Source organism: Barbus barbus (genome assembly GCF_936440315.1).
Source record: "Barbus barbus genome assembly, chromosome: 20".
Classification (NCBI taxonomy): Eukaryota; Metazoa; Chordata; class Actinopteri; order Cypriniformes; family Cyprinidae; genus Barbus; species Barbus barbus.
In genome coordinates, this window is record NC_136748.1 from 1,286,026 (window position 1) to 1,358,114 (window position 72,089).

Genomic DNA, 72,089 nt, shown 5'->3' on the forward strand with positions numbered 1-72,089 from the left:
GTACACACTCAGCATGCCCCTCTGACCATCAACGGTGCGACTGTGGAGAGAGTGAGCAGCACCAAGTTCCTGGGTGTGCACATCACAGAGGACCTCTCCTGGACTAACAACACTGTAGCACTGGCCAAGAAAGCACAGCAGCATCTCTACTTCCTCCGCAAACTCAGAAGAGCCAGAGCCCCAGCCCCCATCATGTGCACCTTCTACAGAGGCACCATCGAGAGCATCCTAACCAGCTGCATCACTGTGTGGTATGGCGCTTGCAACGCATCCTGCCACAAGTCACTTCAACGCATAGTGAGAGCAGCTGAGAAGATCATTGGTGTCTCTCTCCCCTCCCTCCAGGACATCTACAGCATCCGTCTCACCCGCAAAGCCCTCCGCATTGCAGGCGATCCCACCCACCCGACACACAGCTTCTTCAGTCTGCTGCCATCAGGGAGGAGACTGCGGAGTCTCCAGGCGAGGACCAGCAGACTGAAGGACAGCTTCATACATCAGGCTGTCAGGAAGCTGAACTCCCTCCCGTCCTTGCCCCCCCTCCCCTCTTTCACTCCCATTTAACACAGCAACACACTAGGAACTCTGACTCTGTGACACCCCCCCCCAACAAACTGTGACCGGCACCTGTCACTTGTGCAGCATTGGCTGATCACTACCCATCCAACATTGACTGCAAATTACCTCTTCGGATAGTCTGACTGATAAGCTCTTCTTGCACTACACTTATAACAAAACAAAACTGCACAGTTTTGTTTTTGTACATTCAACTGGTTTGCACTCCATCTATTCTGCCATGTGCCTTATGCACTTTATCTATCTCTCTTTTTTTTTTTTTTCTACAATGTTTTCTACAAGCTCTTTTGCACTACAAATATATCTACAGTGTTGTTTTTATTTAACTGGTTTTGCACTCTATCTGCCAGGCGCCTTATGCCACTTTATCGATCTAATTCTTATTTTTTTCTACAATATCCTCATTTGTATATTTGTATAGTTGTATGTACATATGTTTAAACTGTATTTATCTGTATCTGAACGTGTTTAATGTTAACTGTATGCACCAAGGGTCTGAGAGTAACGCAATTTCAATTCTCTGTATGTATGTGTCGTACATGTGGAAGAATTGACAAAGCTGACTTGACTTCATATGAAATCCATTGTGGTGGTGTATAGAGCCAAAAATGTTAGAATTGCACTATATATACGTCTGTGTCATGATTTATTTAATCATTTGTGCTGTATTAGCAAATGTGTTCATTTGGATAAAAAACAATATATATATATATAGAAATAAACTCTAGAATTTTGTGTTTATTCTCTCTTGTAAGAAATTAGTGTCCAGTCCCTCTGAGCTGAAGATGTCTTTGGAAAGAGGTTTGTACTCATCTGCAAGATCCACCTCTATCCTGTGTTTTATATAGTTAAAATTTTTGTTAAATAATGTAGCATTAAAGACTTGAAGTTGTGTCCCCACCAGGGTTTTTACCTTTACTGGGAAGTTGTGGCCTAATGGTTAGAGAGTCGGACTTGTAATCCAAAGGTTGCGGGTTCGAGTCTCGGGCCGGCAGGGATTGTAGGTGGGGGGAGTGAATGTCCAGCGCTCTCTCCACCCTCAATACCACGACTGAGGTGCCCTTGAGCAAGACACCAAACCCCCAACTGCTCCCCGGGCGCCGCAGCATAAATGCTGCCCACTGCTCCGGGTGTGTGTTCACGGTGTGTGTGTGTTCACTGCTGTGTGTGTGTTCACATTGGATGGGTTAAATGCAGAGCACGAATTCCGAGTATGGGTCATTATACTTGACCGAATGTCACGTCACTTAACTAAAACCACAAAGAAACATTTTCATTACCTTAACTGTAAATAAACATTTATATAAACTGAAATATAAAAAAATTATTTTGTTTCAGGTAGCTGTCAATGTAATAAGTCAAATTGTCCTTTAAAATGACTAAAATAAACAAATAAAAATATAGATATAAAAAAAAAAACTAATAAATGACAAAAACAAAACAACTTTAGCCAAAAACAAAAAATATAAAAATACATTGTAATTCAAAATAGGCCTATTAACAAAAAATATAATAGTACTTCAGTGATGTTAAAACAAACTATTATCTCTCTCTCTATATATAGACACAGAATTTTTTTTAATGTTTGTTTGTTTGTCAACTGTGATTTTGCATGGCAAACGATTGAGAATTGGTATTTGTACCAATTGTTCAGCATTAAATTCCCCACTAGCCTTGTGCTCAATGTTAAACTTTAAAACTTCCGAACTTTCTGAAGGAATAATTTCATCCAAACTATTTACAATGATATAAGACGCAGCGATTTTACAACATTGTTCAGCTGATGTGTGTCGTATGATTTATACTCTGATTATTACTGAACATCAGTGACGTGGACTGACTGCTGCTTGCTGAATACAAACAGAGTCAGAAAGACACGAGAGCGTGAGCATTTCATTGATTTTATTGTTTAAAATCTCATATAGTTTAGTTTTTTACACAGGCAGACAGGATCTGATGGTCTGGAGTTGTGCGGGACGCGTCGAGGTCTCTTGTACAAAAACAAGCACCTGCGACTGACGGGAACAGTGTTTCTGCTCCGATCGCTTTACACCCAAGAGATTAAATATATCATATACTGTATATTACTATCATTTATTCTCCATTTAGAAACAAATAACCGCACCGCGCTTTCCTCCATTATACAGTGAAAACCCAGCGGACGTATACATGGTAAAACAACTCAACATGAAGCTAATGATGCAAATCCTGACGCGTCCGTCCCTAGTGTACAGATGGGGTTTGTGGGTCGTAACCATTCTGTGCGAGATGAGAAGGTGTTTGGTGAGCGGCAGGAGACGGCCGATGGTCCGAGAGCATTCACATGTCCAGCAGCAGCACCCTAGGGTCCTCCACCACCGATTTGATCTTTCTGAGGAAGGTCACGGCCTCTCTGCCGTCGATCAAGCGGTGGTCGTAGGTCAGAGCCACGTACATCATCGGCCGGATCTCCACCTGGACAAACCCACACAACAACACACGTCAGAGAACAGAGGAGCACCGGAGCTTCACAGCAGCGCTGGACTTTTAGCCAGAAGTCTGTTAAAGCCACGAACCAAACCAAGCAGCGACAAGAAGAATCACAACATGCCAAACTCTGATCTCAAAAACCAGACCAAAACTAAGATTAGGCTGTAATGAGGCAAACTACAATCCCATGAATCACTGCAAATGCCAAATTAAAAACAGAAATATAAAACTCATTTAAAGCTGTTGATTAGATTTGTAGAAACAATATATTTCAAAAGTCCTGCAAAATATGCATATATATATATAGTACCGTTCAAATGTTTGGGATGAGGAAGATTTTCAATGTTTTTCTTTTGCTCATCAAGGTTGCATTTATTTGATCAAACACACAGGGGGAAAACAACTAATTTTGTGAAATATTATTACAGTTTAAAACAGCTGTTTTCTATGTGAATGTGTTAAAGTGTAATTTATTTCTGTGATCTGCAGCTGTATTTTCAGCATCATTACTGCAGTCTTCAGTGTCACATGATCTTCAGAAATCATAATAATATACTGATTTATAATAAATGTTGGAAACAATTGTGCTGCTTAATATTTTTTGGGACCTGTGATACTTTTTTCAGGATTCTTTGATAAATAAAATGTTAAAAAAGAACAGTGTTTATTCAAAATATCATTTTTGTGTTACAATATACACTACTATTTAAAAGTTTGGCGTCAGTAATTTTCTTTCTTTAATAGAAATTCATACTTTTATTCAGCATGGATGTGCTAAATGGATAAAAAGTGATAGTAAAGACATTGATTTCTGTTTTTAATAAATGCTGTTCTTTTAAACTTTTTATTCATCGAAGAATCAAAGAAAAAAAGTATCACAGGCTTCAAAAAAACATTAAGCAGCACAACAGTTTCTAACACTGATAATAATCAGCATATTATTATGATTTCTGAAGATCATGTGACACTGAAGACTGGAGGAATGATGCTGAAAATACAGCTGCAGATCACAGAAATACATTACAGTTTAACAGATATTAAAATAAGGAAACAATATTAGAAATTTCAATATTGTGAAAAGCGCTATAGAAATAAACGTGAATTGAATTGATCAAATAAACAGCCTTGAAAAGCAGAAGACACTGAGATGTAAACGTGCAATCCTAAGACAACTTTAAGATATAAACTTCCAACTTTGATTAAAAAAATACAATTGTCAGATAAAACATGGCAATAATCCCCCCCCCCCCCCCCCCCCCCCCATAGTGAAAATAGAGTTCCACAGTGGGTGGAGCTTAAGTGCTGTTTTGGCACACTTTTCTGGCCCATCTCTCTGATTGGTGGAGGCTGCTTTGAGAATGTATTTTTTCCTACATGATTTCAGCTGTTAAACATGATTATTTTAAAATTAAGGGTTAGGGTTACCACTGATTAACAAAAATGTCCCTATGGAGAAAATGAATGGAGTGTTCACTTCCTGAACCGACTGTTGACTCTACTGATGTAAGGCACAGAAAACACAGAAGCGTTCCCATCTAACCTTCCCAGCGATGGCCACGGGCCGGTCAAAGATGCCATGCATGCCCAGAATGGCCGACTGAGGCGGGTTGATGATGGGAGTCCCAAACATGGAGCCGAACACTCCTCCGTTGCTGATGGTGAAGGTGCCGCCGTCCATGTCCTCCACAGCCAGCTCGTTCTTACGAGCCTACGATAAAAACACAGGAAAACTAGTCAGAAACTGACAAGACACAATCTAGCAGAAAAACAGCCTTCTTTCTCTTCTCTAGTTTGCTTAATAATCCAGTCGTCTAATACATCTGCACATTACTGCTCTTTGCTGAATTACTTTTGTTCTTTGTATAAAAGCGTCTGCTAAATGCATAAAGTAAATCGTGCCCTGATTAACGCTCTTAAAAATGTCATTAGAGTCATCAGAGGAATAAACCGCAGCGTTTTTCAGAAATCGCATGGTTTGATTTTTCCCCTTCACTTGACATCTGTTTTACCAGTGATACCACCGCTGTTTTTTTAGGTCATGAAACATATTTAGCTAAATAAAGATTTCTGGTTAGTCGCTCCATTTGCAGCTCAATAAGCACATCTTCAGACAGCAGCTCACCTTCTCTCCCAGCTCGTTAATGGTTTTCTCGATGTCTGTGAAGTTCATTCCCTCCACTCCTCTGATCACGGGAACCACGAGACCCTGAGAGACGAGAAGGAGAACGTGTTTGACACACAGGGCCCAGAAACATCTACACATTAATACAGCCACGGCGACTGGACTGATATTACAAGACTGAGAAGATAAATATCTGCTGCTATTTAACTGTTATGCAAATCATGGCACTGTTTCTCAAGTATGTTTTTGAAAGAAGTCTCTTCTGCTCATCAAGGCTGCATTTATTTGATCAAAAATACAGTGAAAACTGTGAAATATTATTACAGTTTAAAACAGCTGTTTTCTATCTGAATATGTGTTAAACTGTAATTTATTCCTGTGATCTGCAGCTGTATTTTCAGCATCATTTCTCCAGTCTTCAGTGTCACATGATCTTCAGAAATCATAATAATATACTGATTTACTGCTCAACAAACATTTCTGATTATTATCAATGTTGAAAACAGTTGTGCTGCACAATAATTCTGTGGAAACCATCATACATTTTATTTTTCAGGATTCACAGATGAATAGAAAGTTCAGAAGAACAGCATTTATTTGAAATGGAAATCGGGTATAACATTATAAATGTCTTTGTCACTTTTGCTCAATTTAATGCATCCTTGAGGAAAGAAAGTATAAATTTCTGCATAAGAGGCATAATAGTGTAGGATTTACCTTTGGTGTCGCGACTGCCACACTGATATCCACATAATCCCGATACACTATCTCTTTGGTCGTGTCATCAATGACTGCACAGATTAAAAACAGCACTTAATAGCTTTCAGTATATATTTGACTTTTTGGAGTTTATATCTCGCAATTGCAGTTCCACAATACACTGTGAAATAACTAAAATATTTATATTTGTGTGTGTGTGTGTATGTATGTATGTATGTATGTATATGTATATATATATATATATATATATATATATATATATAGCAGTTTAAAGGAACACTGAATTCCAACTGAAACAGGAAGACGGGACATACTATTAGTTTTATTAGTGCTGTCAAACGATTAATCGCATCCAATTAAGAGTTTGTTTATGTAATATGTGTGTGCACTGTGTATATGGGGGCATATGTGTTATGTATATGTTATGGGGGCAGTCGTGGCCTAATGGTTAGAGAGTTGGACTTGTAACCTGAAGGTTGTGGGTTCGAGTCTCAGGTCCGGCAGGGATTGTAGGTGGGGGGAGTGAATAACCAACACTCTCTCCACCCTCAATACCACGACTGAGGTGAGACCCTTGAGCAAGACACCGGACCCCCAACTGCTCCCCGGGCGCCGCAGCATTAGCTGCCCACTGCTCCCCGGGTGTGTGTTCACTACTGAGTGTACACTTGGATGGGTTAAATGCAGAGCACTAATTCAGAGTATGGGTCACCATACTTCCACACACCACTTCCCTTTCCCCTTTCCTTATTATATTATGTATATATTTACATTTATATATATATATGTATATTATATATAAATATATTTAATATACATTTTTTCTTAAATATAAGCATGCATGTGTGTGTATTTATGTACGTAATAAATATACACCGTACACACATATTATGTAAACAAAACTTTAAATTTGGATGCGATTAATCAGTTGACAGCACTAGTTTTTATTAATATTATGATTTTTTTCTTCTTGTCTTTAAGAAGTTTTTAATTTAAAAGTTTGGGTAATTGTGTTTGTCATTTTTGTCTTTATATTGGTTTTTATTCATTTTAGTTATTTTAGGCACCTAGCTGAAATAAAATAAGTTTAAGTTTTAATAACTTATTATGGTTAAACTAAGTAAAACTAAAAGCATAAAACTAAATTTTGTTAGTTAACTACAACCCTAATGGTGCCAACAAGCCTCCAGTCTATTTTAGCGTTCGGTCAGACACGACGGCCTCCAGCAGCTACATGCAAGAATCTGATGAAGAACATGAAATGGTGAGACTCTGGGCAAATATAGACACACACTGGCCTGATGAAACCGTGTTAAACATGCCTGTCTATGTAGGCCAAGCCAATGAGGTTTGGAAGGAAAGAGAGGAGGGGGGGCGACAGAAAGGTAATCTGTAAAATGTGTTCTTTAGACTCGAACAGATGACCACATAACCACACACGCTTACCAGAGGCTTAATCTGAAGTGAGATGCTGAGCCTGAGCTAGCAAGGCTTGAGCGTGAGTGTGTGTGTGTGTGTGTGTGTGTGTGTGTGTGTGAACGTACCAGCGTTAACGGCAGGCTGGTCTGTCAAAGCGTAGGCAGCCGCTTTCACAAACACAGACATGAAGCCCAGTTTGATGCCATGTTTCTTCAGGAAAGCATCTTTATACTGTTTCCTCATCTCTGTGATGTTGCTGTCGCGGAGGAACACAGAAAAAACGTAAGACACCTGCAACCAAGCATTACAACAAGGAACAGCTACTCGCTCTCATGTCGTTCCAACTAGTCTTCTAGAAAACTCAAAGCAGATGTTTAGCAGAATGTTCACACTGCTCTTTACCATCCAATGAAAGCGTATGTGATCATGGCAGTATGTGACACGTGCACTTTTTCCAGGTCTCTGAAATCATGTTTTTGTGTGAGAAACAGACTGAAATTAAAGTTATTTACTCAAAAAAAGAAAAAAAAAGTCATCAGATGACTTCAGAAGACCTAGACTACAGTGTATTTATAATGGTTAAGATATTTTTCATTCCATTTGGGAGACTGACAGACATGGTAACCATGAACTGCTTAAAATATAATATTCAGTAATGCACTGATCTGTTGAAGTGCACTGTACTGAAATATGGTTCAGAAAGTGTGCAATGATGCCTTGAATCAGTTCCATCATGATAATTCACAGATTGTGTGTTTGGTTGAGTTAATTATGCTGTTTTAGTAAAGCGCTTCAGTTGACAGGTGATCAATCAGTCTTCAGCCCGCGCAGACCAACATTACGGGCAATACTAGGATTATTCAAGACCATCATACTTCCTTTAGATGCAAAGCCTGGCATTACATGAATATGATTGGAATATTATCAATCATATTGTTTTTAAATGTTTCGTTTTCAAACAAATTAGATTATTAAAAATATATTAATATTTAGAAAAAGAAACATCAAAAGAGAATGATTGTTTGAAATATTCAGGCTTTTCTGTTTGAGCTGATGACAAAATGGACTATTATAGATTATGAAAAATATATGTAAATGTTATTTTTCTTTTTTGTGTCAATGGCACAGCCCTACATTATTGAATATGATTGGAATATCTGAAACAATTATATTGCTTTAAGATGTTTCCTTTTCAAAACATTGATAATGTTTTTATTTTTAATCGAATTGGTATTTTTCTTATCAACAGCTCAAATGGCAAAGCCCAACTTTATTATGACTAGAATATTTGTAACGCATTTATATTCATATTGCTTTTAAATGTTTATTTTTTTCTCATCAACAGCACATTCTTATTTAAATCATTTAATTATCGCCATGACACACATACGCATAAAAATGCCCATTCCTAATTATTTAAAAATCCTTGAAGTGTAATCGGTGGCTCTCTAACACAACGCAATGCAAATACTCCACTAAACACTCTTCAGCACTAGCTATGTCTCCATCCACCTATTTTTAAGTGCATTTTAGAATATCGCATTAAAAAAACGCTGGATGGAAACACAAAGATGTGCATAAATTATAAAAATGCACATAAAAATACTTATGCACACAATTGAGTAGGATAGAGATAAGAAAAAAATTGGCATAAACCACGATGGAAACACATTTACTGAATAAATTCTACCTAGTGCATCAAAAAAGTGATGTGACTTTGCATGATGGGACAGGATAACTTGACTAACCAGCGGACCGATCTCGTTTCACATCATCTGAAATGTTGTTTTGGTCGTTCTGAAATGCCTGAGCAAAGTCTGTCATCAAAGTATTTCTGTATAATTGTCTTACACGACTGCGTTCCCAAACAGCACCATCCACCTCCGAAAGCAATGACTGCATTTATTGTGTTTCGTCTGCTTGCTCTGAGGTGCAAGTAATTCATTATATATGTATATATCAATTTGATAAAATATAGAAATATTCAGTGGCTTCTCCTACTTTTCTTAATGATATATATTGCCAGTTTATCAGGAAGTGACGATTTTGTTCTCTTTGACTTTATACATAAATGTTTTATGCGATATTCCAGTTTTCCGCACAAGTTAAATTTGAATTTTTTTGGGTCTGCAACAAGCAAACACCTCAGTTTGAGCGGTTCGTGGCATTTAAGGTAAGTCTGCTTACTGAAACAGCAGTGGAGGATGTTGTGGACAACAGTCTGGCCAGGTTTTGAGTGAAAAGGGCCGAGACTGTAATTCTCTATTTTCCTGTCTCTAACACCGTTTAGCCTCTCCGGTTTCTCCGCTAACGGAATTAGGACCGTCCCAAGACACGCGCTCTCAGAGAAAGGAGAGAAGACGTGATAAAAATCTTCACTTTCCAGAGCCTTCAAATCTTATTGGCCTGTCATAATAGCCCATAACGTTCCGGGCGTCTCGCACACTCTCTCTGAAGGCGCGTCTCAGGGGACCCCGGGGCAGATGCTCGCGGGCCGCAGACGAGCGCGCTCCTTCGACTCCAGACCGGCAGAGTCTTCCTCCATCCCATCAATGCCAACGAGATTAGCGGCAGAACACGAACCCCGGGCAGCTGAAAGCTAACACGGCCATTTGCGCTGGGGAGAAATCCTCAAAGTGTCCTCCTCAGGGGTTAGCGAGGGAGGTTGTGGACATTAACGTTTCCTTGTAAATTAATAAAGCCCATTTTGCCCTTCTTATCTTTGTTTTGACCAACATTAGGACCAAATATTTACATTCCGTGCTTTAAGTGGAGATTGGGTTTCAGAAATCTCTTCCTGTAGGCCAGATTCCAATCTATAACCATTTGGATGGGCATTGCGGAGCTTCTAATCAGGTTTGGCCAATAAGCTAAATTTTCACAGGGCCGTCGACAGACCTTCCTATGTGTCAGTGCTCTTTACCACACATTCACAGGCAGACGCTTGGGCACGTTTGCCTGAATTGGTGCTCATCAGGCTTACAAGTCTGTTTTGTGCACAAATATAAAGTATGCATATGTATTAGGGATGGTAAGATTCACCGATTCGCATCGGCATAAAATTTAATGATGCGATGATCAAAAAGTGTGCATCAGATATAAGTTGCCATTTGTATCATGATGCATTGTTTCTCTGCATTGATGAAACCGATCTATTTATATATAATAATTAGTAAATGCTCGTAAATAAATATATTCTGTAACTATTTAGAAAGTGACAAGTAATTTGACCAATATTTCATATTTAGATTGATTTCTCCTCTCTAAACTGTTTCTCAAGTGCGTTCTCTCATCGCCATGAATCTAAATCTACATGAATATCACAACACTACAGAGACAGAGGCGAGTCCTGAGAGTCACACAGAATATAGATTAACATGGCTGTCTGTCTGAACCAAAGAAATAAAAGTGAACTATCTGTATCATATTGAATGGCATAGCATCATATTTTTACCATTGAATCACATTGTGTTGAATCAAATCGAAATCGGATTGAACTGCATCATAATAGGGGTGAACGTATCACATCGCATCGGTAGCTGCTTCATATGTATCTTTAATGCATCATAACATTGGGAATGCATCAATACGCATCACATCGGCCTCGGTTGTGGAGATGCACATCCCTAATATGTATGTAACTTTAACAATCATTTATTACTACTCTTCTTTTAATGCACCGAGTTGGAGTAGATATCTAGACATAATAGTTTTCAGTTTAAAATATTAATTCTCCTCTATTTTAATCGATTCCCATTTTGATGAAACAAAATGTTTGATCTTTTCAGTTGATCTGTGAACAAAACGTCACTAAACATTATTTGTAGCATGCCTGACAATAAGCTTTGTGTAGCCTCACGTGAACCGATCACATCTTACTCTTTACTACTACTTACAGCACCAAATAAACATTAATTAACATCAAGGGTTGGGCTTGAAAGAAAAAGAATAACTTACTGAAATGAATCATGTCCCATGTAATCAATCAGTAAATGTTTTAACCGCAGAAAGATGTTAATAAAACAGTTTATGATCAATGTCACGCTACATCACATTTACCTCAGGAAAGGCATTCAATGTCCATAAACTCGATAGAAAAAAAAAACATTTAGGTAAAGTAGGTGAGCACCAACCTTTGACTGGCAGGGTATTAAAACACATTTCAAAGAAGCAGTGACTGTATAAGCTGGAGTAGGCTGGTTTGCTTTTATAGGAACAAACCTCATATCAACTTCATTGAAGGTTGTCAGCATGGCACAGGTGTTCTGCGCTTCCTTCAGCCGCTGAGCGATTCGCAGTCTCATGCGGTTCATCTTCACCTGCAACAAAACCACAAAAGGGCTGAGCAAGAGAGCGCGGTGCCTCGGCAGAATTTGTGCTATTATATATCAGTTCATGTAAATAACACTGTTAATATAGACACCATTTCAATCCATTTTTTATTTGGCCAAGAGTTTCTTAAAGAGCACAGATTGTGTGATTAGGGCCACTGATTCAACAATTAGGCATCACTCAAAATGTCCAAATGGCATTTAACACTGTTTCACATATACATTGCATTTCATTTCATTTGGTAAAAGACGCCTTGATAGTTTTTCACTACATTCGTACTGTTCAAGTTCTTGCATTAAACACTTTGAATCAAACGGTGACAGGCTCTACTGGTTTGTAAGGTGGGAAAAAACCTTTTAAGCCATTTCAGATCAAATACAGAGATACAGAATATCAGATGAAGATGATCAAGATCAGAGGTGAAACTGAAGGCATTCAAATCTTGCGGTCTAACATGATCAACTGCAGAAGTTGTTGTGTATTAACTTGATGGCAGAAGTTATGGCACATAAGTAACAATTAGTCTACTTCATGAATAAATGATAAAATATATAGTCTGCTTTAATTAAATTGGTCTAATATTACCCAAGATCCTCCTAACAGTATGAGCACATCAGTGTCTTTGTAATGCACAAAGGCAGCAGTGGCCTTAAACGATAAAGAAGATATATTTGGCATTAAAAGACATGTTTTACTTACTACATCTCAGGAAACTTTTCTAGAGTTAAATATGTATTTGTTGGGAGTAAAATGTCACCTACAAATATCTGCTCATGTACAAACACAGCCCGCCTGAAAGAAACGCTCACTTAATGCGACACACACATATACACATTATATATATATATTTATATTAGGGATGTCAACGATTAATCGCCGATCGATTAATTATCGATAAGCGATGTAATCGATAAAAGCGGTTTAATTTTGGACTAAAATTAAACACTAAAATAATTTACAAACTACGCTTTTAATGTGATCCAAACTTTAAAAGTACATTAAAACAGATACAATACAAAGTTCTTGTGTATTGAAATGTAGTAAGTCATGTTCAATTATAATTTCCCTAGATAGTTGTTGCATATCGGGCACTTTGCTTTGACAGGGTTGCGCAACACAAAGCCGCGTATGGCTTGATTTAAATGCGCTTGAACGGCATGAATCCAAAAGCATGGTCATGATGTAACATTTGCCTGCTAACCAATTATTTCTCTTATTAACAAAGCTTTGTACCTCACTTGTGTCATAATACTCGCATTAAAACGTTTCAAATGGGTAACGGTGTGTTTTCCTGTTGCAACGCCGGAGGTTTTGGAAACGGATCCCTGCCCCACGCGCCGTACTTGCATTTGGGATCATTTTATTTTAAGTCCCGATAGTGTCAATTGCAAACATTGCGACGATGTTTTAAAATAAAACAAGCACCGTGAAACCATTTAAAAAGGCGCATTCAGCGGTCTCCGTGACAGGATATGAAACAGTCCACAAAGCTAATGATCCCGTGCGTAACTACAGCGCGCTCTTCATTTTCTCAAATGATCGTAATCACATCCATTCATTTTACGATCCTGCTACTAGCCTTTTATTTAGACTAAAAACCCTTTCATTCGGGTGAGGAAGCTGGCGTTTTGAGCGGCATTTGCACATCCTGTCATGCCGGTGACTATATGCTACTGCAACAAGCTTATAAATCATACAGAATGAAGTTTGTTGAAAACCTAAAAATGCCAGTAGTTTTGTCTGAGGGGTAGGTTTAGGCGCTGGGTTAGCTTAAGGAGATATACTGAATAACGTCTGTCTGGCATTATTTAGGAGGTCCCCCACACGCCTGCATTAAGGCCTTCTAAATTAATTGTAACTAATCTGATTGTCCGGCAATTAAACTAATGTTCAAGTGACAAACTTATCAACCTGAAACAAAAAAATAATAATGCTCACTTTAAAGTGGAAAGTGGTTTTGATTGGTGCATTCATCCCTAGCACTCGAGTCACATGCAGCAAGTGTTTTCAAACTGGGGTATGAAATATATGCTGTACAGTAGTTTGCAAACGTTCAGCATATAACCTGCACAGTGTGTTGATGCAGACTGCAGGTGTGACGCCTCTTACCCTGTGCTCTGATCGGGTGGCTTTGGCTCCGGCGTCAGCAGCAGCAGCAGGAGCTGCAGTGGGTTTGATGGCAGAAACTACAGCACAGACACAAGACAAGAGACTTGCAGTTAATTAGGGATGCACCGAATGGAAATTCTTGGCCGAAGCAGAACAAAATAAAATACTGGGCCAAAGGCAGAATACCGAACACGTATTTTCCCATTTTATTCCCCATGTATTTAGCCAAATTTTTTTATTTTTTATTAAATAGCCAAAATGTTCTTTTTACTGTTTTGTCTTGCTTTTCAAAGAAATCAATCAATTACAAAACAACAATTAAAAAACATTTACTTAACACTGAATATTTTTTAACATTCAAGCAGACATTATACCAACAAAGCACAATTTAACTTCAAATGAATACATTAGTAAAATAAAATTTTTGGGCCATTTTTGAAACCCGCTTCTTGAATCAGGCATGCATTTTTTTTAATAATAGAATATTTAAATTTATAAATGATTCTCATTGCGAATTTAGGAAGAGGTTTCTCGCACATATCACATTGTCACGTCTTTAAAAAAATATAAAATGTGACTGAGCAACTGACCAGTAACACTGTTTCAGCGCAGATTTTGAACCCTGACTAACGAGCTCGTGCAGTGCTATTTGAATACATGCAGCTCATGTGAGTATTAGAAACCATAACATTCTGCAGTTTATTTACTCATTTAAGGCCATTTGGTGATTTGAATAATCACACAGTAAGCAGGAACATCCATCCCTTCCTCTTCTGATCGGAGACATGCGATGCAGTGCTAAACAGTCTCTCGCTGTCAGTGCTTGTAATGATTTTGGCATCTTCCTATTTAAATGCTTCTACACTGGCGACATGTTTGCTGCATTATTGCACGCCTCTGTTTTATTAGGTCTTTTCGCTTATTCTTATTATAATTTCGGTTGTCAAAAATTTGGTGCATCCCTAACGTTAATATCACAATACACCAATCTCAGCCTCTACTGAATGTACAGCATCTATGATGAGATTTCATCCTGTACACGGAGGAACTCCTGACCTGGTTTGGACTGGATGGGCTGGGCCGGCACAGGGGGTACAGGGGGCATGGTGGTGGGGATGGGCCCTCCGGCAGGAGCAGCAGGAGCAGGGGGAGCTGGAGGAGGAGGAGGTGCAGTCTCTGCTGCAGGAGGAGGTGCTGCTGTCGTCTTAGCAGCTCCAGCTGAAACACAACCAGAGATGAAACCACCGCAGCACAGCAGCACTTATTTATAATAATAACCACCACTTCCTGCACGGAAAGACCAGACGCTTTATTTCTGGTTATGGTTATTATGAAGACGGACATTTTATATGGGGGGTTTTCTTAAATGTTGTTTTATACAGTTGAAGTCACACCTTCCAGAATCTGCAAAATGTTATTTACTTTTACCAAAATAAGAGGGATTATACAAAATGCATGTTATTGTTTATTTAGTACTGACTTGAATAAGATATTTCACATATAAGATGTTTACATATAGTCCACAAGAGAAAATAATAGCTGAATTTACCACCCTCTTTTATTTAAAAGAAAATAAGTAGACAGAGAAAGGTAGTGTTAGAGGCCTTTTTTTAAGAAAACAAGCAGCTGGAAAACAAATAGAGTGTAAAAATGGCAGTGTTTTATAAAGTGGTTTTTTTAATAAAAGAAAACAAATAGATAAAATAGAGTTAAATAGAGTTAGAGAATAAAGACGGAAGAGATGTGTTTTTAGCCGTTTCCTGAAGATGGCTAAGCATTAATAGTATTAAGAATCAAGGGGATGTAAACTTTTGAAAGGGGTAATTTTTTTATAAATTCAACTATTATTTTCTCTTGTGGACTATAAACATCTTTTATGTGAAATATCTTATTCAGGTCAGTACTAAATAAACAATAACATGCATTCTGTATGATCCCTCTTATGTTGGTAAAATAATTACCATTTTGCAGATTCTGAAAGGTGTATGTAAACTTTTGACTTCAACTGTATTTAATTGGTATAATACTCCCATACTTCAAATCTTAAACTGTGATCTTAGTCTATCATAAAAATATTAAATTACATGTTGTATAATTTTGCCCTAAGATTTCAAAAGTTATTCCAGAGAACGTCGTACACCATGGCAGCACTCGTAAATGTGTTGATACTAGTATACTTCAAGCAAAGCGTCTAATAGCTTTGTACTGGAAGAAAGTGGAGAAGCCATATCGTACAGTGGATCAATAACATGTCCTTCTCTTTAGTGATGGAAAAATAACCTGTGTGTTAAAAGGTAAACTTTCTTTTGAGAATATTTGGACACCCTTTATATCATTTATCTAAAATTCAGATTTTGGTAATGTACTGAATGAGACAGGAGACGAGACAGCTTGACACCTGACCTATATCCCATCACCCCCTTTCATAGAAGTGCATAAATTACCATTGTTGCATGTTTTGTATTCCTTTTGTACTGCATGTTTGTGTTACCTGAAATAACCTGCCATTATACTTTTCTTCTTTCCTTTCTCTTGTTTTTTACTGTTTTCATATGCAAAAAAGTATGTAAACTATAATATTGTTGGATTATTGTTATATATTGTTACATCTCAATAAACAGATTGTTAAAAAAAAAGTTTCCTTGGCTTTCATTAAATTAAATTCAAGTTTATTCACAAAGCTCTTTTCACATTTCAAAGCAGTTTCACATAAAATGTATGTTTCAGTGCTACAAACAGGAAGTATTCTGTTATTGGTCTGAGTTAAAGCATCATCCATATGGCAGTAATACACAGCTATAAGATAATAAACGTGTTCTAGCTAGTATCATGTAATCAGTTAAACACACAATGAACATGTTTAGAAGTGACTTCAGCTTATGATTGTAATGATTACAATTTCGTTAATATATATTAGCAAAAATAAACATGGCTGACCTCCTTTCTTGAGTCTGAACAGAGGAGTTCCTCCTTCCACTTTGCCTCCGTCAGGAACCAGCAGCTCCTCAATGACTCCTGCAGCTGGAGAGGGAACCTGCACCGACGTCTGCAGGACACACACATCTCACCTTAACTCAACACCACACACACGCACGCATGCACACACTCGCTCACTCACTCACTCGCTCGCACACACACACTCGCACACACACACACTCACTCGCTCACACACACACACACACACACGCTCGCGCACACACACACTCGCTCACTCGCACTCGCGCACACACACACTCACGCGCCCTCGCTCGCTCACTCACACTCGCTCTCTCTCTCTCGCTCACTCACTCTCGCATACACACTCACTCACTCTCTCGCACACTCACGCTCGCTCACTCTCTCTCTCTCACTCTAGCTCACTCACTCGCGCTCGCTCACTCACGCTCGCTCACTCACTCTCTCGCATACACACTCACGCTCGCTCACTCTCGCATACACACTCGCTCACTCTCGCATACACACTCACGCTCGCTCACTCTCGCATACACACTCACGCTCGCTCACTCTCGCATACACACTCACGCTCGCATACACACTCACGCTCGCATACACTCACGCTCGCATACACACTCACGCTCGCTCACTCTCGCATACACACTCACGCTCGCTCACTCTCGCATACACACTCACGCTCGCTCACTCTCGCATACACACTCGCTCACTCTCGCATACACACTCACGCTCGCATACACACTCACGCTCGCATACACACTCACGCTCGCATACACACTCACGCTCGCATACACACTCACGCTCGCTCACTCTCGCATACACACTCACGCTCGCTCACTCTCTCGCATACACACTCACGCTCGCTCACTCTCGCATACACACTCACGCTCGCTCACTCTCTCTCTCACTCTAGCTCACTCACTCACTATCTCGCACACACACGCTCACTCGCTCACTCACTCTCTCACTCTAGCTCACTCTCTCGCATACACACTCACACGCATGTACGTAACACCTAACAAACGCAGCAGATATTTCTGTGAAGTTTGCACATAGTTTTAAGTATTTTGCTCGGGCTACAACTACTAATTAAAATAAATTGCTAATAAACAACTAGTGGGGAAAAAATTCTGATTATTATCCACCTTATTTTTCAACGCGGAAATAGGCCGTTTCTGTGAATGTGCGAGACTTCTGGTTCATTAGCCGCTGTAGGGAAATAACGAGAAGAATAACAGTAAACACGAAAACTGTTTGCACTCCAAACCAGTTTGTTTATAATTAAGATTACACATTAAAGTAATTTGATAAAACACACCAGTTTGCAATATCAAGCAGCAAAAAGAGCTGTTTTGTACAGCTAAAAATAGCTGGAAGCAGATGAGACCGGAAGCCAGGCACATCAAATGTACAAATGGCCACGCCTGCTCTAACGGGAAAAATAAGGTGAATAATTGACTAGTCAGAACATCAATCAGAAGAAAAGGAGAGCAAGCATTTTGATTAAAACAATATTGTTAAACATCAAATTTAGGTTTAAAATGAACCATAAGTGAAACTTGAAATACAAAGCAACACAAATTATGTTTGAATATGAACTTTCTATATAGTACATACTATTCGGTTTAGGTCATCCAGTTATCTTTCGCCTACTGTTTTATGAATACCATAAATATAGTAGAAATTCTACTCTTTTTGTGTACTGTTTTTCACATTTCCTCTTAGTCTGTGGTTTACAACCATTGTGCTGTGCTCAAAACAATGTTTTTAAGGTACATTTTTTAATTTTTGTACACAATGTTTAGCATGGAATATATAGACGTAAGTTGTGCACACTCTTATTTTGAGCACTCTGGGCATGAAAATGTGATTAATCAATTTAGAGATTAATTATTACTTACAGCACTATTTAGCTAACTACTTAAATTAAATTGCATACATTTCCAAAATCGAGTTTTGTTCCTCAAACTAAACTCAAGGTCTTACATCCTTGAGGTTCAATAACAATTCCAGTCCAGCACTAGTTAGGGATGATCTTAAGGAAGCCCTGTTCAGGAGAAACTCTGTTGACCACCCCCCACTGACCATCGACAGCTCGACTGTGGAGAGAGTCAGCAGCACTAAATTCCTGGGGGTGCACATCACAGAGGATCTCACCTGGACCACCAACACCATGTCACTCTCCAAAAAGGCACAACAGCTGAAAAGAGCAAGTCTCCCTCCACCCATCCTCACCACATTCTACAGAGGCACCATTGAGAGTGTGCTGACCAGCTGCATCACTGTCTGCTACGGGAACTGCAGTGCTGCTGACCGCAAGACCCCCCACCCCAAACCTTACCACACCAAAGAAAAAACTGTATGGAACTTTTTTTTGTATAACAAAAGACTCAGCAATATATGTATGTTTACATGCTCATGCACTACAAATCATCCTGCACTGTTCCCCAACCAGCTGCTTGACTCAAATGTCTCTCTTTGCACATGTACAGTATTTGTGTGAAGCATTCGTATAGTTTGTATTTTTTATCTTCTATTTATTTTTTTTACTTCATTGTTGTTTGTCTGTATTTATGTAGCACCGTGGTCCTGCGAGACATGTCATTTCGTTCCACTGTATGTCCCCACATGTAGCAGAATGACAATAAAGCTCAACTTGACTTGAACAGTGAGATGCTACACAATGGCCAAAGATGTGCGTTTGACGAATGTGTACACACATCAACAATTAAACTCGAAGTTATAGAAATCCCTGATTAAGATAAAAAAAGTGTGCTTCTTACCTTATCGGTCTCAATTTCACAGACAACCTCATCTTCAGAGACTGTGTCTCCAACAGCTAAAGAGACACAGAACAGGGTTAACAGGGTCCAATGGGGTGAGACGTCTGTACTGCACACCTGATGAACTCATCTTACCTTTCTCCCACCTGACGTCTCCCTCTGTGACAGACTCCGCAAACGCTGGCGTTTTTACTGTAATAACTTCATTCCCTGCAATCCAAGAAGACATTTAATGTGGCGTGCTGAAGTTTTCTGCAGGTTTTAAGAAGGTACATTTAAGACACTTTTAAAACCAAGTAAAGAAAATGTAAGGACCAAACTGAAGGGAACACAATAAGTCAATAAGTTTTATAAATGTAAATGTCTAAAGAGCAGAACATTAGCTGCATTAGTAACACCTCAAATTTAGAAAATACAACTTGCAACAGATCTCCATTACCTTTTAATTCATTTTAGAAAAAACTATTTTGATCACAATGCAAAAAAGTGAATGTTCTTTTTCAGTATTTTTGTCTTTTTTCCAGGGCAAATGTCAAAAGATTGTTAAACCCAGATGCCTTTCCCAGAGAAGCAAAATGACATAAGAAGTCTTGTTTTCTGAGAAATTGATCAAAATGAAGTGAAGAGTTTGATTAAAACTAGTGCTATCAAACGATTAATCGCATCCAAAATAAAAGATTTTGTTTACATAATGTGTGTGTGTACTGTGTATATTTATCATATACAGTGCCCTCCAAAAGTATTGGACAGTAAAGACAATATGAGACAGAGATAGAGATAGAGGGATGTAACTCTAAAAGTGCTGAACCTCTTAGCTGATAAAACATGTATGTGTTGAATCACCCAATAATAAAATGTGACATTCTGTAGTTTTGTCTCATATTCATATTTTAATCATATTTGCAAATGTCTTGACTCCACAGCCAACAGAGCAATTTTGTCTTTACTGTTACAATACTTATGGAGGGCACTGTATATATAAATACACATATAGCATATGTTTTGAAAATATTTACATGTATATATTTATATTCATATAATTTATTTATATTATATATAAATATATTTAATATATAAACGTAACATGTTTGTGTTTATATATATGTCATAAATGTACACAGTACACACACATATAATATGTAAACAATTTTAATTTTTTTTGGATGCGATTAATCAAGATTAATCACGATTGAGAGCACTAATTAAAACAAGACCAAATATCTGCCAATGAGGGCAGAAAAATGAACATGATTCCAATGGAGAAAAGTTCTCATAACCCATTGATAGATACTGTATACGTTCTTTAATCAAACTCACTTCATGTAATCATAAATAGTTTTCTGAGAACTTGAGCAAGGCTTTAATCTTTATTTCTCATCTGAAGTAAATGTATTTGTGCTCCAAGAAAACAACAAAGATGTTTTATGGCCTTATACAAATGAACACTATTTAAGATCAGCAGAAACCCAGCTGAAGACATGATCAATAATTTCTATTTTAGAAAGAATTTTTTGTGTGTAATTGGTAACTGAATGTTTTTCTCTCTGCCGTCCGCAGTGGACACAAGCACTTCAGCAACAAGATAAGAGACGCTCCGAGTATGTCCGCAGTAGCCTTTATTTGGCAGATTTTATTACAGGTAAGCTACATTTTTAATAGAGCTAATAATTAAATGTCAGGATGATTTAAAGTGGAAAGCTGCACTCAAACTAATTCAAGTTTTGCCAGGTCTTGTTTTGTACTCTAGTGTCAAACATTCAACATGATTCATCACATTTTAATATTCCCTGTGTCCACAGTTTATAACAGGTATTCATACAGAAAACAGCTGTTTTAAATTGTAATAATATTTCACAATATTGCTGGTTTTATTGCATCTTTGATCAAATAAATGCAGCCTTGGTGAGCAGAAGAGACTTACTTTGAGAAAAACAAATTCAAACTCTTGACTGCCAAAGAAAATTAATAAATAATTATTATTTCAAACTGTTGGCCGTCAATGTATCTTAAATATGAGTTAGGTATTTTATTAGCTAACTTGTATTACACTTCAAGTTTTCACAAAGAAATAAGTTCCCAGCAAGAAGCTCTCAGCCATGAACATGAGTAAGAGATAATACACAGATTAAAGCAAATGGTAAAAATGATAAACATCAGAAAGGTGGACGCTCTGCTTGACCAATCAGAATCAAGCTTTCCAGAGAGCCTTGTAATAATGCTAAATATTTTAAAGTCAATTCGAGACCTCATTTTATGACTGATAAGATCGCTGCAAGACTTTAACTTCTCATCGTATCGTGACTAAAACGTGAGGCAGAACTGATGTGCAACACTCTTGAGCACCAGCATATGACCAGACATTATTTCAGAGATGCAGAGCATGAGCGGATACTTACTGTGAGCGCTTGAGGTGTTGAAGTATCTGATTTGATAGACGCTCGACCGGGTCTCACACCTCCTGAAAATCAACAGCACGCACCATCATCACAACACAATCCAGCAGGGAGGTAACGATACCAAACTCTCACGACAAGATAATATCGCCATATGAAGTCCACGATACAATATTTATTGTGATATTTAAAAAAAAAGACAAATGAAGAATTTTTTTTATTATTATTCTATCTAATGCACTTTGAGAGTTCAAAATAAGTTAAGTTTCTTAACTAAGAAAACTTAAGTCAGTGAAATGACTTGTACCTGAACTTTAAAGAGGACTCGACCCTGTTTTTATTTGTGATGTCAGTCTAAATTACATTCACACTGCTGTTTTAGGAAACCAAACTAATTAGAATAGAATAATAATAATGACAGTAGTAGCCATATGTTGTAAAACAACTGCAGTGTCAAATATTTGAATGGGTATATTTACAGTACAGTAGGGAAATTACACTTCTTTCCTAATTTCTACACTTGAAAGAGATATATTGAATTTGGATTTAAACCGCTAGCTGTAAGCTATTCATACTGCACTTTAAGCTTTTATTTGGACAGAAACGACAGTAGAGCTTTTATTTTGAAGGAAAACTCCAGCTTCAGTGAAAACAGGCTTACAGAAACACGTCTCACTACACATCTAGTGAAACGCTGTAATCATCTGTCACGAAAATAAAGCATAACTGGTGGCCGTTGCGTTCCCAAACGTGTGCTAAACTCACAGCACAAGCAATAAAGGAGTTCACTGCATTCATTCAGATAGCATAATGGCCCAAAACACAACTTTAAAGACCTTTTATGTTAGAATAAGAAGTTTAAATATATTTTAAAAACAACACTTTTTGCCCAGAAGACCTATCGTCTCATTAGACGTCAGTGATACTTACAGGCTGTTCTTGAAGGTGACACACTGGCTCGCTGCTGATATACCTGGAGGAAAAAGCAGACACAGGAACATCAAATCATGTTTGCACTGTCAGAGGAAAAAAGATACAAGACTGTTCAAATTTGTACCTTCACAAAAATATCTATGACATGCAACGCAGAAGAAATATCCTCCACAGTCTCACAACTCACCTGAAGCAGCCCGTCTGGAGAGAACACCGTTACCCTAGAAGAACAAGACCACAGACACCAGTGCATCACTGAGCAGAAGAAGCAACAACAGCAACAAGCAGCAGGAACAATGCTCATCAAGGAACAGGACAACCTCATCTGGACAGACTTCTGACAAACACCAACTGTGTAATATCTGCACCTCACATGTGCCACTGTATGTTTACATCAAACGCACTGAAGACGCTCTGTGACGTCTTCCATACAGATCTGCTCATTAATGCTGCATGTAACTTATGAACACCCGAGTATCTCATCTGGAGAAGGGAACCTTTGAGTGTTTGCCTAAATACAATACTATTTTATAAATCCGAGATCTTTAGATATGCTTTCATTTCTGCCGTTTGGAAAGCAGTACGTATTAGATACTGACAGACTTTCACATGAGCTTTGTGTTTGTTTGTTTGTTTGTTTGTTTGATGGATAAAAATGTGTTCAGCAGCCTGCAAGCGTGCTATTGTACTGAATATCAGCACGGTTTTAATGTGACTGTTGTGCTCTTCCTCCACATGTTCATTTATACTGTGCAGGACTTTATTTGACGGAGCAATCAATGATGTTTTAACTGTGCTCTGAAGCTCTATTTTGAAAGACTTTAATAAGAACACTTTTTTTAAAAATTATTTTTACATTAGATTAAAGATATGTTTAAATTTTCAATAAAAATGCTCAAGTTTTATGAATCAATTAGAATTTTTTTTTTAACAAAAAACATGGATCTCTGGTTTAAAAGGGGGAGGGGGGTTCATAACAATAATGCTGTAATGGGTTTCACAGAAGAGTTATAATGCCAACACAACACCGTTCTTCAGATGTGATTTTGTTTCTCTCTCTCTCACACACACACACACACACACACACACACACACACACACACACACAAACACAAACACACACACACACACACACACACACACACACACACAAACACACACACACACACAAACACACACACACACACACACAGGAAATCCTACTGGACCTGAATTGCTTACTGGATTTGTGTGCAATATGCATCACATGGTTTGAAAATTAAATATTACATTCCAAAGGAAGAATAGACATTTTCATATATAAAGCTTATTGGAAATATAATAAATATTAATAAAATCTAAACTATTAAAATAAAATATCAAAAATATTTTAAAATATAAAATTCAATTCCATCATTATTTTATATATAAAAAAGCTTATATATATATATATAAATTGATGGATTTTAGGCAAGGACATTAGGAATATGATGAACTAAGAGGAAGGATCTCAGCATGTTATGTTTCTAACATACACCAGCTGTTATGCTGTCAGTAATGACCACTCAATCTCACTCTGTAGCAGCGCAAACAAACATCATGGAGAATCTTCAGCCCACAAACACAAGCACTGCTACAACACTGCATCTGACAGATCAGCACTGAAGGCATGTACAGGCTGCAGTGACACTCAGGCACAAATGGGAGTCATGTGATCCATCTATGTCCAAGTTTGACAGGGTTTGCATGGTCAATGGGACGTAATGAAGACCAATGGGGCAGCAGGGAGGACTTCGACAACAGAAGCAGATAAATGTATTACTCTTCAATATTCTTATATTTTTGGTAAATTATAGATCATGCAAGCTGTGGTTCAGTCTTAGTTCTCAGCTACATAAATGTCTTTCTCAATACCACAATTGTATTGTAAAGTGCTAGGATTTATTACAGATATATAAAAATACAGAGTTTAATCTGCAAATTAGATGAAATGTTGAAATTAAACACTTATTTTACGATTTTTTGGGAAGCGGTGCTAATTTCAGCTATAGCCAGTAATCTCAATATAACCAAATTATTAATGGATGATTCTGCATCGATGCAGTAATAGACCATAATCAATTATAGCCTACTGACGTCATTCCCATACGAGCTTGTTACGCGAGTATTAACACATTTACCCACTATTTTATAAATCCGAGATCTTTAGATATGCTTTAATTTCTGCCGTTTGGAAAGCAGTACGTATTAGATATTGACAGACTTTCACATGAGCTTTGTGTTTGTTTGTCCTGAAGCTCGATCGCGGCTGTATCTCTGAATAATGATATATTAGGAAATTGATGTACACAGAGTCAGTTTTCAGAACAGGACAAAACATCTGATGTGTGGAAACAGATCTGTGCTTTAGTGTGAATGCCACGGTCTATGATCTCATCAGTAATAATAATAATAATCAGACGGCAATAATGCTGAGGAAAAAAGACAAATCCATAATGATTGTGTAAACTTTCAGACACAGAGTCATTTTTGTTTATCACTTGTCATTGTCTTTTTTATTACTTTATTTGTTTGTATGTTTTGAAGCTATATTTATTTGAAGTTTTGGCAATTGTTTTGATTTATAATTATTTTTAAAAATAGCCGGCTTCTATAATTTAATAAAAATGCACAAAATAAATTTAATATAATCGTGATAGAATCGTTAAACCAGTGACGATTCACACTCCTACAAATTATGGCAATAATTAATTGCCCTGGCAGATATTAAAAATCCTGCTGATAAGAGACTGACACAGGAACACAAGACAAACAGCACACAGGTGAATATCAGCAGTGCTTCAGGGGTCGGTCACGTGATCGGTGTGACAGCAGACCTCACTCATGTACAGTCTGCATGTATTAAAGCACGATGAACACGTCATATATAACACACGAGCAGCTGCTGTAGAGGTCACTAACACACTTTCTCTCTCTCTCGGTGTGTCCTGCTGCCCTTGAGCCCGCGGCCTACAGCTCCGCGCCATTCCGCTGACGGTTAACGCGCTTTCAGACACTCCGCGGCACACACACACCGGACACACACACGTTACCTGCCGCAGGGCGCTGATCGAGCGCCCGAGGCTCCAGGTGAGACTGCGGGAACGGGATAACATGTCGTCGGGGTGGACCGCACGCACTGCAGCTCTCACAGCACAGGAAACAGCGCCGCCGCCAACCGGAAACCGCGCGGAGCATACCACGATGAGTCAGAGAGGGGAGAGTGGAATGTACCATTGATTTGACACTTGTTTTACTCTTTTCCATTCGCGCATTTAGACTCTTTTATTCAAAGCTATCCAAAGGTGAAAAGAAAAGCCATTCGTCAAGGATCCAGTATTCGTGATAATATACTAAATTATATTTGACTGACTGGATTATTTCTGCAGGTTCTTTATGCAATAGTGCTGCTATAAATGTAATGTAGCTAAACCCCGTGCATTGAATTCAAAATTAATATGCATATAAATCAATATAAGACGACTGTAATTCTTTATACAGTCTACAGTTTATAATACTACATGTGCAATAGATACTTTTGTGTACTAAGCATACTGTATGTTTAAGGTCTATACTATTTCTAATTTATTTTTTTAGTAATAATGTTCTTTTTTTAATCAATAATAAAACATTGTAATGTATTGTCTTTTCCGACTTTCATTGTAACATATGTGTAACACATTTTAATAAATACTGTCCTGCTTTACACACACACACACACACTGACACTCATGTTGGTTTTTGTGGTTTATGGGGACTCTCCATAGGCGTAATGGTTTTTATACTGAACAAACTGTGTGTGCTATTGCCCTACACCAACCCTACACCTAAACTTAGCCCTCACAGGAGACTTTGTGCATTTTTAGATTTTCAAAAAAAGACCATTTAGTATGTTTTTTAAGCCTTTTGAATTACGGGGACATAGGCAGTGTCCTCATAAACCACCTTCATATTGTAATACCTCTGTCATACCCATGTCATTATACACATTTGTGTCCTCATAAAACACATAAACATGCACACACACACACACACACACACACACACATACACACACACTCACACACTCTCTCACACACTCTCTCACACACACACACACTCACACACACACTCTCACACACAAAGCAGTATAGTATTGTCACGGTGCACACGCGAGGAGGACACAGGAACACGCAGACGAGGATGTAACTCAAATAATAACAGTCTTTAATGAACACATCAAGGCAAGGCAAGGCCGACACTGACAGGAACACCGGGGGTAACGAGTAGACCAGACGACATTACACTGAACAGACAGGACTACAAATACACAGGATAATCATAGATAATGAGACAAACACAGCTGGACTACAATTAACTAATGATTACACTAGACGAGGACAGGAAGCAAACCAAATATGGACATAAGAGGCAGGAACACGACAGAGGACTGACAGATGTTTATGAAATTGTGTGTGTATATTTACATATATAGCCTATAGCCTACATGTGTATATATATATATATATATATATATATATATATATATATATATATATATATATATATATTCTTCTGGAGCAGGAAAGCAACCAAATAAAAGCATCAAAGCCTGTAATTTCAGCAGTTCTAGCAAAAATAATTAACAAGACACCTAAATTAACGAGAATATGATAAAACAAATACATGACTTAAATAAGTACTATGTGACAGCATTTTTCATTTCTAGTATTCAATTAAACTGTGCTACAAAATAGTAGATTTCTTATATTTATATATTTAAAATATGTAATAAACAGAACAAACTTATTTAGACGGTGTGAAATATTACTTAGACATGCCAAATGTTCTTTTCTGTATATGAAATTCACCAAAAGCGAAAGGTTCAAAGTAAAATACACGAACCGACTTTAAAATAAGGAGCTCTTTATAGTTCTTGTGCCGCTTCTGATTGGCTGGTCTGTTGATTCAGGGCGGCTCTGGCCACGCCCACCTGACTGGAGTGAGCCGAGAGCGCGCGCCGAGCACACACTGCGTCTGTCAGTCAAGCGTCTCCAGAGCAACAGGTAAGCTCTCAGCATCTCCTGGAGTTTCTCTTTCAGAAAGAAATCTTCATTATAATACTAATATGAAAAGTATATTCATGTGAAATGACAGACAGAAGACATGTACTCAAATATGTAAGTATGTTTCATATTCTGTTTGCATTGAACATTCACGTTAAAAGAGAGTGCGAAAGCATATAGATATATATTCAGATCAATATACAGAGAGCATTAGAAAAAAATGTACTCATGTCACAAGAAGAAGCTTTACTTGAAAACAAATGAATTCGTGTTTCTTTAAATATATATAAAAATACATTTAGTTTTTTTTTGCTTCTGTATTTTTAATGTTACTTTTTTTTCTTTTGAAATCTTTTATATAATTTCTCTGTTTGATCTGTTTGTAGAGAAATCATGACAAGTGAAACAGCCCAAAAAAAAGTTAAACGTAATTATTTTAATATATAATAAACAAAACTCTGAATGAATAGGAATATATGTTTATATGAATATGAAATTTGTTTGTTCACCATTGATCTTGCATACATTTATGGATGAGTTTAATACAGTTTATAATAATGTAGAGTAATCTCAATGCAATGATTTTCTAATGTAATTTATTTCATTTATTACATTTATGGGTAAGAGTGTACTGTTTAGGTAATGTATGAGTTACATACGAGGGCTTAATCCACAGTTATTGTAATGCCTAATTTATATCTTTATTTTTTTTGTCCTTTTTTTTTTTTTTACAAAGTACTACAGATCACCCATTTCTGAGGCTCATTATTGTGTACAGAAAATACAAGAACTGCAGCCTGAGAAAAACATGAACCTGAGCCCGTCTGAACAAAGCATGGATGGCAGCAAAGCCGAGCACTTGCTCCCTTGTTTCCGCAGAAGTGCGTTTGACGAGCCTCTGGCGTCCTACCACAGCAGCTCCATCATATCTCACCTCCTGCGTAAAACCATTCACAACAAACTGACCTCCCTGGACAACAACCTCCTGTACCTGCCCTCCGCAAACACCAGCAGGGTCGAGCCCGAGTCCAACAGCACCGATGATTTTGCTCAAGAGGACCAGAGCAGAATGTCCTTCAAAGACGAGGATCTGTCTGTGAGCGAGCACCTCCAAGCCAAACGCGCCCGCGTGGAGAACATCATACGAGGCATGGCTGCTTCGCCCAACGCCAGCGGAGAAGCAGAGAGCGAGTGCGAAGCCGTCCGCTGTAGAAGAGACCTCCTGAAGGAGAACAAACGCAAGCAGAGGCTCCCCCAGCACCAGGAACCCAGTCAGTCCAGCTCAAAAAACAGCAAAGACGAGGAGTGCCACAAACTCAAGGAGCAGCTCCAAAGCATGCAGCGTCTCCTGCATCAGCTCCAGGAGAAGATCTCACACGTGCACGACCAGAATTACTCGGAGAACGAGGATGCGAGGTCAGAGCACTCGAGTTTGAGGCTGGACGGCGGATACAAAGATCAAGTCAAAGTGGAATCCGGAGGTTTCGGCTCCGACAGGGCGATGAAGAACCTCAAAGAGACTCTTAAATGCGAGCTGACCAGGACTGTGAGCGAAAGCATCGATGTGGTCTTCAAGAAGCTCTCCACGACTCTTCTAAATCAGTCATCTCCATGTCACAGTCCAGACTGCTCAGAAACCGAGAAGCGGATCCCAGAGGATTCTCCTTCGGATCTGTCGGATTCTGAGGAAAACATTAAAAGCAGGCATTGCTTTGAGAGCTCCGGCCCGGAGCACCAGACCGAAGCCTTGTCCCTGGTGGTCCGCAAACCTTCCCTGAGCCAGGCTGTGAAGAGACCTTTCCCGCTGCACCAGACACCTTTCATGGGCTACGGCAGCGCTCCTCTGCACGACAGCCAGATCCTGGAGCACCTGCTGAAGTACGGCCCTCACTCCACCTTCTCTGCGCTGCCGTGTCTGGAGAGGTCCTCGCCGGACTCCATGGAGCGTCCGTGGGAGAGCGTGGCCATGAGGTCCAAGGTGAGCTCGGTGCATCTGGGTCAGCACCAGACTGGACTGGTGTCGATGGACGCGCTCTGCCTGCCTCACGTCAAGATGGAGTGTGGAGACCTGCAGAGCATGGCTGAGAGGAGCTCCTTCATGTCGCTCAATATATCCTTTAAACGCTCCGTCTCTAGCACTTTAGAGGGATGTTGCATCCAGAAATGATCATTCTGTCATCATTTACTCACGTGGTTCCAAACCTGTAGGATTTCTCTAGAGACACTTTATTTAATGGTCCAGTTCTCATGATTAGCTGCTTATTAGAACGTGTCCTTGGAGACAAAACCAGTCATGGATATATTTGTAGCAATAGCCAACGATTTCTCTTTTATGCCAAAAATCATTAGGATATTAAGTAGAGATCATGTTCCATGAAGATATTTAGTAAATGTTCTACCGTAAATATATCAAAACTTCATTTTTGATTAGTAATATGCATTGCTAAGAACTTCATTTGAACAACTTTAAAGGAGATTTTCTCAATATTTAGATTTTTTTGCTCCCTCAGATTCCAGATTTTCAAATAATTGTATCTCAGACAAATATTGTCCGATCATAACAAACCATACATCAATGGAACGATTATTTATTCAGCTGAATCTGTACAAAACATAACAAATGTATAAAATGACTAGTTTTGTGGTCCAGGGTCACATATTCCTAACATACTGGCTGTATATTACTACTTATAAAGCACATTTTAATGCCTTATTCTGCATGACCATATTTTAGATCCCTTACCTAAGCTACCTTACTAGCTATTATTAATAAGCAGTTTGAGGCAAAAGTAATAGTTTATAGATAGCTAATAGTGAGAAATGGCCTCCAAACTATAGTGTGACGTTTTTTCCTTCTGAGGACCATAGAAGAGGCTAATATGAAAAAAGTGTTTTTTTTAGTCTACAGAGTGGAAGTAATATTTTAGAATATCATAATAATATCTTAATAAATATAATCTCTTTGGCATTGCTCAGAAGAAAGTAAGTCATGTATTAGGGTGAACTGTCCCTTTAATACCAAAACACCACAGAAAATGTCAAAAACAATTCAGCTAAATTGAAAGTACAAGAGGAAAATTGTATCGCTCAGAGGTTGCTCTTTCATATCTCACAAGAGTTCTTAGTTTCTTTGAAGTATGTTTTTTTCCCTCAGATATTTATCAAAATATTATTTATCAAAAATATTTATCAAAATAAAAATGGTATACCACTTTAATTAATGCATTAACTAACAAACTAACATTGAACAAAATATTTGTAAAGGATTTATTAATATCGGTTAATGCAAGCAAATAGAAATACATGCATTGATTGTTTGTTTGCTAACATATCCAACATCTCAAAATTGACATTAACTAAGATTAATAAATGCTGTAGAAGTATTGTTCACTAATGCTAAGTGTTTCCATGAAAACAGACACAAATGGGTCATGCAGTGTGATTATAGAGTTATAAAATGAGTGTGGAAGTGTCTTTAATATCCTCGCAAACACTGTCCAGATCCCTTTTCATCAGAAACACGAGGAGAAACTTCTCAAAGGCATTTATTTAATCTTCATTTAGTGATTTTTCTGTGTTATAGCTACAGTAATGCAAAGATTTTTTTGCATGTGAATGCACAACAAATGTGTTTCAGGAGTCACAGGAAGGCTCTTTTTCTGTGGATTATGTTCTTTGTTTAGCTTCAGCTGCTTTTGAAACATCCCCCTCTTTGTTTAGTTGACTGTTTTTCTTTAATATATAGTAGTTAACATTGAGATATTGCTGAACAAACGACCAGCTCTCGAGCCGGGCAACAATCGTTGAATTGAGTGCAGCGGTGAGCAGTTCCACTAACGCAGACTTCAAGGAGAATTTTTGCTTTGATCTCGGTAACCCCAAAGAAAATTGTAGCATCTTCTTTAATCTGGGCTCAGTAATGACTTTAAGTCCAGGAAAAGACAAATAAAAAGGAATACAAGGCTTTGATAAGAATTGTTAGGAACAAAAGCCAATTTTCAAAGGCAGAAAAAGCAACAGTTTCTCTTCTGGAAATTCTCTGATTTTTTCCCCGCTCAGACTTGAAAAGGTGCAGACTATGTTTCTGCACTCTCAATGTGATTGGAGTGGATGAGAGAGGTCACTTTTGGTTGTTTGTGAAAAGCAAGCTCTCAGCCGTCATTATACACCATCACCATGTGTGACGATATCGCAGCATGCAGAAAGCTTGCTTTTAAACATCATTAGATTTATATAATACGCTCTTTTTGAGGCAGGACAGCAATGGTCTCATTCAAAACGATGGGTTAATAACAGCAGCGGCTTGTGCTTCATTAAGAAGCAACTTTGCATGTAGAGAAGCTTTCCAGTGTTATTTGCTTGTGAACTTTAAGAAAGAAACTCGTCTCTTCGAACATAAAGGCCGTAAGCTGATCCTCTCCATGCATCCTCGCCGAGAAAATGTCATCTCTGTGTTTCAAGCGAAGCAATTACTGCGGGCAGATACACGGAGCAAACTAATTGAAGACCTTAATCTAATTTGTTTGCCGTTTTTTCTAGTTAGCGCATGCTGTCGTGTCTTAATCGACTCTCTGGTCAATACAGAGCTGTTCAGCTGTTCGTTCATTTGGACCGATGAATAGGACATGATGCTTATTTGTTTGGGGACGTGTTAATGCTGTTTGATTGTTAAAAATGCACGTGAACTGAGCTCTGTGAGTTCATTTATACATGAAAGGTAAGCCGGCTTTGATCGCTGTGTCATGTTTGCCAGATCTTCAAAGAAAAGCGTTTATGGTGAGGGTTTTGAGGCCTTAACTCTCCTCACATTCAGGAAGGTCTGACCCCAAACCATTTGAAGAAAGCCAAGCTGATGTTCTTCTACACACGCTACCCGAGCTCCAATCTGCTCAAGAACTTTTTCCCTGATGTCAAGGTATGTCATGTTTTACCAGATTATGCTTCAGTAATGCCTCTGTTAATGTTGATTCATACACAGTTAGGCCAATTATAGGCCTGTTTATTTGAGATACTTTTAAACCTCATGTATCTTCATGAATTCTAAGATCTAATTTTGTGTTAATGTTTTAATGAATTCACATGTAAACAATCCATTGTGATTCAAAGGGATCTTTAGAGCAAAACTGTATTTAAAAAAATATATATATATTTTAATAGGGCAATCTGTTGACCTGTTTAATAGGATAAATATTCAAATTTTATTATTTAATTAATATTTATTATGCTTAAATAATATTCATATTTGTTTTACATATTTCTTTCTATTATTATTTACAAATATTGTTTTATCCTAATAAACAGTTACAATCAGGAGTCAAACCAAAAATGTTTTTAATGTCTACCTGATTATTAGGATAAATGATATTTTTAAATAATAATAAATAATTAAATATTCTAATTGTATTATGTATTTAATATTTATTATGCTTAAATAATATTAATATATTTTTAAATATGAATTTTCTTATTTATTATTATCCACAAATATTTTTATCCTCATAAACAATCAGGAATAAAAAAAATTATAATTAATGTTTGAAAATAATTAAATGTTATTATTATTATTATTATTATTTAAGAACAATAAATAAGATCATATTTACCCAGTTACGCATTAATTCGAGTTTTGCTCTGGAAATCACATTGAATCGTAACGGATTGTTTACGTGTGAATTCAGAAATATGCATTCTGTTGCTTTGGCAAGAATACGGAAAATGAGCACAAATGTAGGCGCTTGAGCAAATATTCCTGAATGTTGGGGTGGCAATTCCTGAATTGCTGGTTTAACTTTGACAAAGTTAAAAGAGGAGTTTCTCAAGTCAGCAAAAGGAGACAAAAGAGGTGGCGGAGAGGAGCACAACCTCCTCTATTCAGCGTTAACCCTTCAGCTCGCCAGCTTTCAGCACACACAATAGCAGAGCGCTGAGCCGCGGATACTGAGGGCAGGATAGGCCCTACAACAACACACATATCCTGTGAGTGTGTAACGTGTCCTGAGGCAAGTGTTGTGATGAGTCGACACAACAGGAACAATCTGGTGCAACTGAGCGCTTGCGTGTTATTTCATGACTCCCTGATGAATATAGAGTCAGTTTAAGGCCCAGTGTCAGGAAACACTGTGCTTGATAAAAGTGTGCTTTTTTTAAAAATACATTAACTTTAAACTACTAGTGCCGTGACCAGCATATACACTGAGGCATCTCTCCAGTATTAGATTAGTGATAAAAAAATGTGTTTTTAAATGGCAGATTTCGTATCATCCAAATATGTAAATATGTACTTGCTATGTACCATTAATTATTTATAAGTACTAACCCTAAGCCAAAGCGCTACATTATATATTATATACCATTATGGTTCACTTAGATTCTGTGTGTCTTGCAATAAATTGCACATAATTGAAGAAACTTCAATTTTTAAAAATTTTCATTTTTGAAAGTGACCTGAGTTACTAGTAAATTAATTTAGACAGTAAATATCACTAAACCACATCATAGCGATAATTTGGTGTGAGGAAAATCAATGTGTGGTTGTGACTGAATTACTGAGCTTGAGAAAACCTATGTACAGTAAGTCTGAACATGAAATACTGATGAAGCCTGTAAGAGAAATATATATATTTTTTTTTTATGTACATGAAGCACAGTAAAACTACTAGACTTTTCTATGAAACCAATTAAAATGCAGTTAAAATCTGTAAAATGTCAATGAATCACTGCGTAAATGAATTAACATTTAATGAGATGACATGAATGTATCTCTGAGCAAACCCAAATGTTCTTGCTGGTGTATTACATGTTTATTTGAGAATGAGGGCGAAACTTTATAGATTTCTTAAAGGGGTCATATGAAGTTGCTAAAAAGAACATTATTTTGTGTATTTGGTGTAATGCAATGTGTTTACGCGGTTCGAGGTTAAAAAACACATTATTTTCCTCATACTGTACATTATTGTTGCTCCTCTATGCAGCGCCTTTCTGAAATGCAGATTTTTCCAAAGCTCATCGTTCTGAGAAGCGAGGCGTGCTCTGATTGGCCAGCTATCTGGTGTGTTGTGATTGGCTGAATACCTCAAGCGTGAGGCGGAAATGTTACGCCCCTTACCGTATTGTGATGCTGTGTCCCGGCGCGAAGAGACTAAAACAATAAAACCTATTATAAACGAGGCATTTGTTGCATCCAGTGGGGACATAATTACTGATTATAATGACGGTCTTTTGACGCGTTGCATATCGCGCCGCGTAAACATTACTATGTCTGCATTTGTGATCGTTGAAACGCCAAACAAGCACTACTCTACACAGCTCAAAACTCGTGTTTGAATCGTCAGTGGCAAATTCTTTAAATATTGAAACGTACTTACAGGCTGTGAGTCAGAAGCGCCAGACTGTCCTTGTGACGTTGGAATTGCCCCACTTTATAGTGTTCACAGCCATTCATAGTGTTCACAGCCATTCATAGTGTTCACATTGTAGGCTACTCTCTCCCGGGTGCAGGAAACAGTCCTCCGTAAATGCGCTGCACACACTCTAATATTTGGGTTGAACTGTTCTGGAACAGTGTTGTAAATACAACTTAACCACTGATTTCTAGTTGTGTCCTCTTTTGGAAGCCCAAACAAAGTAGTTTCTCTTTCACAACGAAACACAGCGTCTCCAGAACATGGCGCCGGCGGCAGCAACAATACTACAGACAGAATAATAGCTCCGCCGCCTTTCATTGCGTATACATTTGGGCGGTGTTTTGCAAATCTTCCCACACCGTGACGTAGACATGGGGGCGTTTAAATGAGCTGTTTTAGGAGGGTGTGGTCGAGTCTTAACTTTTATAAAGAATATCTCTTTGGGTTTGAGACTTTAGTCTTTGCAACTTCAGGGATCTTATCTATCCAAACAGCTTGTAACACTCCAAAGAGAAAGAAAAACCTGAAATCGCATCAGATGACTCCTTTAAAACTCATTTAAAGATTTGGAAATTCTCTCTGGGTTCTTTTTTCTCCAGCAACAATGTTTTACAGATAATTAAAACAAATCAGATATTATTAATATGTTTCATATATGCCTTTCCAGAATTGAGTGGTACAATAACACACAGATGATGAACAGTCGTAGGCAAACTCAAAAACATGCAGGTCCTAACATTAGAAATGAGCTCGTCTGATAATTGCTCAGTAAGGTTTTGAAGGTGGTGTTTCATGAAGGGTTAGTTATTTCAGTAGTTAGTAATGAGATGCGACAAATTCTGTTATATTTTCCCCAAACTCTGTGTTTTCTGTTTTCATTTTTCTGGATTCCAATTTAATGGTTTAATTAAACACTATTATACTCTTTACTCTAAATACTCTTTCATTTTAATACTTAAAAAGTATGTCTACTTAATTGAATTTATAAAACTATAACAAATTAATCATTTATTAACTTTTTTGTGATTATAGGCACCACATTATTATTTTTTAAATGATTAATTAATTAATTAATTAATTAATTATTATGGGTGGTATAAAAATTGGTGGTTAAAAAGGTAATCAAATTAAAAATCTTAAACATTTTACTGTTAAAATTAAAATGTGGAAAATAAACTGTGATATTCCTTAAAATAAACCTTTAATAATTGTATTATTATTATTATACTGAAAAAACTATTTGTGTAGAAAAGAATGTTTACTCAGAAATTGCTAGAAAATTTAGGAAATGGCAACTAAATGTTATTTTTGAAGCAAAAAGACTGAAATAGTATTTTCTTTTTAAATATACATCAATAATATTTTATTTACAGCTTTGTAAAAATCAAAGCGTACTTTGAGAAGTACATTCTACTCTACAATAGTAATATTTGTCATAATTTCTTCAAGTTAAACTGAACATTTATTTTGGTCATGAAGAGCTTTGAGTTTCTGTGTATATCTGACGATAGTTTTCTCAAATGAAACGGTGAAGTGCTAGTGAAGTGATGATGATGATGAAGTTAATGTGTTCATATAGTGAGACGCATCACATGTGCTTTAGTGTGTGTAGAGCAAACTGAGACACGCACAACATGCAGATTCACATTTACACAGCAGTTCAATATATATTTATTTTATTTAAAGCAGCTTTCGTCCTCTGTGCACTCCTGAGTTTCTCAGGAGCTTTGCAGGAGGTTTCTCGAAGCGTCTTGAAGACACAGTTCTTCTGGATTTAGTCTCAGTTTGTTCTGTTTCTTCATGTCACTCCAGACAGACTGATGATGATCAGATCACATCTCTGCACTGGCTGTTGTCAGACAAAAATCTCACTGCATTATTATTAAATTAATGGCAAAATGCATGTAGGGAAATGTAAACTGATATTTCGTACCGACACACTACAGCAAAAGACAGAAATAACTGACTTAAAACCATGTTTTAGCTGCTGAAAATACTAGTGTTATAATCATTTTGGCCACCATGTCTCTAGTGCACAACAGTGTAGCACAAAAGTATAGTATGATACAAATCCATGATATGTAATGAAGCAAATGATACACAAATAATGCTGAAAAAAAATCTCCCAGCACATCAAGATCACTGGAGAAGACAGATGAGGAGGTCTGTGGACACTGGTCTCCGGTGTGGCCCGGGCTCTCCTGACCCCTGAGATCAGTGAGGAGAGTCACGGCCGACCCTTCTGTGGGAAGACACAGCAGACAAAGCCTGGGATAATCCCAGTGTCCGATTCCATTCCCGTCAGCCGAAGTCACTCAGAAGGACATCTCGCGCTCTGCTGTTTCTCACACTCTGCGCTGAAGAAGCGTCTTTGAGCCCTTGGGCAGGTTTTAGCTCTTTTTGCCCCTCTGTTATCGGATGAGCAGTTATAATAACAGGGCTAATGTGAAGACAGAGTTTCGTCTGCTGTTTGGATAGATGTTATTCTAAGTGCAAGACATCGGCTGGGAAAGACTACAGCTGATTAAACAGACCATGTTGCTGAAAATAGTTTAGAAAGCAAACGCTTTACAGCATCATTGCCAGAATAAGAATAATAACATTTACTTTTTTAGCACCACTAGGTTGTTGTTGGTGGTTCAAATTGATCTTGATGATGTCAGATAACTTTGATAGAAAGGTATGTAATGAATTGGGTTGAAGAGCTGTCAGATGTTAAATTTAAGAACACAATTAGATAAAACCAATTTAGCTCAACCAGTCACCAAGCAATGCTTCATTTAGTTCAGTCTGTGGTGGAAAAACATCACTTTAGCAATTACAGAAAAAACACTTCAGCAAAGCATGCTCAGGTCAAAGTGTCCGAATAATTTTTGGTCCCAAATGTTACTGCTAGTCCACTGTATGAAGAATTTTTGGGTATATGTCACAGTTCACTTTATTTTGCTATCCTCACTTACATAAATTAACTATAGTGTCCTGCACCCACTAGTAAAAAAATATATATCAAAAAGTATATCTGGTGTCTGAATAATGTTTGGTTTGACTGTATGAATCAACATATGGATGGTGTTTTTGTTGTTCTTTAACATTAACGTTCATCTGACACTTGTATTTTCTAATATTTCCCTGTTTTCAGTTCAATCGATGCATCACGTCGCAGCTGATCAAGTGGTTCAGTAACTTCAGAGAGTTCTACTACATCCAGATGGAGAAGTTCGCTCGCCAGGCCATCATAGACGGCATTAATGATGTGAAAGACATCTCCGTCACCAGAGAGTCCGAGCTCTTCCGTGCCCTCAACATGCACTACAACAAAGCCAACGACTTCCAGGTACTTACACCTCTACACGAGACACCATATCAGAGATATATATATATATATATATGTATATAATAATTCACGTTTGCTAGAACTAAGTAGGCAGGCCCAGTCAAGATCTGCATATACTGCCTTGACTTTCTGTGGAATGGATGTCAACATGGTAAAATGTGTTAAACAGCTGAGAGAATTACAGTCTTGGCGTGATCAAATTATCTGAATTAATGGAATATTCTGGTACTAGTAAAGTTCAGACAGCATTTGTGATATAATGTTGATTATTTCTTTAAAACAAAAAGAAAAAACTGAGGTTACAAGTAACACTGTAAACTGGGTTTAGGCTTTAAAAAAGCACACATTAATTATTTAATAATGAATTATTCTGTTAAAATCTGTGCTTAAAGCTGTTTAAATCATAATTTTCATGGTTATTTTAGGGTTTATGGCATTAAGTAGTCGTATAGTAGTAAAACTGGATATAACTTTACAGAAATGGTTAGTAAATTATTTTTTTTCACATTAAAACAATATATACTTTGTGCATGTTGTGGCTATATTATAAATATTGACTATCCACCCTATTTTTCAATGTGGAAGTAAGCCATTTTCTGTGATTGTGTGAGACTTCCGGTTCATTAGCCGCTGTGGGGAAATAACGAGAAGAATAACAACGTGCAGGAAACGGTAAAACTATTTGCACTACAAACCAGTGTGTTCATAATTAAGATAATACATTACAATAATATGGTAAGACAAACCAATTTGCAATATAAAGCAGCAAAACAAGCTGTTTTGTACAGGTAAAAATAGCTGGACGCGGATGACACCGGAAGCCAGGCCCATAAAATTTACAAATGGTTGTTACAGGAAAAATAAGATGGATATTGATATTTACATATTTGCCTCTTTTACTTCAATTGTTAGTACCTCACTGTAAATAGATTTTTGTTGAGCCAAAATTAATTCACTGTAATCAACATTAACCATAAATGCTGTCAATTGAGCTAAACTCGTACTGAACCTGGTTGCTTAAATGAACATGAAAAAGTCAAGAATGCTGATCTGGAGCATGGCATGCTGTTGTGTTGGTGATCCCAGCAAGGCTTCTCAACCAGCTTCATATTATGATGAATTTTAGCTGGTAATCTAGCATAAACCAGCCCGGACTGGCCAGCTGTCCTCGGTCTGACCTATGTGTGGAGCCGCACCTGTAGCTGGCCGGCCACAGATCCCCATTATCCCAGAGCCCGGCACTGCTGCATCAAACTGTGGGAAGAGGAAGCTGCAGCATCTGCTAAAACAACTTGAGATTACGGCCAGGCCACGCCTGAATGCCGTTTGGATTGCTACTGATGCGAAAGAAGCCAGAAATCCCAAGAGTGGCGGGCCGGCCGATGGGAACGAGCGGAGACAGTTGTCTTTACCTCAGCACCAAGACATTCCTTTCCCAGGCCCCGCTTTTGTGTCTGGAGATGCACGAGAAACAAACGTGTCAACAGTGAGCGCAGCTACTCTTGGGGAAATAATGTCAGCGGATAGATCCACTCTCACACCCGAGCCGCGTCCTTCAAAGGGTGTGAAGCGCTGCCTGAATTCCTGCGATGGGAACCGGGTCCTTTCATGCATTTTCCGAGCAGTTAAGTTTCGAAGCAACAGGCTGCAAAAAAATCAAAGCGTCCATCCACAGCGCTCTCCTAATGATTCTGACACTGCATTTGCTTTATTGCCACTGTGAACAAAGAAGCGTTGCACTTTAAACGAGAGCGTTAAAGATGCTGCATCGAGATCAAGGGCCTGACGGTGTTGACTCTGCAGTAAGCGTGCGTGATGCTTCACATCAGTGTACTCTATCAGTCGCTGGAGAGAAATGCACGGATTCCAAAACTGACCTCAGTCACTGAGGCTGAGATGCAGTTACACGGGATCATTACGACTTGACCGGGCAAACTTGCCATCACACAAGGTGTTGTTAGGTGTCTCTAGTGTGTTCTGGGTGGTTGTTAGGTGGTTGCTAGGGTGTTGTTAGGTGGTTTCTAGGTTAGTGTGTTTGAGTGGTTGTTAGGTGGTTGCTAGGGCATTCTACTGTAGGTGGTTACAAAGGTTTTGTTAGGTGGTTTCTAGGTTAGTGTGTTTGAGTGGTTGTTAGGTGGTTGCTAGGGCATTCTAGGTGGTTACACAGGTGTTGTTAGGTGGTTTCTAGGTTAGTGTGTTCTGGATGGTTGTTAGGTGGTTGCTAAGGCATTCTAGGTGGTTACTAAGGTGTTGGTAGGTGGTGTCTAGGTTAGTATATTCTGGGTGGTTGTTAGGTGGTTGCTAAGGCATTCTAGGTTGCCTGAGTGATTGCTAATGCATAGTTGGGTGGTTTCTAAACTAATGTATTCTGGGTGGTTGTTAAAGCATGTTAGGTTGTTGCTAGGGTTTTCTGAGTGGTTGCTAGGTGCTTGCATGCTGCTTTTGGGTGGTTGTCAGGGCATTCTGGGTAGTTACTATGGTGTTGTTTAGTGGATTCAAGACTAGTGTGTTCTGAATGGTTGCTAAGGCATTTTAGGTTGTTGCTAGGATGTTCTGGTTAATTGCTAAGGCAATGTTATGTGGTTACTAGACTAGTGTGATCAGACTGGTTGTTAGGTGGTCTCTAGGGCATTCTAGATGGTTACTAAGGTGTTGTTAGGTGGCTTCTAGTCTAGTGTTCTGGGTGGATGTTAGGTGGTTGCTAGGGCATTCTATGTGGTTACTAAGGTGTTGTTAGGTGGTTTCTATGTTAGTGTGTTCTGGGTGGATGTTAGCTGGTTGCTAGGGCATTCTAGGTGGTTACTAAGGTGTTGTTGGGTGGTTTCTAGGTTAATTTGTTGTTGCTAGTGTGTTCTGGTTAATTGCTAAGGCATTGTTATGTGGTTACCAGACTAGTGGGTGTTTGTTAGGCTGTTGCTAGGGTATTCTGGGTGGTTTCCAGGGCATTCTGAGTGATAGCTAATGCATAGTTAGGTGGTTTCTAAACTAATGTGTTCTGGGTTGTTGTTCAAGCATTTTAGGTTGTTGGTAGGGTTTTCTGGGTGGTTGTATAGACATAGCTTTATTGACATGATTGTCAGGCATTTATAGTATTTACAAAATATTTATAATACTTTAAGTCTTAAACAAAATGTTTATACAGACCATTAATTATTGGGTATAGAGATACAAGAAATTATGCGGAAAAAAATATAGGCTATTCCTTCAACAAATATTTGAATATTGAAATATTAAATTTCATGCTGAGGTTGAAGTTTCACTGTCTTTATGATATTCTTCATTCAAAATAAAATGTTAATATTTTAATAATCCTAGTGGTTGAGATAATCTTGAGTTATATGTCTCTTGACCACAATAAACCGAACATGTCCGGCACCACACCGCTCACTATAGCAGGTTTAAGGAATGAGGCATGCAAAATTATTCCGGTGTTGCTAAGTGGTTGCTAAGGTGTTCTCGGTACTTTCTATGTTAGTGTGTTCTGGGTTTGCTATTAGGTGGTTACTAAGGTGTTCTGGGTGGTGTTTAGGTGGTTGCTAAGGTGTTTTGGGTGGTTGTGAGGTGGTTACTAAGGTTTTCTTGGTGGTGGTTAGGTGGTTGCTAGGGTGTTCTGGGTGGTTGTTAGGTGGTTGCTAGGGTGTTCTAGGTGGTGGTTAGGTGGTTGCTAAGGTGTTCTGGGTGGTTGTTAGGTGCTCTGTTTCTGGCCTCGTGTCTCTGTGATCTTCTGGTTTGTAGAAGTGACTCAGGTTCCTCCTTCAATGTGCATCTGTGAGGTGTTATTGAGCTGTTTTCTGGTGGAAATGGTGTGTCTGAACACTTAGTGCAGTATCAGCAGATTCTCCTCATCAACACACGTGATCTGAGGAATCACACACGTCTGGAGCTCAAACGCTGCTCTTACACACTCGCTGCTAGATATTTCATCACGTCACTATCAGCACTAGTACTAGTGAGGATTAACTAACAGCACTAATTATGGCTGTATGTAGTGCTTCAGTCATTGATGTGTGCTGTAAATGTCCATCAGGTTCCAGACAGGTTCCTGGAGGTCGCTGAAGTCACTCTTCAGGAGTTCTTTAGTGCCGTCTCCCTCTCCAAAGACTCGGACCCCTCCTGGAAGAAAGCCATCTACAAGGTCATCTGCAAACTGGACAGCGACGTTCCCGAGGATTTCAAATCACCTTCCTACCTGTAAACAGAGAGCGCCACCAACAGGACGCTTCATGTGTGGACACACACTGTTTATTTATCATAAGCATCAATCATAAATGTTCCTTTTTATAAGTGAATGGTCAGATTTTTATGAAAAATCTAAAGGTATTTTGCTGTTGACTGAAATGTGTGTGTACGCCAGCCGGTTTGTTTCATGTTGTTTGTGGAATAGGTGTGTTTATTAATAGTTTGGATTTTGGGTTTTAATGTAATATATTTTGATTTCATAATGCCACTGTAGACAATGTGTGCTGTGTTTTTTGTTCAGATGTTCCTAGTTATGAAAAGCAGTTATGATTTGTGTTTTAATGTGGATTTGTCTGTTGAGTTTTTGATGTGGGGTGTCACATGAAACATCTGTAACAATTATTTAAAAAAAAGGTGTAAATAAGTATAATTTAGCTGTATAATAGGTGAAATATTGACGTTTACAGATAAAAACATAATACTGCATGTAGAAGCAGTTCTCTCAAATTTTGACGATATACTTATTTATCATGTACATTAGTTTGCTGTTTATCATTATATCTAGCAGTGTGTGGTTTTCCATTTAATAAAAGAATCATATTGTAGCAGTTTTATATTGTATGTTTTTTATGGTTCAGATATATTTACTTTCTTTAAACATAAAGAAATAATTCACACAAAAAAATAAAAGAAAAGAAAATAAAATTCTGTCATTATTTCCTCACTCTTATCACAATCCAAATCTGTATGCTGTTTTTCCGTGCAAGAAATGTAAAAATGTAACAAAAAGAAATGCAAAAAGGTTCAACATTACAGTACACGGGCTGCAGCCTAATAATGTTAATAATCGGACTGACCGCTCACTCAGACTGACAAATCTTCATGTAAAATGTCTCTAATGATCCAGTTGAGCTTGATCCAAAGATATTAAAAAGGAAAATATTAGTCATATAAACTTCTGACTGCATTATTAATCATTTTCAAACCTACACTGTGCACATGCGCAGTGTATAAATACAAAGCTTTTCTGATTCTAATGTGTATTTTCTGATATTTTAGATGTCAACAAGACAAAATTGCAGCTACTTTCTCTCTCAATAGATGTATTGCACAATTTGAATTGGGTTGTAAGGTTTAGGGCAGATCTAGATTCATTCCAACGGAGTAAAATCAGTGCATGTAAACACACCCATTGTAGAGCGTGTGCTTTAGAGCTGGACGGTCGTGGTCACTCTGGCTGAATGAGAAAGAGCTGCGTGAAGATTCTGTGTTTTACACATCAAACAGCAGCATGCGTGTTTGGCACAATGACACAGTTTCCATTTTTGGATGAACTAGGCCTCCTTTACCCTTGTTTTCCTGGTCTGCTAACTGGACGCCCCCCATGTAAGTGCGCAAAGCTCCATTGAAATCATCTTTCCCCGATTCCAGGCCACTAAGGTGAAACTAATCCACGATATAAAGGCAGCGCAGGAAAGTATGCTGCTGACATTGTTTCCTGTGGCCAATTCAAGGCACATTTCTAAGGCCGCATTCATTGTGAGGGACACGCGAGCTCTCGCACCAGCCGTGTCTTAAAAACAACAACAATGCATTCTCTCCTCATGAGTAATGTGCACCATGACCTCATAGCAGAGATCTGCAACCTCTGCAGAATTCCAGCCGCGCAGCTGCTCTTCCTCCGAGTCGACTCATCACTGCTGCTGACTGAGTCTCGCTGGTTCTGGTTACATTTGAGGTGTTCTAGTAATAAACTATGGAAGCATTCATTTGGAAATGTAATATGCAAAATAGCAATGCATTTCTGTATTTAAATTTACACTTTCCCATACATATGAGCAACGTTTAGTGCAAAATTAAAATTTCAATGTAATTTACACTTGCCATTTCCTACACTGGTTTTAATATGTAAATTAATTAAAAACATATTTTTACGCTTTATAATTTGCAAAATGAACATGTATTTAGGGCTGCCACTAACAACTATTTTTATTTAGATTAATCTATCGACTCATTTATCGATTAATCTAAACGATTAATTTCCCACAAAAAAATATAAAAAAACTATTTTACTTGAGAATATTTTATTAAACCAAATGAAATCCAAATTTCTATGAAATCCTTTTTTAAAGCATAAGTGCAGCATAGAGTGCAAGCAGCAAGTGTCCATCTCATAGTCCAAATCCCTGAAATCAAAGTTCAGTATTATAGTGTAAGAATAACAACATATCCACGTGTTCTAGTCTGATAATAACACCATTATCATCAAAAAACACTTTTTAAAGGAGTATTTACCAGAATTTATTTAGGTGAAAAATGTAAATGTAAAGTGAAAAAAAAAACTTTTTTAAATATTAAAATCAATTAATTGGAGAAGCCTTTGATTATGTAATGGGGTGAACGAGATGTGAGACGTGCGGGGCCAAGTGCAAGCTTTTATTAATAAACATAGTCAATAAACAGGCAGGGTCAAACAACGGCAAACAGATATGGTACGGGCAAGACACAGAGCAATCCTAGGGCTAGAGAGAGTCGACGATCGGTGAACAATATCCAACCTCGGCCCCGGGGCCCCAGTGGCCCCTGCAGTGCAAGGCAGAGAGATAATCCAGGTATACGAGCAGTAGTCCAAGAGAGGTGCAAACAGAGTCCAAACGGCAAGGCAAAGGGGTAATCCAGGAAACGCGAGCAAGAATCAAAACACTAGAAAAACACACAAGGCAAGACTATGACAACAAAGTGGGTTCCGTATCGCAGCTAAAACTAGGAGAGTTATAAATGCAGAACAATACTGGAACTAAACAGAAAAACACAGAATGGCTCGGTAAGGCAGCTAACACTAGGGGAGTGATAAACACAATACAATACTCGGCAGAGAGGAAGAGGAAGTCTATGGTTTATGTAGGGTGTGTGATCAGTGCAATCAGCTGTGTGTGTCGTCAGTGCAATGGATGATGGGAATTGTAGTCTGAGGTCAGTTAGTGTGGTGCAAGAGTCCATGTGGTGAGCGAGTGACCTCTGGTGGTGAGTTAACGGACGTTCATAGACCAGATTCATGACAGATTATTAAAATTTAATGGAACCATTAAAATGGAATCCATAAAATAATGGAAAACAGAATTTGGTACAGATAAAACTGTAAAACTCAATTAATTAGACAGGCTTTTTGATTAATACATTTAATTGAACCATTAAAACAGTATAGAAAAATGAAAATGGAAAAAACTGAATTTGGAAATAAAACGGATTTTATAGGGCCCTATAATTATATATATATTTTTTTGTGGTAATAAAAATAGATGTAAGTGAACAATATCTTTTAAAATGACTTAAAATACATATATAATAGCAATGATGCAATAATAATTAGTTCAAATAACAAATGAACAAAACTGTTAAATACATAATGTATTATAAACAATAGAGCTAATGTAGATTACGCATTACAACAAAGGCCCTGATGATTATTTTTTACACATTACTGCGATCTGTTTAATATTGACCAAGCACCATTTAATCCAAACGTACACTTAATCTTTAATATTTGGCCATTTCTTTAGGACAGAAATGCTACAGTCACTGTAATTAAATGAATATGTGGACATCAAACCGTGTAACTCAGAGTGAGGGGTTGAGCTTTTATTGTGTAATCGCGATGTATTCCCCTGTGTTAGTGTAGATTTATAAATTATTTACCTTACAAATCTGATGAAATGGCACGCGCTGCGCTACCAGATGAAGGTTATAATAAACCCAAACTCACAACAGCATGCAGAGATGAGTTTGAGATGCTCTCCACGTGTAAATAATAACAGTTTCTGTGGAAATACTGTGAACTGAGCCGCTGTGAGACGCACATGCTTAACTACACGCATGCAAATAACTAAAGAGCATATACTGTGTGAACTGCATCGCATATCATTATTTAATTAAATCATAGCGTTTGTGAATTCACAATTATGCTTAATTATGATTTTTAAATGTGTTTAATATATCATGTACATTTAGACTTACAGACACTTGGGATCTAATTTTCATCATAATACTGCATAATAATTGTAGCAAAATGCAGTGAGAATTTCAGAATTCATTCTGAGCTAAATGTCGCACATATAGTATGTATGGGAAAATGTAACTTCAAATATAGAAATAAATTGCCATTTTGCATATTACATTTGAAAATGAACTTTGCTACTTATATGCTTCCATAATCAACATCTAGTAGGGAACGCTGGGGCTGCATCTTTTCTGTTCGGTCATATTAGACCTCAGGATCCATTTTCCAGCATGCATTGCTGCTGTTTGCTGCTGTTTATTGTATGTTCTGTTAACCGTGTTATTATGGATCCAAACCCCAAAAGTGCTGGAACTCTATTGAATTAGTCTTTTATTTTGTCAATCACTCTTTTTCTGCCTGGACGTAAGTCGTAGAGGTCTCAAAATTGGTGCAATGCTTTCAAATCCTAAAAACTACTCGGGCACCCTCACACACATCTGTCAGACACTAGGTGGCGCTATATTACATACTTTTGCATTTTAGTTCAGTACTCTGGAACCATAAGGGCTAGAATCACAATGAATTTTTCCTCTGAACCCTACAAGAATTCATTATACTTATATATATATATATATATATATCTCCATATATAGACTGTTGGTTCAATTGGCATGAAACTTAGCACACATCGTCCCAAGACCCTCATGACATAAATTTATTAAAGGAATTTTTATTTAGCAAAGTGTTCTGAAACTGCAAGCCAATGAATCAGTTTGGCCAATATCTGTTCAATGCATCATCAAAAACAGATCATTCTAATGATGCATGCCAATTTGAGTCAAAATACAACAACAGAAAAATCTGTCATAATTGCAACAGTTTAATCAAGGAAATTGAAATTGGATGTACACTCACCTAAAGGATTATTAGGAACACCATACTAATACTGTGTTTGACCCCCTTTCGCCTTCAGAACTGCCTTAATTCTACGTGGCATTGATTCAACAAGGTGCTGAAAGCATTCTTTAGAAATGTTGGCCCATATTGATAGGATAGCATCTTGCAGTTGATGGAGATTTGTGGGATGCACATCCAGGGCACGAAGCTCCCATTCCACCACATCCCAAAGATGCTCTATTGGGTTGAGATCTGGTGACTGTGGGGGCCATTTTAGTACAGTGAACTCATTGTCATGTTCAAGAAACCAATTTGAAATGATTCGAGCTTTGTGACATGGTGCATTATCCTGCTGGAAGTAGCCATCAGAGGATGGGTACATGGTGGTCATAAAGGGATGGACATGGTCAGAAACAATGCTCAGGTAGGCCGTGGCATTTAAACGATGCCCAATTGGCACTAAGGGGCCTAAAGTGTGCCAAGAAAACATCCCCCACCATTACACCACCACCACCAGCCTGCACAGTGGTAACAAGGCATGATGGATCCATGTTCTCATTCTGTTTACGGCAAATTCTGACTCTACCATCTGAATGTCTCAACAGAAATTCAGACTCATCAGACCAGGCAACATTTTTCCAGTCTTCAACCGTCCAATTTTGGTGAGCTCGTGCAAATTGTAGCCTCTTTTTCCTATTTGTAGTGGAGATGAGTGGTACCCGGTGGGGTCTTCTGCTGTTGTAGCCCATCCGCCTCAAGGTTGTGCGTGTTGTGGCTTCACAAATGCTTTGCTGCATACCTCGGTTGTAACGAGTGGTTATTTCAGTCAAAGTTGCTCTTCTATCAGCTTGAATCAGTCGGCCCATTCTCCTCTGACCTCTAGCATCAACAAGGCATTTTCGCCCACAGGACTGCCGCATACTGGATGTTTTTCCCTTTTCACACCATTCTTTGTAAACCCTAAAAATGGTTGTGTGTGAAAATCCCAGTAACTGAGCAGATTGTGAAATACTCAGACCGGCCCGTCTGGCACCAACAACCATGCCACGCTCAAAATTGCTTAAGTCACCTTTCTTTCCCATTCTGGCATTCAGTTTGGAGTTCAGGAGATTGTCTTGACCAGGACCACACCCCTAAATGCATTGAAGCAACTGCCATGTGATTGGTTGATTAGATAATTGCATTAATGAGAAATTGAACAGGTGTTCCTAATAATCCTTTAGGTGAGTGTATATGTTCTTCAGAATGAGTGCAAACCAAGCCATGAAAAAAATCAGTCATAAAGTTCCACAAAAAAACTTCCAGCAGCCAATCAAAATTTCAGCAGCTGATAACTTGAATTGTGAATGTTATGAAGTTATGACATTTAGCGTATATGTGCAATTTAGCATATATGTACATATGGCTGTGTACTATATTTAGTGACAATCAGCCACAAGATGCTTTAACAAGTTAATTTAAATTCACATGTTAATATGTGTGTCCAGTTGTGTATGGAAATGTTTCCAACACTTTGACTTTTTATGCTTTTATGAACTCAATCTAGGCCATTTGTCCAATTCACACAAATTCAACATGTACCGTCTTGAGACACTCCTGAAAAAGGCCATCAAAATAATTTAGATTAGTTTAATTGTTTATAGACACAAACTGGTGCGTTTAAACACAATGTCTAAACTACACAAATAGCACTTTCTGAAAAAAACTAAAACTAAATTTCACACATTTAGTCCTTTAATTATAAATGTAAAGTCATTTGTATCCAATAAACAAACATTTTTAGTGTTTATTTTTATTTTTTATATTTATTTAAAAAAAATAATGGTTCAAGTACCAAAGCAGACAAATATATATACATTATATATAGGTCAATATCGATAGAAATATTCAGCTGTTTTTCTTTTTTTGTAGTTAAGACTTTTAGGTTTGTGTCTGTACAGAAACTGACTTCCAGAAACAAACCCACCTTGAGAAATATTCACTATAGTGTGACAACTAGCCCCGGTCTATATGAACTAAATGCACATTCAGAAGAACCCTATGCTTATACCATTTGTGTTGATGTTTTATTCGTATTGACAGTGAAACACATTAAACTGGAAGCTCTGCAAGGCACTCAAGCAGCAATTACTTCTGAAATGATAAAATTAAAGAAATGAAAACATTAGTTTAATTGGTTTGCCAGGAAGAGTACAAAACACAAACGCTGGTAATTATTTAAGCGGCGTTCTCTTCCAATTAGATCAATCTACTACACATTAATTGATTTGTGTTTCCAATTAAAACGCACACAGTTGTGTGGAGGTGTCTCTCACATTAATTTGCTGTGAGTTTTTTGTGAACTGCAAGACGTTTGTCTGATGACTGTATTGACGAGTTCAGCAGACACTCTCGTTCTCATCAACAACAAAAGGAAGAGCTGCCAAGCTAATAACTGAGCACAGTACAATTATGGATTTATAGACATCAATTATTTATTTCATGTGCACATAAAGAACAACATGAGCTGCAACAGGTCTGGTTCTGAGTCAATAAACTGAAGCTAAACCCATAAAAAACATATTCATTACTGAAATAAAGTTAATTGGACTCATTTTCATTTAGTTTAACTGATGCACTAAAATAACTAAAACTGAAACAATATAAAAATGAAAATGAAATAAAAACTTGTTTGGCTTCTGAATGCCAAACACTCGATAGACAGCCTTTATTCAGCATGGTCCAAAAATCACTGTAGTCACTCAATCTAGAGGGAGATATTCAACTCAATATTTAACAATGGATTTCACTGAACCACACAGGAGACACGAAATCAGAGGAAAACGAGATGTATGTGTCGAAACAGAAAAGGTTCAAAGGTCATAAAATGAAGAAAAAATGCAATCTGCCTGTCAAGAACCACATGGATCCTCTGATGTTACACACATACAACCAATGCAAAGTTTTAAAAAAGATTGTAAAAACGTTTTGCACATTTTCTACTTTTTAAAAATATGCTTGGGTTGTAATTTAAGTACATTTCTATAAATGCATTTATCAAACGTTCAGAAATCCCGTCAATCTGATAAAGCCAAGAGTTATTAATCAGACTTTAGCAGAGCGGTGATAAAGAGCTGCTGTAAAGCCAGTCATCGTTCAGTGAAGGACTGATGGATCACTACCATGAGGACCACAACTTAAACATCAACCTGAGCTGTGTCATAGAAGAAAACAAGACAAATCACAGAATTCATCATGCATGAACACTTCCTGCTGCTGCTGATGACTTCACTTCCTGCAAGTGAGGGAACTGGCTTCTGTTACGTGATATTGAGGACAGAGCCAAAGACCTGTGAAACCATCATCAATTAAAACTATATTACAAACAAGAAATGCCTGGTATATTCATAAAGCATTCCTTTCATTAAATAAACTTGTTTTCATTTTTCAAAGTCGAAAAATTATGATATTTTTTAATAGTTTGAAATAATTTTTTAGTATAAAATTTCACATTTCAACATACAACTGTACATTTTATGATGTAAAATCACTTTTTCTCTTCACCTGAAAAAATAATTCAGTGGAATGCAGCACATGACTGTGTGTAAATGTCTATAATTATGGAATAGAACTGACATCCAATATTGTTTTGATATATTAAGGAGCGAATAAAGATATATTCAATCAGCTCTTTTCCATAATTTCCCCCCTAGCCCATATGGTGGCCCATACAGCAACAACAACAACAAAGACCAAAAATATATATTTGCTAAAATACATTTATGTCAATATATTTTCTATGAATAAAACTTTGTATTTATTTTTTGTATATTTTTGAAAATATATTTGCACATTTAAAATATATTTTCAAAAAGACGCACACACACACACAAATGGCCAAAAAGAAATTTCTAAATATGTTTAAAAATATATTTACGTAAATATATATTTTCTAATAATATATATTGTTTTGCCCATTTTTAAAAACTGTCGAAAACACGTGTGAACGTAACACATTTAAAAGAAAACTTCAGCAAGGAGCACTTTTTAAAACACTCCAAAAAATAAATAAATAAATGCAATATTACAATGTATGAAAATATGAACCATTATTAAATCAGTATAAATCTATAGCTTTGATCAGAAGCAGGCCATTTAGAATAAAAATCCAACTTTCCTAGTAGGTTCAGTTGAATCTAAATATATTTTATATATATTTTTGGCTGAATTAAAATAAATGCAAAACCCACAAGAGCAACTCTTGTGCTTCATAACTTTGGCCACAAGAGGGAAACACTTGAGTATGAACTGAAAGTAATGTCACTTACAGTATGAATTATGAGTTTGATCTCCATCAGTCTGTATCTGCTCTCTCTGTCTCGTCACTCAGTGGATCCCAGCTGCTCTGAATGACAGGGAGAAGAGAGCAAACACAGCAGTTTGACTGATTCCCTGAACACAATACAGCTACACGAGGCACTCATCCTTGAGAAATATGATGTAGAAACAATGTGAACTCAGACATTGATAGTAAATGTCACAGAAAATGACAAAGAAATGGCAAACAGCATTAACATTAAGTGAAATTTGACACATTTATTGTTTTTCTTGCAGAACTTACTCTGTAATCTTTGTTTCATTTATAACAAGTGTCAGGCAGTAACTAGTTACAGTAATATTACTTTTTGCAGTAACTAGTAGTGTAACTAATTGCTAGTGAGATTTCAGAAACAATATTACATTTATTATCCATAAAACAGCTCGTTACTTATTTACTTTCGATGCCACAACCCCTACACTGCAAAAAAAGCTTTTCTTACTTACATTTTTTTGTCTTATTTCCAGTCAAAATATCTATAAATTCTTAAATCAAGAAGGATTTTCTAAACAAGTAAAAATGGTCTTGTTTTCAGAAAAAAAAACAAGTCAGTTAAGTAAAACTTACTTAAGTAAGTTTTTGCTTGAAACAAGCTAAATAATCTGCCAATGGGGTAAACTTGTTTTCTGTTTGAAATAAGATTATTTTGCTTGTTCTAAGAAAACAAGGCAATCATTTTTACTTGTTTAGAAAATCCTTCTTGATTTAAGAATTTATAAGTATTTTGGTTGGAAATAAGACAAAAAATCTAAGTAAGAAAAGCATTTTTTTGCAGTGTACTGACTTAAAGTCCAACAATCCAATAATTCCTATATTTATTTTGATAATTTTCACAACATGCACAGCCGCATGAAGTCACCAGTGCAGCAGGAATATGAAAAAGCTCACATTCAGATGGAAATATTGCCATTATATTGATTTTGTGAGGAGAAAAGATGATCTGAGTTGTGGCTTTATTTTACTCTTGCTTTACATCCCTCTGATCCTGACATAAATTGTATAAAATCCTTTTAGAGAATGAAACATTTTTCTTATGAATTACTGTATATGATATATTTTGATAAAATCCATCGTGGAATATAATCATATATGGGCATAACAGAGAAATTAGAGCTACAATTAGCTTCAAGCAACGCTTGACAATTAATGAGATTAATACAACACTTTTACTGAAACCTTAATATTAATCACCACTGAGTGTTTGTAATTACTTCTGACTGCGATCCCATTTGTTCAAATGATGAGGCAGAAATATATTGTTAGTAACATTTTAGAAGAATTGTTTTGAGGAAGATATGCAACTTATGTGGGCCGTGAAAGAAAAGTCATGTAACTAGTGTAACTAATTACTGTTGCTAGAAAATAACAGGCTAAGTAAAGTAATAATATTACTTTTGTAAACGAGTAACTAAATGCTATTTTTTGAGTAACTAGCCCAGCACTGTTTATAACAGCGTGTGTGTTGTAGCTGATGGTGTCCCGCGAGGGTCGCTCGGAGACGCCTGACTTCTGCCTGCCCTTCAGACAGCAACTCCTCGCCGAGCTTCTGTGTGATCACCGCTAAATCTTTATTAATTTTAATTGGGACCTCCATTTAAAAGAGCAATTAAAGCGGATTAATCGAGCCCATCCCGTATAATGTCTTCTGTTAATTAGTTTGTCAGCACTGTTTTAATATCGCCTAATGACTTCATATTTCAGGCCTGACATTAAAGAGATGCTCAAGAAAAGAAATGGGCTTATCTGAATGCGGCGCTGTACTGGGAGACGTCCTCCGGGTGGCGGGCAAGGTCAGGGGCCGCTGGGGCCACGGAGACGTGAGGGCGCTCTGGATGGGCTCCGTCCCCTCTGGACCGCTGGCATTCGCAACAAGACTGATCTGTCATTATTTACTTCATTCATAGTAGGGTTATTATAGATAACTAAAAACTAAACTGAAACCAGCTTCAAATGAAATAGGGTGAATTCAGGTAAAGTGGGCCACTTTTTGTAAAACATGTAATAAAGATACCTAGATGATTTTTCTTCTCTTTTTTACTTTTGATAAATTTAATGTCCAGCTTTAATATTTCAATTTGAATACAGTTTATATAAAGTGTTATTTGCAAGATATATATCAATAAACATTTTGAGGTCATGTACTCCAGACCATTTTTTTCAGGTAAAGTGGGCCATCCCTTATTTATCAAAAATTATTCTGCATCTTAATTCAAAGCACATGACTTATTAACACATATTATCAGACAAACATATTTAACAACATATTTAACAAATCCAAAAATATATAACCCACAGGAGTAAAATAAGTCGTGTGTAAATCCTCATCTCAAATCATGTGTGAAATTACAAATAATGGAAAGAACATGTGTTGACCTTAAATTTGATTAAATCTGAATATCAGAATATTGATAAAATTAACTCTACAATATGCTAAAAAATGTGACTAACAAGCATCAGCAAATGGTAAAAAAATTAATTATATATATAAAAGAGGAACATTTCAAATGGTAACCATAGAAAATATTTTTTTTTTACATATGTTCTCTAAACACTTTAAATTAACTTTAAATTAATGTTAACTGAAAAAAAAGAAAAAGAAAAGAAAAAGTATTTTCCAGCTATAGTAGCTACAGCAAATTCTTCTAATTGTCATTTAGTTTTATTTGTAGAGCACATTAACAACAGCCAGCAGGCTGACCAAAGTGCTTTACAGGAGAGCAAGATTATACCACATACACAGAACACAGACCTGACAAAAATATAAACAACCGGTTTAAATATGACCATATCACAGTAGTTAATACACTAAAGAAAACAGACAAAAACGTTTTTATCAGGGACTTAAAACAGACAGAGAAGGGGCCGTTCTAATCTCCCTGCCACCGCAGACACACGCTCCTTTACGTGAGGGACTACGTCTGGTCACGATAGGCTTCTAGACGGAGATGAAGAAGTTCAGAGAGGTACTGCAGACAGCAGCTAGGTTATGTAAGGATCTATATTTAAATGCTATTCTCTGACAAACCGGTCTAACTTGATGTTTTAAAATAACCAAAACTAAAACAAAAACGAATGAAAATGACAAAATAAAAAACAAAATATTATAAAAACTTGAAAATTAAAATGGATAATACAATTAAAAAAACTATATAGTACCTCAATAATACTAAACTAACACTAATTGATAGAGAACATGCCTGTCAAAATCAAAGCATCATATTATAGCACAAGCATCAGAACATATGTGCATTACTGTATATGATTGACATGATGGGATAGGCTTGAATATAGTCTGAACAATAAAGTCCTGTTTGTTTGTTCTTCATCAGTGAGTCATCGCCGTTTGAAACAACACCAGAGTCCGATACAACAGCTACAACTTTTGATATTATTAGTGTATTAGTAAATGATGAAATTAATATAAACTAAGATTAATAAATGCTTTGTTAATAATGTTTTAGAAGTATTTTTCATTGTTTGCTCATGTTACAAATATAAGTTAACTAATGTTAACCAATGAAACCTTATTAAGTGATTCCACTTGTCCTATAAGCAATATTCGAAGTATAGGTTATTGTTAATCTTTTATCCAAAGTGACTTGATTTGACCAGTTCATGCATTCCCTGGGAATCAAACCCATGACCTTAGTGTTTGAGCTACAGCAATGCTTTAGTTATGTCAGTTGTGCTACAGTGTTGTGTGTAGATACTAGTCTATCTACTGTGAATAAAGTAAAGGCCGAGCGGTTTGGAAAATGAATGGATGGATGAGTGAATAAAGTAATCAGTTATCTTATACCATGGTATCATTACAGTTCTTCCTCAAAAGATGCTCTATAAATGATATAATTCAGATAAAGAGCAATCATTTATTTAGAAGACTACAAATAGTACATTTAAGGAGATTAATGCTTAAAACAAGTAAGTAAAGCATTGCACTTTTGAGCAGGTACTGCTGAAGCATTTATTGCTTCAAATGTGTCTATGCTTTTCATTTAAGACCGATAAACTTTATTCAGTGCTGTGTAACGTGTGACGACAGGCAGAGATGGTGTGTCTGTCAGTGAGTGATGCTGGATGAACTGAAGCAACCTCAGGACCAGAGAGGTCCAGGCCAGCTGAGAAGAGTCCATATGTTCACTGCAGTCGTTGTCCTTTCTTACGGCTTTCATGACCTGTTTATGCCATTATTAGACAGAGCAGGCTCAGTCCAGCACAAAGACCATTTACACAAGAGCCATCAACTCAACAAGCCATGAAGAGAGAGACAGCAGTCTGAGACCAATCTGACAGCATATTTACAAAAAATACTGTGCTGGTAGTAATGACTACCATGATAAAATATTATGGCATTTACATGCTCAACTTTTATACCTATAAAGTACTGTATCAAATTTGATTTCTAAAGTCTCTAAATGATGAACATGATTGTTAAACCTGTTTCACTCTCAATCTCCTCCATGTCGTCTGATAGTTTAGAGTGTTTTATCCAGTAAAAGCTCTTTTAGTGTAATTGTAGAAACGTCCAGCTTCAGCTGCTGCTTCAGTGTCTTTTTCTGTCAAATCTTGACTGATTTTGATCAAGTAAACATCAGAATAACTGCAGTCATATCTCCAGATGAACTCTTACTGGACTGAAGCAGCTCAGCTTTACTTGATTCTCCATCAATCATTTTCTAGATAAATCAGTGCGTCTCAAATCTGATCATCAGGATCTTTTGAGGAGCGTTTGTTTCCAGAAGCTTTACTTTCTCTGTTCCTCAGCGGAGGAATGATCTTCATCTCACATCTTCTGAGGAGCGTTTATTTCTTCATCTTTCAGTCAGCATTGCATTATATGTTTGGATCATTTACATCTCATCTTACTGAGACATATTATTGACCCTGGAGCACAAAGGCAGTCTTAAGTCGCTGGGGTATATTTGTAACAATAGCCAACAATACATTGTATGGGTCAAAATGATTATTTTTCTTTTATGCCAAAAATCATTAGGATATTAAGAAAAGATCATGTTCCATGAAAATATTTTGTAAATTTCATAAATATATCAAAACTTCATTTTTGATTAGTAATATGCATTGCTAAGAACTTCATTTGAACAACTTTAAAGGAGATTTTCTCAATATTTAGATTTTTTTGCTCCCTCAGATTCCAGATTTTCAAATAGTTGTATCTCAGACAAATATTGTCCTATCATAACAACAAGACAACAAATTCTCTTTCGACACTTAAGGTCTGTGCTTTCATTTAAAAGACATGTAAACTCTTTGCTTTGAAGAAATACAACACCGTATTCACTAATAATTTTTCTGTTAAGGCAAGGTTATTTGGGCATGGTCACTGTATTTAACAATGCTTCCTGTAGCTCAATCAGTAGCACATAGGGCTCGCAACGCTGAGGTCATGGGTTTGATCACTAGGGAATGTATGAGCTGAAATCTGAAATAAAATGAGTACCTTTAATGCAATCTGCCAAATGCATACAAAAATGTTATAGTAATACCGTTAGTCTTGATGCAATTTGTATTTTTAATGCCTAAATAAACTTGTAAGGAGTAAAACGTATAATTTTTTCCATAGAAATATACTTAAGTAATCAATTTCAATGCTATTTGAGTAAAGTAAAACTTTCTCCAAATAATGCTTAAGTGTTGAGGTACATTGACTCAAGTACTAGTTGACACTCATAATCAGACAGCTGGTTTAGCATCATGGTCAAACATACACACTAAACTAAACATGCTTTGTTGTTGTTAAAGCTGCCCTGTCAGTGTTATTGGTTGCACATAAATAAAGACATCAATCATTTTCATATAAAGGATGAATTTAGGTCTTTATCCGGGTTCCAGAATCAGAATTCTGTAAAAAACAAAAACAACTACAACTAAAAAAACAAACAAACAAAAACACACACAATTTTCTCGCTAATTTGTTATTGACATAGCTGAGAAGTTTTCATCCCTAAGTGATTTGAAGACTTCCTATGAGAACACACACTATTCCAACTGTGTAATGTAAATGTAATCTGAATACTGTCATGTAACTTAAAGGGGACCTATTATGCTCCTTTTTACAAGATGTAAAATACATATATCTCCAGAGTGTGTATGTGAAGTTTTAGCTCAAAATACCCGACAGATCATTTTTTATAGCTTGTTAAAATTGCCCCTTTTAGGGTATGAGCCAAAACGCTCTGTATTTGAGTATGTTGCTTTAAATATTAAAACGTTTAAATGTTACATTCAATTCGTGTGTGTGTGTGTTTTAAGCCTAAAAATTGAGTTGTTGTGGCTTTTACATTGAGGCCACACTACAAGGTAATTTAAAAATAAAAACATTTCAAACTTATTAAAATTTAAAAATAAATGTTATAAAATGGGGTTTTCACATTGATGCCATAGAAGAACCATTTCTGGTTCCTCAAAGAACCTTTCAGTGAACAGTTCTTAAAATAACCCTTTGTTTCTTATTGTGAAAAACATTTGAATAATCTAAAGAACCTTTATTTTCCCCACTATAACAAGTCATTTGTCCAGTGGATCTGTTTCATGGATGTTAAAGATTCTTCACGGAACCTTTATTTTATTAAGAGTGTTGATAGATATATCTAGTCCCAGTTCAAACAATGTTATCTTCACTGAATATACAGTATAATGTGAAAAGTGGCACAGTAAATGAGTCATGTGCAAGTGGGTCCTGATGAGACTTCTCCTTTAAATCTCAAACACGTCTTGCATGGAGGTGAATCTGATTCTCATCAGGAATCTCTCGCACATGACTCATTTACTGTGTGACTTTTCACATTATTTATTCAGCGAAGGGAAAATTGTTTAATGCACATTAAAATGGATGGATGGATGGATGGATGGATAGATAGATAGATAGATAGATAGATAGATAGATAGATAGATAGATAGATAGATAGATAGATAGATAGATAGATAGATCGATAGATAGATAATAGATGGATAGATAGATAGATCGATAGATAGATAGATAGATAGATAGATAGATAGATAGATAGATAGATAGATAGATAGATAGATAGATAGATAGATAGATAGATAGATAGATAGATAGATAGATAGGTGGATGGGTGGATGTGATGAGTGGCAGTGATGGAGGGAGGAGAGAAGTTGATTAAAAACAACAGTGTGGTGAAGAGCTCATTGCATTTATTGCGGCTCTGGCGTTCATCCCTGCTCATTTGCAGCAGCACCGGATTCATAAATCTCATTCCCATTATCCCGCTAATTAGCCAGGATTACAGGAGCATGTAATGCCCCCGTTTCCCGATAGATTGATTGGAGGATGGTCTCTTTGTTTTGAAAGCACTTTCTGATTGATGTACAGAGCCCTAGTTTGCAATTGTAATGGCCCAGATGTTAACAATCAAATGCGTTTCCGCTTCAGGAGGTAACAGTCTGTCATGGACGAGGAGCTAGCCGAGTGTGTAACGACACACAGAGAGAGAGAGACAGAGCCGGCAACGGGACGCTTGCGACCGATTCACATGAAGAAAAGAGGGGGAAATCTTTCTCCTGCCTGCTGCTGGTGTGTTTTACAACACCACTAGTGTCTTCACCCCCATGCAAGACGTGTTTGAGATTTAAAGGAGATGTCTCATCAGGAATCACTTGCACATGACTCATTTACTGTGCCACTTTTCACATTATGAATTCAGCAAAGGCAAAATTGTTTAATGCACATTAAAATGTCACTGTAAGCCATTAATCGTTTGACTTCCAACAAGCAAAACACTAGTTTGCCCTCTGACTTAACCAATCACGTGAGCTTGGGGGCGGGACTAATCTGTTTGACTGACCAATAGAAGACAGAAATTACACACTTCATATTACAAACTTCCCATGCAGAAAAACAAAAAGCGGAGCATTTGCTGCATATTAAATATGTGGGCGCCCTGTTTGATTTCAAAGATGAAGTACATATACCAAACCTTATTATGATATTTCTATACTTCATATTTGATGTTTAATATTTAGCTTTTAAATCATTCTATGTTGTCAATAATCACAAGTGTTACACGGTTTAAAAACTATGCTATAGATCAATGTTTATCATCAATTTTCATAATGCAGAGCAATGGGAAACCCCAAATATGGCTTCTCTGTGCAAAGTTGGGCAAATATGGTAACATATTACAGACTTATAGTTAACACGTTTGGGAATATTTTGAACAAAAAATGAAAAATTAAATAAAAATACATCAGTTATACTGCGCTATTGTGGCTCGTCACATGATAAGCATGAGGAGGCCCCCTAAAATATAATAAGTGCATGACGCCCCTGGTTTATGGTAAATATCTACTGGAAGGATCGTTGAATCAAAAGCAAACAAACCTCTTATCAAAGTAAAGAAAGAGTAACCTCTACATACATAAAGATCCACTGAGCGGCGCAGTCATTTGTTACATGTGAGGCTTCGCATCCAGTTATTTTTAGCTGTACAAAACAGCTCCTTATGCTGCTTGAAATTGCATAGAATAATAATAAAAGAACAGTGAGCATTACACCTACCATACAGAGCAGGCTCACTGTTCATGATGTGCAAAATATTGGATAAAAATCCCAAATCATGTCTCTCTGTGGGAAACCTTCTGTATTCAGAAATGTTTCATGACATTTTCTTTTCATCTTGCCTCTGTATAACGCATATTAAAGCAGTGCTTATAAGCCACAAGCAGCTTTGTGTACAGCGGTAAGCAAGGACACTTTATATCGCTGCTGTTCCAGAAGCGCCACCTGCTGTCCGAAAGTGAATCTGCATTTTCATTCAGCCAGTCTGCTTTTTTTTATATATATATATTTCATGCAGATGTTTTATGTAGCATAATTTCAAAAAGCTAAAGTCAGACCATTCTGTTTTTGTTTTAAATCGTTAAACAACCGCTCATGCTACATGTACACTCTTAAAAATATAGGTTCCAAAAGGGGGTTTTCACAGCGATGCCATAGAAGAACTAGTTTGGTTCCTCAAAGAAGCTTTCAGTGAACAGTTCTTAAAAGAACCTTTATTTCTTAGAGTGAAGAACATTTTAATAATCTAAAGAAGCTTTCTCCACTGTAAAGAACCTTTTGTGGAATGAAAAGGTTCCATGGATGGTGAAGGTTCTTTGTGGAACCATTGATGCAAATAAAGAACCTTTATTTTTAAGAGTGTAGCATCTTTGTTTGGATCCTGATTAAAATGCATTCTTATTATTATAAAGGCCCAATTGAAGAAAAAAAAAAAAGCATCAAACCATGAGAGTCCTAGAGAAAACTGTGATACCGATTTACTAATCAATATTAATTATTACCCTCCCATTGCCCAATTTGTCCTGCCTCATGTCAAAAGTTTTCATTGTACACAGTGATTGTATTGCTCTAGATTAGTAGGCGTATTAATCCAAGCGAGTTGTTTGAATTAATTTTACACTGCCTTTATGTCCTTTTTGGAGCTTGATATGTTTGGACCCTGTTGATTAATACAAATATCTTCTTTCGTGTTCCGCAGAAGGCAGAAAGTCATACAAGTTTGGAACAACATGAGTGTGAGCAAAAGATTTCTCAGTGTTATTGAAATATTGGAGACTTTTCGACGATTTCGAAGATTTCTGTGCATGTTTCAGACCTTAACAAATCATATAACAGTGACCTTCACAGAACATCAGGGCTCCTGAAAGAGCCTCTCCAGTATTAATGTGTGTGTCACAGACTCAGAACTGAAGTTTATGAGTTTATGAGCCAGCAGAGGGCAGGATTGACCCACTGAAGCCTCTGTCACAAACCCCTGCCCTGAACTTCATCAATAAATCACTTCCTCAGATAGTTACCCCATACTCAAGCACATTATTAGTTGAGGGTTGGGGGGGCACTTAAACTGTAAAGCGTGGAAATTGGGTTCACTTTGGCAAGAAGAGCGGGAATATCACGGTGCATAGTGTGAAAACTGGTCTGCTGTGTGAAAGCATGAGTCTGTGATGAGCATGTGCATTAATCAGGGTTCACATGGTCCTGGCAAATTGGCAATTTTAATTGTAATTTGCAAGCCTGGGAAATACTAGTATTAAAATAAATATACAATATTGTTTTGTACTAGCTAGCAAAGCACATTGTGGAACTGTTTGAACTGAATGAGCTGCCTTTCTTAAAAAAGCATTAGCATTCATATAGGTCGGATCTCCTCTAACATATTCTGTTGCCTGCATGCAAGGCCATTTTAATACATTCATATCAGATGCCAGCAGTTCATGAGAACTGACTGTATGTTTCTCAGTGTTGTAATATCTGTAGCTACATTGTAAAGAAACGTTTTAAATTCCCACATCGGGAGCGAATCATGACTGTGCAGATACAGAAGAGAGGTCATTTGATATCAGTGTTCAGTGTATGATTGCTTTCTCTGCTGTCTTCACACGCACTACTAATAGAGGAGCAGGATCTGAGCTGCTCTCAGCTGAACTAGGTAAGTAGCTTTGTTTCTCACTAAACCAGCGTAAGTGACTGAATGACAGAAGCCCCGCTGAGTGGGATGCTTGCTCTCTAGATTTATAACACTCTGTTTAGTCCATCTGTGTGACCCGGTGACCCAAGGCATGCTTCTGCCCTCCTGGTTAGGTAAGTTAAGGCTCTTTATCTAGTTTGAAGGACCCTATGAAGTCCATTTTATGGATGTATGTACGTAAATATTTATTTATTCTGTTGTATTTTTTCCCAAATTCCGTTTTTTTCTTTTTTTTTGTTAAATTAAATTCTACTGATTAAAAAGGTGAATTAATTGAAATAATGAAATCTATACAATTTAACAACAATTAATTTAAAATTGAACAAAAACCATATTTTAGAGCCCTATTAAATCCGTTTTTTTTTCACAAATTCTGTGTTTTTCATTGTAATTTTTCTTAATTCCATTTAATGGTTAAGGTACATTTGAATGATCAAAAAGCATACATAATCAATAAGATACATAAAACTTTAACAACATAATGAATTTTTTTTTTAACAATAATAGGACCCATATGAAATGTCTTTTTTCTTTCTTTCAGAAATTCTGTTTTGTCTTGTTAAAATGTTTTAGGATTTATAATTTAATACAAATGGATTATCAAAAACTGTGGAAATCAAATTAAGGCATAAAACGTCAACAATTTTAATAATATTTTCATATGAAAATGTAACAATTCATTTTTTTGCAAAAAAAAAAAAGAAGTGCTGCACAACAGAGGTTTTCTGTTCAAATGAAAACATGAAAGAATAATCATGATATTCCTTGAAAAAAAGGTTTTTAAATCATTTTATTATTATTACTTTGAGAGGTGTATTCTACTGTGCAGTAGTAATATTCTGTCATAATTTCTTCAAGAGAAAGAAAACTTTTATTTTGGTTGATGGTTGTGAAGATGTTTGAAGTTAGTTTTCTGAACTGAAATGGTGCAATGCTGCTGAAGAGACTCTCAGAGCAGCTCTGGAGATGAAGTTGATGTGTTCGTCTCATCAGCTCATATATTGAGCATCACGCATGCTTCAGTAAGTTATATACTCTATGTAGTAAATAAAACAGTGCCATTTATTCACACAGAGACAACTAGAACATGCAGAATTCATATTTCAGTAGCCTTTCATGGCTTAATATTCTAAAACTAGTCCATATCACCATTTTAAGTGCACAGCCCAACATTTGCCATATTCTGTGACATTATAAAATAAAAAAAACTTGATTATGCGATTCTGTATGTGTTGTAAGTCGCTCCTCAGCACATCTTTTCACAACAAGATCATAAGGAGCACAAATGATCCTGGACCAAAACATTTAACAGTTAGGGGTTTGTTCACCTAACTAATATCGATAGTGATGCTTGACTTCTCGCATCACCTTACTGAAGCACAGACCTTTGCGATTTATTTGTCATGACAGTAACATATTTCGAAATATAAACGTGAACAATATCACAGTCTGTTTGACGCTTGTAAACGTTGAATAGCACCGCCATGTCGTTTCATTGCGTCAAATCAGCCGTTTCTCTGTAAATGGGCCCGCATTTAACGCTTTTGTGAGCTGGAGAACAAAACAGGAGTGAAAAAGTGGCTCTTCTGAGCTTATTAAAGTGTAAGGGTGAATGATAACCTGTCGGTCATTAGAATAATCAGGACGAATCCCGACCGGCTCGGCTGATTCCACCTGCCGCTCCGTTTTTTCTGGCCATATCACCCCCAGCACACCCCCTCGCCATTCAAAAGCTGTAATTGAATGAGCCTTTGTCATTATTGTGATTAATCATATTAATTCGTACTAATTAAGAGATGGTTTGAAGTGATGACAATTAGATTAATGAAATTAGTTTTAACTTTCAGCACCCCCCGCGCGCCTCCTCTCCTCGTTCTTATAACTTATAACAAAGAAGGGGAAATCATAGCACAACTGTTATGAAACAGTTGGCAATCTGGATTTTGGGACTAATTGAATGTCCGATTTTATTAATGATGAAATTTATAAAAGTCCTTGGGGGGAATATTAGCGCAGATTCAGCGGTTGGGGGAGGGAAAGTAATTAAAATTCCCAGAGATACTCTTCGCATTAAAGGCCCAGACCCACCGCAACCTCCGTCCTCAGAGCCTGTGAGATGTTTGCTCTCCTCGAGCCAGAAAGCAGACGTTTGACTGCTGACCCAGCGTGCTTTAGTAGGACCTGAGAGGACGTAGCGACTCTAGGATATATTAATTTTGGCAGTAATAATCCAGACACAAGACAGATCTGATCACACCATCATAGACTCTCCAAAAGAAGGTCTTGCAGAAATCTACAGTAAAGCAACATTATATACTGATGCACGTGTACAAACGCTGCTATGGATTTAGTTTTTCTCCGTTTTTCTGTCTCTTAATGTAATCCCAGAGTGACTGAACGGTCAAAAGTCTTGCTTGATTAATACACTTACTGGCAAAATCAATGTCTGGAAATGTATTTTCTACTAGCACATTAAAGCAAAAGTCTTAAAATATACACTCTACTGGTCAAACGTTTGGAATTAAGTTGAATAAAGTCTCTTCTATGCACAAAGGCTGCATTTATTTGATAAAAAAACACAGTAAAAACAGTGATATATTAATACAATTAAAAATAGCTGTTTTCTATGTGTGTTACGGAAGGAACAGAGGAAGCGTTCGGATCCATCTGCAAAGCTTTATTCAGAGACGTGGTCGTTAAACAGGCAAATTTCTGACAATGGCAAACAGGTATATTGAGGGCAAGGCAAGAGAAGGATCTTAAGCGGGCATGCTCGAGCGACGGCTAACAATAACCAGAGGGCTTGACAAAAGAGGTAATCCGTAAACATGGGCAATAGTCCGGTCTGGAGCAAACAGTATCCAAACAGCAAGGCAATAGGTCAATCTAAGATACACAGGCAAGAATCAAACACACGGGAAAACAGGCAAGACTATGACTTCGACTAGACTGGGAAAACTTAAGACAGGCTATAAAGTAGCTATCATAGTGACAGATGCTAAACAATCCTCAGCAATGTGGACGAGGAAGTGCAAGGCTTATAAAGCGTGTCTGATGGGATTCAGCTGTGTGTCTGTGTAAGCAGTGCATTCAGGTGTGTGTGCAATCAGTGCACAATGGATGATGGGAAATGTAGTCCAGGGTATAGTGTAACAGTCTGTGTAGTGTGAGAGTCCTTGTGGTGAGCGGGTGACCTCTGGTGGTGAGTGAACGGAAGTTCATAGACCGGATTCGTGACAATATGAATATGTGTTAAACTGTAATTTATTTCTGTGATCAAAGCTGAATTTTCAGCATCATTACTGCAGTCTTCAGTGTCTCATGATCCTTCAGAATCCTTCAGAGTTTTATTCTTCAATGAGATGAACCATCGTTTCAAGCAAACAACAAAGTTAAAGTTAAATATTTAAAAGAGTAGATATAATCAAGGAGTCTTTTTCACACTAAATGAACAAAATGTGTTTTTTTTTTATTGAAAATTGTTATAATTTGTTGAATCACACTTTTGAGTCCATTCATTGAGAGGACTTTTTGAATAGATTCACAGAAATGATTAGAGGAGAGATTTTATCCTTAATCTCTGCAACCCAAAGTGCATTGAAATCAAGATTCAAGATCAAGAGATTCAAGATTTTTATTTGTCTCATACACAATTATACAGAGTATAACCAGCAGTGAAATGTAGGGCATCAGGATATCATAATTTCAGGATTATTAACCCAGTCCTACACTCTTTAGTGCCATTGATGTTCAACGAAGAACCTTTAACATCCAACCTTCCATTGCACAAAAGGTTCTTTGAAGTGTTCTGCTTCTTTTAAGAACTGTTAACTGAAAGATTCTTTGAGGAACTAGAATGGTTCTTCTATGGCATCACAACAAAAGTCCCACTTTATTTGTGTCTGTTTTTGAGGATCTAGGCAAAGCAAGGCAAGGCAAGGCAAGGCAAGTTTATTTATATAGCAAATTTCATAGACAATGGTAATTCAAAGTGCTTTACATAAAAGGAGTTAAAATAATTATATAAAAAAAGGATCACAACAATACAAACAAGGAGTTTAAAAACTTTTAAAGTGATTTAAAAATAGATTTAATATGAATTAAAACAGTTAAAAATAAGAAATAATTACATAAAGTACAGTGCAGTCAGTTCAGACGTAGCACAGTGTTCATTCAACAAATGCACAGCTAAACAGATGAGTTTTGAGTCTTGATTTAAATGTGGCTAATGTTTTAGCACATCTGATCTCTTCTGGAAGCTGGTTCCAACTGCGGGCCGCATAATAGCTAGACGCAGACTCCCCTTGTTTAGGGTGAACCCTTGGTATTTCTAACTGACTCGATCCTAATGATCTGAGTGGTCTGTTCGGTTTATATTCAGTGAGCATATCAGCAATATATTTAGGTCCTGGGCCATTGAGTTACTTATAAACGAGTAAAAGTACTTTAAAATCAATCCTACATGTAACTGGAAGCCAGTGTAAGGACCTGAGGACTGGTGTGATATGCTCAGATTCTCTGGTTCTAGTCAGAATCCTGGCAGCAGTGTTCTGGATGAGCTGCAGCTGTCTAATGGTCTTCTTGGGAAGGCCGGTGAGGAGACCATTACAGTAATCCACCCTGCTGGTGATAAAGGCATGAACAAGTTTCTCCAAGTCTTGACTGGAAACAAAACATCTAATTCTTGCAATGTTAATCTAGTGCTACTAAATGATGCAGTACTACGGTATTTCCTTGATTTGACAGTTCAAAAACAGCATTTTTTTCATCTTAGAAACATTGGTAGCACTTTACATTTATTCATTTAGCTGATGCTTTTATCCAAAGCGACTTACAATTGCTATATATGTCAGAGGTCGCATGCCTCTGGAGCAACTAGGGGTTAAGTGTCTTGCTCAGGGACACATTGGTGTCTCACAGTGGATTCGAACCCGGGTCTCTCATACCAAAGGCATGTGTCTTATCCACTGCGCCATCACCACCCACTTTATTTTACGGTCCTGTTCCCCGTGTATATACTATGTACTTATTAAAGTAATTACAATAACTGGAAATATCTAGGTACTAACCCTGAACCTACCCCTAAACCTAACCCCATGTAGTTATCTTATATTACCAGTACTTTCTTAGGTATTTACACTTTAAGTACACTGTAAGTACATGTACTGTAAAATAAAGTGCAACCAAATCATTAGCCGCATTTCCACTAGTGTGTGCCAGGGCCAGTCGCGTTTCCACTGTCACTTCCGGGGCTTCCTCGGGGCCAAGCCAGGGTTTTTTGGCCCGATGAAAACCTTGGGCCAAAGCTGTCCAACTTAGCTCAAAACTCACTTTCAGACAGCAGCGAGTGTTTGAAATAACAGTTTGAGATCCAATGTGGATTATGATCACCATACAATAAGCGATGCAAAAAAAACCATATGTTTACCATAGTAAACATTGAAGAAATCAGACGTCAGCTTCTCATTCTCGATCACAATCGTGTATTTATTTAGTAACATATTTTATCTTTCATAAGTCTCGTCTCGTCTACGCTCCGCGTATGTCATAAAAATATAATAATGGTTTTTATTTGGGAATTCCCTCTGCTACTCGGGTCGTATTTTTGATATTTTAAAATATAGAAATGATCATTCTTTCTAAATGTGATGTATACTGTGACTAAACAGAAATAGACTCGACTGAATAATAGGGGATGTGTCCTTATTCTTTTGTGAAATAACTGTTCATACGCTTTATTTCTGTGTGACTAATTTTCAATCCTGATAAATTAATTCATTATGATCAATTTATCAGGTCAAGAAAATATGATCATATTACCCCAATTGTACAGTCTCTGCACTGGCTACCTATTAAGTTCTGCATCATTTACAAAATATTATTACTTGCCTATAAGGCCCTAAATGGTTTAGCTCCTGCGTACCTAACTTGTCTTCTACCACGCTATAATCCAGCCCGCTCCCTAAGGTCGCAAAACTCTGGACTTTTGGTAGTACCTAGGATAGCAAAGTCCACTAAAGGAGGTAGAGCTTTTTCACATTTGGCTCCCAAACTCTGGAATAGCCTTCCTGATAACGTTCGGGGTTCAGACACACTCTCTCTGATTAAAGACACATTTCTTTAGCCAAGCATTCACATAATATATCTCACAACCTTGTACTTTAGCTCTATCTGATCAAATGCACATTATCATTCTTTGCTTGGGTTGAACACATCATCTTTGCTTGGTTGGAACAGCAGTTGCGCTAATTTCGTCTCTATCTGCTTCTCTGTTTCTGCCACGGGACTTGCATCCCGAGGTAACTAGCGATTACACAAGCCTCAGTCTGGATCCAACCCTTACAAACACCTGAGAAGAGATGATGCCAACCCCCAGAAGACCTCAGATGATGCTAACCCTCAGAAAAACTACACAAAACTACCATATTTAATCACAACATGTAATCATTGCAGTTTATAGTGTTCACCGTCTGTTTGATTATGTGTTATTTGTAACCAACGGCATGATTCTGACTGTACATTTCTGCCATAGTCACTACTAATAACTAGAGATTCACCGATGTATCGGCCAACAATCGGTATCGGCCGATAAAATACATTTATTTCACTGTCGGCCATTGGTCGATTGTTCAAAATCAGCTGATGATCAGGGCCGATTAAATCCTGTCAATCAAGAGGCGGAGGAAAAACGTGTCAGACTGCAACTCATACTGTGAGTGATGAAAATCTCACTCATAATTCAGGGCTGTCAAAATTAATGGGACAATAAGGCATTAACAGTTAAAAAAGCGACATTAAAGCAGGCTCTATTTGACCAGATGAATCACCCGTAGTTCAAGTCAGCATTGCCAGATCCACAGTTTTTCTCTACACCAAACATTTGTAGCACGCCTCGATCCATCCAATAATCACAAAGATCTCTGTGATTTCAAGTCAAGTCAAGTCAAGTTGAGCTTTATTGTCATTCTGCTACATGTGGGGACATACAGTGGAACGAAATGTTGTGTCTCGCAGGACCACGGTGCTACATAAATACAGACATACAACAATGAAGTAAAAAACACTATAAACCTATACACAACTAACCTACTGACAGATTTAACTATAAGTATACTATATATATATATAAGTATTTACCCTATACAAACTAAAAGAATAAAGGATAAAAAAATACAACTATACGAGTGCTTCACATAAATATTACCCTATACAAACTAAAAAATTGAAGATAAAAAATACAAACTATACGAATGCTTCACAAATACTGTACATGTGCAAGGAGAAACATTTTGAGTCAGCAGCTGGTTGGGGAACAGTGCAGGATGATTTGTAGTGCATGAGCATGTAAACATACATATATTGCTGAGTCTTTTGTGGGATTGTGCACACGCAGCAGTGTGTGTAAGTGTCCATAGTGCACATAGTGTAAAGTGTAAGTGTCCATAGTGTAAAGACTTCTGATAAGAAACAAACTCTCCGCTTTCAAATCCTGTACATTCTATCACGAAATACAAACAATGAATGCCGTTTTGATGCTTTTAAATGTGACGTGAAAGATCGCTATTGTACCTCAGATCAAGTTCAAGTCTCTTCCAGTTTAATAAGTTATAGCGCAAAATACACATGAATGTACATTAGATGTTGCAGTATGGCTTACCAAAATGTTTCATGTCTGTCTAATGTAATCGCTCAATCTGAAAGATGCCAATAAAACAGATTGTGAACAGTATGTCACTTAACGTGATATTTACCTCAGCAAAGTTATTCCTCTGTTCACAGTTCATTAGTTATAAAACAACACTGAAGAGGAGCTTTTTTACCTATAATTATATATGTATGTTTGAATAAATCTGGTATTAAGGTATTTATGAAGAAAAAAGGAAAGTTTATGTTTAAGTTTATGTTAACAAAAGTGGTTAACATTCAACCTGTTGTTTTTCTTCAGTATTATTTGTGATTTGAATTTTGTGAACTGGAGTTCCTCTTTTGCTGTGTAATAAACCGGGCTTCGGATGCTTTCACTTTTGAATTGGAATTCACGACCTTGCCACTTTTTACAAGAAAAGATAGTTGTCTGTTTTGTCTTACATCTATTCACTGTTTAAAACTAAAACAAATGATTGAAATATGGATTCATTGTTATTCTTATTACAAACAAACTTATATAATGTAATTAACAAAGGAATAAGACGAGGCATGGAATAGGCTACACCAGAACGTTTAGCAAACACTGAGGAATCAAATAAATAATGAACATTTAAAGAAAGCCTCCATAGCGTAACATGAGATGTGCATGAGACGGAACGCGGAAAGTGAAGTATACCCTGCCTGCTGTACTGTGAAGCGGCTCGGCAGCGCGTGCTTTATGGATGGAGCAGAGCAGACGTTTTGGAGCAGCGCAGACCATGCACTGGCACAAATGCGACCACGTCAAATTTGAACTCGCTCATAACTATCGGTATCGGTATCAGCCGATATCATTCAGCATAATTGGCTATCATATCAAATTCAGTATCGGTGCATCTCTACTAATAACCTACTCCTAAATACATTTTCTGTAAAGCTGCTTTGCAACGATTTGTATCATGAAAAGCACTAAACAAATAAACTCAAATTGAACTGAATAGTGTAAGCTTCCTAACTCAGGAGTGCTTGATGTTTCCGGCAGGCGCGGTCTCAGCGTGTGCAGGGAGGGAGTTGACACGCGTGTTGGACAGGCCCTGGCCGCTCCTCCTGGTTTTGCATATTCACAGCTCTGTCGACTTCTCGGCAGGCCAGTTCATAATTAACAGCTGTGGAGATGTCAAACGCGGCTCTGGCCGTGGCACATGCAAATATGTTTGTATTCCTACCCTGCGCCTCAGAGCCGTGGCTGCGCTTCCCGGGGTCACGATCTCTGTCTGCCATCCGCACACACACACACACACACACACACACACACTCTGATCGACACGCACATGTAATCTGCAGCACGCTCCTTCTGACCGTAAGGCGTCTCAAAGCACCGGACGACTTCTGCATAAAGTCTGTGCATCTGAACGGGAGGAAAGAGAGGGCAGTATTAAAATGAGGTGTGTGTGTGTGTGTATTTGTCATGCTTGTTTAGCCAAAGTTGAAATGTAAATATGGACGGTGAAAGATTGTGCTGGCGATATGCTGCTTGAAATTCTAATAAACAGGTAGCTGTCTGCTTGTTATAAATGATACCCATAAAAGGAGGGTGATTCCTTTAACTGATAAAGATGAGAAATAATTGTTTGAGCTAGCACAAAATTAATCAGATCAAAACAGGTGCAATCGTTTCACAAAGACAGAGGCCGCATAAAATACAAAATAAATGAAATGTGATAAAAGCATTGGTTATCGGGCACCTAGACTGGAGGTGAGCTTTACAATATTATGAGTGGACTCGAATTCCCCGGGCGATAGCATTATTGCATGTATTTAAGGCGCCAGGGAGATGTATTTATGTTAAAATGAAGATATTCAAAAGGGGCATCGAAGATACAAGGTCACCCATGATTCACAGCTCTGGCTCACTTT

General features: G+C 37.4%; 2 protein-coding genes across 2 annotated transcripts; one reads left to right on the plus strand and one right to left on the minus strand.

The window, feature by feature from the left end:
• Positions 1–2,463: 2,463 nt before the first annotated feature.
• Positions 2,464–26,018, minus strand: LOC306886071 (dihydrolipoyllysine-residue succinyltransferase component of 2-oxoglutarate dehydrogenase complex, mitochondrial-like). Its single transcript, XM_079442941.1, has 15 exons — positions 25,880–26,018; positions 22,996–23,029; positions 22,806–22,848; positions 21,879–21,940; positions 19,618–19,692; positions 19,483–19,538; positions 16,685–16,793; positions 14,804–14,965; positions 13,748–13,824; positions 11,528–11,625; positions 7,432–7,562; positions 5,885–5,958; positions 5,168–5,251; positions 4,586–4,753; positions 2,464–3,030 (listed from the first exon to the last, which is right to left on the minus strand). The coding sequence occupies exons 1-15, from the start codon at positions 25,940–25,942 to the stop codon at positions 2,896–2,898; spliced, it is 1,371 nt and encodes a 456-aa protein (XP_079299067.1). The 5' UTR covers positions 25,943–26,018; the 3' UTR covers positions 2,464–2,895.
• Positions 26,019–27,833: 1,815 nt separating this feature from the next.
• Positions 27,834–43,465, plus strand: LOC306886202 (prospero homeobox protein 1-like). The gene is made up of 5 exons (XM_079443142.1): positions 27,834–27,985; positions 28,608–29,999; positions 32,685–32,786; positions 38,414–38,608; positions 42,636–43,465. The coding sequence occupies exons 1-5, from the start codon at positions 27,956–27,958 to the stop codon at positions 42,801–42,803; spliced, it is 1,887 nt and encodes a 628-aa protein (XP_079299268.1). The 5' UTR covers positions 27,834–27,955; the 3' UTR covers positions 42,804–43,465.
• The last annotated feature ends 28,624 nt before the right edge of the window (positions 43,466–72,089 follow it).

What these genes read in the sequence shown, in the direction of transcription:
- LOC306886202 (XM_079443142.1), top strand. Translation starts at nt 27,956, where the DNA reads ATGACAGACAGAAGACATGTACTCAAATAT. An exon ending in GAAGACATGTACTCAAATAT is followed by an intron (nt 27,986 to 28,607) that starts GTAAGTATGTTT and finishes TTTTTTACAAAG; the next exon opens with TACTACAGATCACCCATTTC. An exon ending in ACTTTTTCCCTGATGTCAAG is followed by an intron (nt 32,787 to 38,413) that starts GTATGTCATGTT and finishes CCCTGTTTTCAG; the next exon opens with TTCAATCGATGCATCACGTC.
- LOC306886071 (XM_079442941.1), bottom strand. Translation starts at nt 25,942, where the DNA reads ATGTTATCCCGTTCCCGCAGTCTCACCTGGAGCCTCGGGCGCTCGATC. An exon ending in AGACGTCAGGTGGGAGAAAG is followed by an intron (nt 19,539 to 19,617) that starts GTAAGATGAGTT and finishes GTGTCTCTTTAG; the next exon opens with CTGTTGGAGACACAGTCTCT. An exon ending in CCAGCCTGCCGTTAACGCTG is followed by an intron (nt 5,959 to 7,431) that starts GTACGTTCACAC and finishes TAATCTGTGCAG; the next exon opens with TCATTGATGACACGACCAAA.